Raw genomic sequence first — 72,089 nt, forward strand, 5'->3', positions numbered from 1 at the left:
CCTCTTGTATCAGGTAGAGAGAGTGGACTATAACTCTCCAACCCCATTTCCACATAAAGAAAAACAGCCCAGACTTACAGCTCTAGAGCCAGACAGACCCGAGTCTGACCTCAAGTTTCCCCACTTATTTGCTCTGTGATGCTAGACAAGTGTCTTATTCTCTCAGGGATGACACTGAGTGATCAAAGCATGCAAACCAATAGAATGAAACCCAGTCATTCTGTATGCCCCTTGAAAACTGGTTTCATCCTGTGGACGAGTTGTAGAATCCTATTTTCTTGCACTGACTGTCAACAATAATGTCACACAAAATGTCGTCCCAAAGACATCACATCCCACAACATCCAAGACCTTTCAAATTCTCCAAGACTCTGAGGCAAGAGCGTATCCTTTCTTGGAAAGATAAAAAATATTGTCAAGTCTGTATTTCCGGCAACATGGGAGAGGATGGAAGTCTAAGGCCAGCCCCAGGCAAAAAGCACAAGACACTATCCAGAAGCAAAGAGGGCTGGGGACCTGGCTCAAGTGGTAGAGTGCCAGCTGAGATAGAAAAAAAAAGCTGAGCAAAAGTTCAAGCCCTAGACCTGGCAAATAACAACAAGAAGAACAAACAGAAAAAGAAAACATCATCAGTCACACATAGCACAGAAATCTGAGAAAATTCCTAAGAAAGGAAAAGTCTCAAGAAGTCAGAGAAAAGACTTCTCTACTTAAAGTTTTGGACTTTCCTTCTGCTTTGGAGGAAAATCTTATTTTCACTGATTTTGACCACTGGCCTCTGCTAATTCCTGCCTCTCCCGGTTATATCATGTCTGCTGTATACCAGGTTCCTCCACAAGATCACATAGACACACTATTATGTCATCTGGCCCCTATTACCAGCCAATAGGGTGGGCATTGTTATTCTAATTTTAATGAGAAAACAGATTCAGAGAGGCTGAGCCAAATTCCAAGCCAATGATATAGAGGACCAGAATTCCAACCCAAATCTGTATAATCCCATTGCGTATCCCTTCTTCACCTAGTAGAGGTGAATGACTGGGTTTCATTCTATTGGTTTGCATGCTTTGATCACTCAATGTCAGCCCTGAGAGAATAAGATATTTGTCTAGCATCACAGAGCAAATAAGTGGGGGAAACTTGAGGTCAGACTCGGGTCTGTCTGGCTCTAGAGCTGTAAGTCTGGGCTGTTTTTCTTTATGTAGAAATGGAGTTGGAGAGTTGTAGTCCACTCTCTCTACCTGATGCAAGAGGAACTTGTAGAAATGAAGCCCATTCTGCAGCGGGCGTGAGAGTAGGAGGAAACGCCCTGCCTCAGCTCCATGTGACTAACACATCACAGGGCTCTGCTAGTCTTCTAGAACAGACTTCTCCTGTGGTAGGTAGGCTGTCCTTGAGCAGAAAGAGCATACATACCATTCACTCTGACAACACAATGCTGAACTGGAAAGTTCTAGAGGAAAACTTGTGGGCTGTAATGGGGATACTGCATATCCCTGTATCACGTGATGCCTCTGAATTACTGTTTTAAATATCCTGAAGAAAAATGGAAAGGTCCTTGTGAGGGACATTCTTGGAAAGAGCCTGCAGCTTCCTGGCTGCTCCACATTGGAGAGACAGTAACTGTGCTGCTACTACCCCCAAAACCAAAACATTTCTACCTACTTCCAAGGTAGAAATGTAATTAAGACACTTTTAGCCCCTGTTGACAAAAGCTTCTACTCTTGTGTGAAATTCTTTAATTCTATAAAGTAAATCAGAAAAGATGTAAAAAAATTCAGGCATGGAATACAAGTTAAGTGCCATAAGCTCTAAGTAAAAGTATTTAATGAGTGGTTGCTATTCTTGCTCTTCTTGCTAGTAAGTATGCACAGGTGCAAAATGACTTTATCACACTATGTGAAGGCTCTCCAAGTATCTTGGAAAATCAGTAAGATTAAACTGAAATCAGGTTACATCCAGTGGTTGTAGTACTTGAAATGCCAACATATTTGGTTTCAGGTAAACTTTAGTGTTTGCGGGGAAAAAGGGTTCTACTTGCTAATGTGTTGACTCTGGACAAGTCACCTAATGTCGCTCAGCCATGCAGGTTTTCTATAAACCAAAGGTAAGAAAAGTGCTTGCCTCGTTAACTTGCAAACATTAAGTGAGATACTATGAAAAGAATATTTTAAAACAAGTCTTTGTAAGTTGGCTGTGGTTAGCAGCTCCATGATGAATAGCTAAACCATTTTTAAATGATACACCAAGTGAGAACACAGTGCTCCTCTCCTGAGGATTCAGCTCCAAGGTGCCACCTCAGAAGCAAGGCAGCCCTCATCAATACTAGATCTGCCAGTGCAGAAAAATGGAAGAGACCTGGGTGGCCGGGGAGGGTGGCAGTCAAAACTAGGACTTCAACCTGAGGCACAAGTGTCCAAAACTACCAATCAAACCAGTTCAGGGCCTGAGCCATGCAATTATTACCTGCCTCTATCTCCAGTATCCTCAAAGAGAGGACATATGGTACCCAACTGTCCATATTAGAGCACTAAGCTGAGGTCTCAGACTCATATGTATCCTGATTAGATGAAAATCAAGAACTCTGTTCCTGGCCTAGTATCGTTCACCATGAAAACCCTTTTCCTCTTCTTCATCCTCTTCTTCCTCTTCCTCCCTGGTGCTTAGAGCAGCCAGCCTCCATCTGCTCCTGTAACATGTACAAAGCCAAGTGAAGGAAGGACTCTAAAAAGCCACAGAATCTCTTCAAGCCCCTGTAAGTTTCCACCACATTTTCAAAGAAAAAAAAAATCCAGTCTGAGCCCTAGATCTGCCACCTCTCAAGAATTGTACTGCTTTCTGACAATCAGAAAAGAGGTCAAAACTGAGCAAAACTACCCTTCACCCTCACCCCCAACCAACTCTGTGCTACGTTCACCTGGCAGGGCCTTCAAAAATTGGCTGTTGGTCAGCTAAGGTTTTGAGAAACATGTTGATATTAGGCTGGAATGCTTAAAATCAACCCCCCTGGGCCCATCTAGACTGTCCTCTATGGACTCTCCATAAAGCCAGATCCAAGCTCCTGAACAAGTCTGTAGAAACACCATATAGTCCATTTTAGACCTTTTTTTTTTTTTTTGGCAACAGCTGAAGAATATTTACAGCTCCCTGAAAGAGTCTATCGGCTTCATCTTCTTGCTGGCAACAGACCAACAGTGCTGAGTACAGTTAGCCAACTTCTCATAAAGTGGAAGGTTTGGGCCTGAGATTGTTCTTGGAGATACACTATGCAAATATTCAGTTGGTACCGGCAGAGCACAATGATTTAGTTGGGGAAAAGCACAGTGATTGGGGAGCCAAAGGAAAACCTCAGGCTCTCAAAACGGGACAGCTGGCCCAGAACTTCTTTAAGAAAGTTCCAGGGGGATCTGGCTGAGGCTTTCAACAGGCAGGGTCTAATCACAGCACAGTGCCTTGTTTGGGGGCTCTTGGAAGCGTGGTCTTGGGAAGTCACTTAAGTGATGTTTGTTTGCTTATCATAATGCCCAAAAGAGCTAAAAGGTAAAGGATAAAGGGTAGCCCTTCTGATGTGAGAAAGGGGGTGGGAAAGAGTTACGTAAGGAGCTGCCAGGTCCTTCCAGGTGGCAATCTGGGGTATAAACCTAGCTCCCAGGTTCTGTATTCTCCTTTCACCAGTCTTGGATCTACGAGGTGAGCAACATGCATAGGACAACCACGCTCTCACCTTTGGTCATGGTTCCCAGCTGAGAGATCCACTGGAGCCAACTTCACAAGACCAGATTTAGCCCAGCAAAAAAAAAGAAATGTTTTTAGGGATAAAGTTTCATCACAATCATACAAGTCTTTCCAAGTCATCAGGTGAAGCCCAGGATTTCCACCACTCAGTCCCGGCTCATATTCCCACACGCCAGTCAGGACGGACGGCTGAAGCTTCCAAGTGAAAGCAAGCAAGATGTCATGGCAGCATCACCTGACTCTTCTACTCATCCCTGCCCACTCCCCAGCCCCACCCTCCTACCTAGGCCCTATGACAAAGCTCAGAGCTCTCAAGATTTTCCAAGTAGTTAACACCATTTAAAAACAATAAACAGCTTTTTTTGAAGTATTTATCAGGTAGATCAGGCTCTTTATAATAGTTAATATTCAAAACAAAACTAAGGATAGATATTTTTATCGTTCTAATTTTATGGTAAAGGACCTAGGCCTGATGCACTGAATTGACCTACCAAATGTCATATGCCTATGTAGGGCAAGATTCAAATCCAGATCCTCACCCAACCAGAGCCCAGACTTGTCCCAGTATGTCCTTAATCCTAAGTACACTCACCCTGGCCCCGTGGTAGACAAGCTAGACTCTCAAAAATGCACCAAAAAAATCACTGGATAAGCAGCAATGCAAATGCACATACAGCTTTATGTGGGTCTACCTGAGAGAGGTAACCCAGGTGGCTACTTGGCCGTGGAATGTGCCCAGCCCGATAAGAAGGCAAATACTTGGCACCTTGTGGGTCCTGGGCATAGATCAGATTTCATTGCTGGGCTGTGGCAAGGAAGAGTCCTTTGTGGGCCTCACCTGCCAGGACTGGCTGACACTGATGTCCAGAGCCTGCCAGTCATGACAAGCCAGAGTTCTGCCCCTAGGGGACCTTCTCTTACCCTAAGCAACACTCCTCATGTCTTCTCAGTATGGCACAGTTCCTCAGCCCTGCCCTTCTTTCAAGGTCAGCCCAGGACTGCCCTCCATGGTACATTGCAAATGCAAACTCCAGCCAAGTCTAGCTATGTGACCTTGGATGACCTGTTTCATTCCTCTGAACCTTCCTGCCCTTCTGTGAAGAAAAGAGGTAAATATATCCATCTTTCAGAGTGATGGTAAGAATTGGTGGCTCCAGTCCCGTGTAGCCTGGTACAAAGCAAAAGGCTCAGCAAATGCTAGGCACCTCCTCGCTTCTCAAAATGGGCTCTCTGCCCTGCATTTCCCTGCTTTGGATCACCTGTGTCATTCAACTTAACATTTTAGTCAAACACTTAGCTTGGTTCTATTTAACTCATCACTTTTTATTTATATGTAAATCTTGTCTCTTCCAAATTAAGTCTGATCCTTCTCTTGGGTCCCCACAGATCTCACTAGCAAGGACTGTGTCATGACCTATTAGTTGCTGGTGGGTTGGAACTCCTAAGTGCATTGACAACACTACTAAACATTTGGCAAGAGAGGACTTAAGCATGATGTTCTGTGCTGTGGTTTTACATAATGATGCTTTTCATCATTGAAAACAAAATGAAACAGGCAGTCTTTTATATTCATTCTAACAGGTAACGATGTCTCAGGTAATTAAAAGAAGTCCCCATAGTCACAAGGATAGTAAACAGAATGTCAGGATTTGAATCCATACCTGCTTAACTCTGAAGCTCGTGCTTTTAATCCTTATCTTCATCCCAGTGACATGATCAAACTCCATTCCTCTGGTGGAACAGTGTCCCAGAGAGAAAGAGAGAGAGAGAGAGAGAGAGACAGAGACAGAGACAGAGACAGAGAGAGAGGGAGGAGGGAGGGAGGGAGAAGGGGAGGGAGGGAGGGAGGGAGGGAGGGAGGAAGGGGAGAAGCAGCCTTGGGGGACAGCCAGGGTTGACTACCATCTAGACTCTTTGGTCTAGGACTAACCTGTTCACATCCCTGCAACCTTCCCTGAGTCATACCTACTAAACATACACAGGAAACAAAATGTCAGATTTAGTAGCAGAAAAATAAACCTCTTTCTTAGAATTTTCTCCCAGTTCAATAGCCTAAAAGGACCACCACATGGAAAAGATCCAAATAACTTCTATTGGGGGGGGATGGGGAAGTGGTCTTGCTTAATTATGAGTTGCACAGTATGCACAGTAGGACTCCAAGAAAGTGCTGGCTTCAGAGTGTTAATTCCACCTGTCAGTTACACCTCAAATTAAAAAAAAACATTTGCATAATTGCTAGAGGGTTTAGAAAATCAGAGATCCATGTGCCATAACTTGAAAGCCAATTAAAAAAATGATTAAAGCAAGCCAGAACTTGTTCCTGGGAGATGTAACTGAAAAGCATAAAAATCTATCACAGAGATTCTAGGTACTTTCCCTGTAGAGAGATTGTTACTGTGGTCTATGTCAGATCCAGCTGGCCTCTGGGGGGTGGGGGGCTTGGGGGAAGCCTGAGCTGGCTTTGTCCGGCTCTCTAATCCCTGGCTCCAAGCAAGAGACCACCTTTGGTACTTCTTGATACTTCCAGACTCAAGGGGACAAAGCAAGTTGATCAGAAAAAGTGGTGTCAGGACCAATGTCTTAACAAACAAAGGGTGATTCCAAAGAGCAGAAAGAAGAAAGGAGACCCTACTCTAGCTTTAGCCCATTTTATAGACCAAGAAACCAAGGCTTAGACAGGTGAGGTGACTTGTCACTGGTAACATAATGATGTCACGCCATTACACTTGGCTGTTTCCCCTCTCCCAAAGCTATCTGTGCAAGCCATATGTGGCATGAATGGGGCACTACCTGCTTATGCTCAATCACTCCATCCTGGGCCTGAGGTCAGATGGAAGGATAATTGAAGCAGGTAAAGTGGCCTCTCTCACTCCTTCAATACCTTTCCCTCCCTCCCTGCCTCCCTTCCTCTTCTCTCTCATCCATTAGTAATACTTACTTTAAAAGGGATATTGTGGGAGATGATACACACATTGTATGCTGCCTTATAAGAGTACAATAAATATTATTTACTATTCTAATGGGAACAGTTGTCAAACCAAATCCAGGGCTGTGTGACTCTTTTGGGGCATCTGAGGCTAAGATAGAGAATGACACCAAGCCACAGGGAAGAAAGCAAGATGTCGGGCATAGTACTGGATTCTAGTCAGCTAGGGACAGGGACATTGGGTTTTGATTCAGCCAAAGACCAGCAGATTGAAATCTGGCCCTCAGCCTCAATTCAGAGAGCTTGGGGAACCTTTAGGATGACTGGATGATCCTGGCTTCCAAGAGTCTTGATGCAGCTGAAGTCTCACATCCCAGGAATCCTCTTAGTCACTGGCTAACCAGGACTGTTGGCCATCCTGGGAACACAGCTCCAGAATTAAAAAGAGAACTAAAGTCTCAGAAACGCGTCTTCCTCCATGAGACCCCAGCCCTGCCCCAGAATCACCAGCGCTGTGCTAGGACTTCTTAGGATCTCATCTTCATGTGAAGAGAATGTGTTCAAACTTCAAAACTGCTTAACAGTCTTCACCCTATGCATTGTGGGGCAAAAAGCCCCTCCCACACTCTCAGCTGACAAGCCTCTTCCTCCATAGATAATGACACTGCAGCTCAGCACCTGGGAGACATTCCTAGGGTCAACACCATTACTCACCAAGGTCCCAGGACACCAGAGCCTGTGCTATGTCTGTCACATTCTGAGCTAGGACTTCAACCATTCCGACCTTGAGGAGGGAGTTCGTATATAAGCAAAGTCCATACAAGAAATGGATTTCCCTTTGAGAAAGTGGTGGGTCACGTGCTACTGGGCATGATTAGAAGGGGCCTTAATTCTGCAGATAGCCCATCAATAAAAGAACCTCAGAGCCCAGGCAAACCTACCACCTGCTCCAAAGTTCTCTATAGTTAAAGCTTACCTCTCTTAGGACCTTGTTCTCTCACGCTCATTTCCTGATGCCCACATCACAAATGTCCTGAGCATCAGGAAAGATGAAGAGCAGGGAATTGTGGTTTTAAGATTTGTGAGTTTCAGGCTGTCTGTCATATGAATGTAATATATGCTGGATTAGGACCACCAAGGTTTCTTAGAAGTAGATAAAGAAGTTGTAAGTACCACCACTTCCTTGTAAGCCGAGAATTTCCAACAATGGGCCTCATCTATCAGGCCCAAAGGGAAACTACCCTTCAGAGAGCTGAGCCCAGCCTGAATACTTGAAGACTATTAAGGCTTTCATGACACATTCACCCAGCTTTCCAGAGCCTTTGCCTCCCTAGCTCCCAGACCAACCTCAGGCCCATAACCGAGGTGGTATCTACTGGAGCGTCCCCACACAAGGTCCATCCAGTATCTTTTGCTTCCCATCAGGGTCAGGGAGGGGCCCTCTACCCTGACAGTTCAAGGGCTCTTTCTGGAATCTTGCATATCAGTTCATTAGCCATCCCAATGAAACTTCTGGAGCCCACAGAGACACAAGGTCATTAGGCCATGCTGGCCACTAGCAGATTTGAATCCAGATTTGCCTCCAGGGACCACCATCTACCTCTGCTTACTATGTTAATAACAAAATAATTCACAACAAATGATTACTTAACACAATGTCTGGTACAGTCTGAGTGCTCCTATACCATTGGCTTTTAATTTTTTCTTTGTTTTGCTTTATCACTGCTTGAGCCCAGTGCCTCACACATACTAGGCAAGTGCTTTTTCACTTAAACCATACCCCTAGTCCAATGTTTAGCTTTCTAAAATTAATATTATCATCATCCAATTTTTACAAAGCTTAGAGATTTAGCAAGGTTCCGCAAGTTTCTCAAGGTTCCTCACACAAAGCGAAAATAAGAGACAAGATTTCTATGCAATACTGTTAGCAAGAAAACAAAACCTAACAAATGAATAAATTCTTCTTTAACTGGCATTGCCTCAATGGACTAGAATATCTTCCAGATGCCATGTCAAAGAGGAAATGTGTAAAAACTAAGGTATTTTGTAATTAAAAATATGAGAAATATTTCTTGTGAATTTAAAGTTTCATATAAAGATAGCAAATGCCCATACCCTGTGATCTTCTAACCTTTCCTCAGCTGGGCTGCAGAGACCTCAAGGTCATGGTTAAGGTCATGCATTGTGGCTTCTTTCTCCACTCTGAAATTGTCTGGAATCAATGTCCAGCTACGAAACCCTTCCTATAGAAGATGACAGATGGAACCAGCCCAGGTATGGTCTTACTATTACTAAACATTTTCCAGAAAAGATATCCTCAGCATTCCTGTCTTCATATAACTTTTTCCCCATATAGATTGATTATAAGAGCTATTATCAAATGTTTCCTATGTACATGGCCCTATGCTCGGAGCTGTTCATGGACTCCTCTCACATAATACTGGAGACAGCTCTCTGAGTTTGTGACATTGTGGTCTCCAACCTGCAGGTGTGGTTACTGAGACCAGGGAGGTTGTCACCTGCCCACTTGGAAAGCTGAAAAGCCACAGCACAGGCTTCTATTATTTATTTATTTTTTTATTTTTATTTTTGTCAGTTATGGGGCTTGAACTGTGGTCCTGGGCCCTGTCCCTGAGCTCTTCGGCTCAAGGCGAGCGCTCTACCACTTGAGCCACAGTGCCACTTCCCAGCGCAGGTTTCTTATAGCCTCTTTCCTATCTAGAAGCATAACCATCCTTAAAAGGTTATCAATTGGTGCAGCCACTTTGGAGCATCATTTGTCAGTGTCTATTAAAAATTTTAAATTTGCATACTCTATTGCACAGCAATTTCATTTCTGCTGCCCTAGAAAAATACTCTCAAAAGTACACAAGAGGTTCTGTCCAAAGATCTCCACTGAAGCATAATGATCATGGACATTTGATTACAATTTAAATGTTTACCAACTGGGGGAATGGCCAGACATACAGAAAACAGAAATAGAGTGTGTGTGTGACAGCATTTATTGCTCCTTGAGTCTGGTGAGGAACTGTGATTTGGACCTAGCACTGTAGAGAATGTTAAGCACTATTAAGTATTCCATCACAGCTCAAGGAGTTCTAGAAGGGGGACATTGAGAGTTCACATCCTAACCATTACATGTGCAACTATACACACACACACACACACACACACACACGTGCATGCACATGGGAGAAAAGATACAAGGGCAAGTGATATACAGAAGAAAGTTAATAGGGTGAGGTATTGTATTTGTGTCAAGATTAGAGTGTGTGTGTGTGTGTGTGTGTGTAGGTGTGTAACCTGAAGTTCAGGGCAGTGTAAAAAAGAATGAATCTGCTTGTGCTTACATGAAAAAAAGAGGTCAAGACATTATAAAGGGAACAAGGTTTGACCATAATGACTCCCATGTGAGTGTTCTGTAGGTGATGCTGGTGTTTTCTCTACGTACATATGCATTGGGAGAACAAGGGAAGATATCAGGAATGGTAGGAGCCCCAGTGAGCTCCCCAGTGGGGGAGGGGGTAGTGATAGGAAGCAGAGAATGTTGATCAGAGGACATTCTAGCTTTATCCGAGTAGTCAATGAGGTATTTATTCATGCATTACTTGTGTGATTATAGGGAATACAAAATAAGGTTGTTCTAACTCCTTACATTGGAGAAATGGTAGCATGCAGTGTAGACACAAACAAACCTTACCTTTCCTCTCAGCGTCATCGTTTGGTAGCTATATGGCCTTAAATAAGTTATTGAAGATCTCTGTGTATCTTGAGATTCATCCATCAAAGGAAGTTCATACAGTAACACTTCAGAAGATGTAGTAAGGAATTAAAGAAGGAATTGATAAGGGATAAAACAGTCAACTCTGAACCTAGAATATACTAAGTAATACCGACAGCATTTATTGCTCCTGTGATTTGGGACCTAGCACTGCAGAGAATGGTTGAGCTCTATTAAGTATCCCATCACAGCTGAAGGAGTTCTAGAAGGGGGACATTCAGAGCTCACATCCCAACCATTACACATGCAAGTTTACACACACAAACACACACACACACACACATACACACACACACACGTGCGTACACATGGGAGAAGAGATGCAAGGGCAGGTGATATCCAGAAGAAAGTTAATAGGGTGAGGTATTGTACTTGTATGTCAAGATTAGAGAGTGCTCACGGAGCTGAAAGCCAGAGCTTAGCCACAAACCATCTAACAAACTAGATAGCAATGCCCAGGAATCTTCCTCTGAGGTCAGAACATTACCCCCAGGAAGACTGAATCCCTAGAAAAAGTGTTTTAGGTATAGAAAGAACTTGAGATAGATAAGTAAGTAGATAGATAGATAGATAGATAGATAGATAGATAGATAGATAGATAGATAGATAGATAGATAGATAGATAGATAGATAGATAGATAGATAGATAGATAGATAGGTAGGTAGGTAGATAGGTAGGTAGGTAGATAGATAGATAGATAGATAGATAGATAGATAGATAGATAGATAGATAGATAGATAGATAGATAGATAGATAGATAGATAGATAGATAGATAGATAGATAGGTAGATAGGTAGGTAGGTAGGTAGATAGGTAGGTAGATAGATAGATAGATAAATAGATAGATAGATAGATAGATAGATAGATAGATAGATAGATAGATAGATAGATAGATAGATAGATAGATAGATAGATAGATAGATAGATAGATAGATAGATAGATAGAGGAATATATATATATATATATAGAGAGAGAGAGAGAGAGACATATATATATCCCTATGTCCATGTGTGTGTGTGTGTTCCTGTGACAACTTTGGGACAAATAATTGTATAATCTTGCCCTAGGACTAATTCTTTCCTTGGCTCCCAGCCAGAGTCTGCAAATACACATTCTAAGTACTGCTTTACAGAGCCGATTCCTATGTATCTTGATTAAATATTGACAATAGTGCTACCTGCCTTATCTTGATTCAATGAAGAGGGAAGGAGTGAGGCGGAACTTACTCCCACAGCACAGCCAGGGATGCTGTCAGAGACCAGCTTAGTAAAGATACTGTTCTAAGATGCATTATATCTAAATCCACACTCCCAGAAAAAAACTAGCCTTATGGATTTGAGACCAGAAGACAGAAGCACTCTTTGGTCATCTGAGTTCTAGGGGAGACTAGCATAGTAGTAATGTCACCTGCAAAACTTAATACATTACTCATTAACTTCTTACCAGCAGGTTAACTTTGTGTGTATGGCGGGGGCGGGGGACGGGGGGGTTGTGCTTGGAAGAAAGATTGGGAAGCAAGTACCTAAAGCTGCCGACAAATCTATTCCTCCAGCCCAGAGGTCAGCAGCCTGCCCAAGTGCAAGGGAGTTCAAGCATCCTAGGCCTTAAGGAAAAGAGCAGGGTGAAGATCCTAGGGGACAAAGTCATTTCAGTTTCCAGCTTACCCCTTCAAGTCTTTCTGTACCATTCAGGGCCCTGGCCTCTTATTGTGTGTTTTCCGACATCCCTCCCACTAAAGGGATAGCACTGCAATTCACTTCTCCCTCTGGAGATGAGGAACAGGGTGGTCCTGTCTCAGGGGCTTCACTAGCAGAGGTCATTTGGGTCTTCCACACAAAGAGAACTTTATTTATTTTTTGCCAGTCCTGGGGCTTAAACTCAGCGCCTGAGCACTGTTCCTGAGCTTCTTTTGTTCAAGACTAATACTCTACCCACTTGAGCCACAGCGCCAAATCTGGAATGGAACCCAGGGCTTCATGCATGCTAAGGTAAGCACTCTACCACTGAACCACATTCCCAGCCCCAACAAAGAGAACTTTAAATGGCAAGAGGCATAGCAGTCCCCCTAAAGAAGGGGAACTTAAAGTAGGGTGCTGACATCAGGCCTCTTACCTCAGGTGAGGATGCTGCTACACCCCTGAGCCAAGGTTTATAGTTCCCCAGGGTACAGAATTGAATCCAGTCAGGAACACAAATTCACAATTGAGTTTTCTGTTTATACTGTGCCCTGAGACTCTTGTTTGCCAGCTCTCTGGTTCAGTGCCATTCCTAATCCCCTTCCACATCACAATAGGTAGCAGCTTTCCTGGGCACTGGATCCTAGGCAGATGGAAATTTGTTCACTCTTATTAGAGTTCTAGGGTTTTAGAAGAGGCTAACCTCTCTAGAACACCTGTACAGGTACAGTTTCCACAGTTTTCAGGGAAGGACTCACTCAGGGAGCATGTTTTCTTTCTTACAACCACCACAGCCACCCATCATACCACATATCAGGCTTGTTTTGCATATATTATCTAATCTAATCCTTAAGGAAATCATTTGAGGATCTACTTTATAGGTAGAGAAACTAGGGCAGAAAGGTACCAAGCAACTTTGCTTTTTTTTTTTTTTTTGGTGGTCGTGGGGCTTGCACTCTGGGCGCTGTCCCTGCACTCTTCAGCTCAAGGTAAGCACTCTACCACTTGAGCCATAGTGCCATTTCTGGTTTTCTAGTGGTTTATTGGAGATCAGAGTCTCATGGACTTTCCTGCCTAGGCTGTCTTTGAACTGTGATCCTCAGATCTCAGCCTCCTGAGTAGCTAGGATTACAGGCATGAGGCACCAGCGCCTGGCCCAACTTATCTTTTGATCACATGGCTACCAAGTGATACAAGGCTAGGTTGGACTGTAGATCATGTGACCTCCAGGCCATGTTCACAGTCAGACATTAGAGCTGAGACGCTGAACCTGCTGCAAGATAAAGAGTTTGCAATACCATAAGCACTATATAAATGCCTGTTCAATAATAAAATGCTTTGTGGCAGAAGATTGTGTGTCTATATTGTCAGGATGAAAACTGGGAAAGATGCGGAATGGAGAAAGATTGAAGAGCCCTTCTACCCACTGTGGCCCTTTTAACTCCTGACTTCACCCCTAATGGCATGTGGTGAGAAGGAGGTGAGAGTCATCCTCAGTATAATTCTCACCTCAGACACAGGAAGCTGTCAGGACTTTTGCTGCCCCTGGGGATGAGGGGAGAAAGGAATCTACAGATCCTGAGGAATGTCCCACCCAGACCCCCTAATCCTCAGAGGTTAATGCAGCTGGAGTTTGTTTGCATTGGGATTTCAGGGCACTGCATCTTCCAGGAGATAAATCCGTATTATGCAAATTACGTGTGCCAGGATTCTCCAGAAATTACTAAGCCAGGGAAGTTGGGAAGTTATCCAACTGTTTAACCCTTTTCACATGCCTATAGAGCAACAGTTGTCACAAATACATAGTCACAATTAGTATTTCCATCCCATGGGTCTGGCTGGAACAGCCAAAGCCCAAGAGGACCCCACAGCTTGGATACCTGGGGCTTAGACTCCCAGGAGGAAGAAAGACCTCTTCTAGGGAATGGCATAGCAGCTGGACACAATAGTTTCTTTTGTGACCTTTATCAACAAGTCATATAATCTTAAGGTAGGCAGTCAGTGTAGAGCATTTTGTCCACGCTTCTGTCTCCAGGCTGAACTGCACCGTACATACAGCGGAAGGGTAAATGTACATACAGCTAAGAGTAAATGGCCAATGTTCATTATATATGTGTTATAATAATGATATTCAACCTAGCCTGACCTCTGGTACTCATATGATTCTTCATTTCAGCAATTCTGACAATAAGTGTCTCTTCATGTATATAAGATCACCAAAAGCTTTTCTTCATAGCTAACTTGAGTCCTGGAATAGAACTGTGATCACTCTTATCTTTAGTTGACAGAAAACGTACCACCTCTCCATATATGCTTCCCACATTTTCCTTACCTATCAAGGGGCAAGCCACATTGGATCCCTCTAACTTTCCTTCAACTTAATCTATGAAGAAAAACATAGGATAGTGGCCAAAAGCCCAGGAACTGGAAGAAGAAGAAAGAAATCAGGCTCTGGTTTCTTGATGTATCTGTGCATAAAAGATAACAAGATAATTTTTGCCTATAAGGCTGCTGTGAAGCTCATAAGAGAGCATACTCACCAATCTCTTTATCAGTAATATACTGTATAAAGTAATTCAGTATCAGTAATACACTGTATAAAGTAATTCAGTATACTCAGAAAACTGAGCAAATATTAAAGCATTAGGAGGCTAAGATGGCTATATCAATATAAAAAGTAGACTTTGAGACAAACAATATAACTAGAAATAGTGATACTTTATAATCACAAGTCCATTGATTAAAAAATAAATGACAATCGTAAATGTGTTTATACCTAATAATAAAGATTCACCATATACAAATCAAGAGTTAACAGAAGTAAATGGAGAAATAAACCAATCTACAGTTATAGTTAGAGATTTTAACAACATCTCTGAGCAGTTGACAGATAATGAGACAAAAATAATCAGCAATAGGCACCGGTGGGTCATGCTAGCTACTCAGGAGGCTGAGATCTGAGGATCGAGGTTCAAAGCCAGCCTGGGAGGAAAATCCATGAGACTCTGATCTACAATTAACCACCAGAAAACTGGAAGTGGCATGTGGCTCAAGTGGTAGAGTGCTTGCCTTGAGCTGAAGAACTGAGTGACAGCACCCAGGCCCAGAGCTCAAGCCCTACAACCGGCTAAAAAAATAGAAAATTAAAAAAAAATCAGCAAATTCACAAAAGACATGGACAGCACTATCAGTCACTATAACTAAATTAATCTTTAGAAAACTCTACACTCAACTATACAAAACTTTTGTTGAATATAACATGGTATGTTAAGCAAGAAAGATAAATATTAATCCATGAAACAAGGTTCAGTGCATATTAAATGACTGAGATCTTACATCTTTTCTCATACTGAGATTAAACTACAAATCAATGATATTTCACACTCTAGAAAGATATTAAAATATTTGGAAATTAAAAATATAATATAGCTAAATAACCCATGAGCCAGAGAAAGAAGTACAAGGAAAGTTTCTAACTAAATATAAGGAAATATGTCAAAACTTGTAGACTGCAGCTACTGTACTACTAAAGAAAAATTTGTAGATTTAAGTGTGTATATTTGAAAAGAAAAAAAGGGCACCAAAACAAAACAAAACCAATAACCTTAGGATATATCTTTAAAATGTAGTTTGGTATTCTAAGTAGGAGAAATTTTTTTTTCCCTAAAAGACATTTGGTAATATCTATACACACTTTTGTTGTTGTCAGTGGTAGACAATTACTAGTACTAGAGTTAGTAGTGCTAACCATCCTGCAATACATACGACAACTCCTTGCAACAAATAATTGTCCACTCAGACATACTAAGTGTCATGGTTGAGAGACCCTGATCTACTAAAAAACAAAGTAAGACCAAATTAAGTAGAAGAAAATAAATAAAAAAATAATGGTAGAAAAAAATAAAGGTACAAAAATAGACGTCTATAAAACAATAGTTACATAGTCACAATTGGTTTCAAGTCTAGGGATATATATCAGTGGTAAAGTGTTTGCTTACATGAGCCATGCCCTGGATCAGGCCACTAGCACCTCAAAAATTATTTGATCAATTAACTAACTAATTAATTAATTTTTAAAAATCAGCTTTAAAAAACTCTAGCCAGGGGCTGGGAAGGTGGCTCAGTGGTAGAGTGCTTGCCTTGCATGCATGAGGCCCTAGGTTTGATTCCTCAGCACCACATAAGCAAAAAGAAAAAAGCCGGAAGTGGCGCTGTGGCTCAAGTGGTAGAGCACTAGCCTTGAGCTGAAGAGCTGAGGGACAGCGCCCAGACCCAGAGTTCAGGCCCCACGACCGGACCCAAAAAAAAAACAAAAAAAACTCTAGCCAGATAAGCTGACGTAGAAAGAGAACATAAGTTACCAATATCAGTAATGATAAAAGGCCTGTCTCTACAGATTCTACAGTCATTAAAAGAATAATGAGGAAATACCATGAACAATTTTATGACAATAAATTCAATGAGATGAATAAATTCCTTAAAAAACACAATTAACTAAGATTCATATAAGATTAAATTGAAAGTCAGACTAGCTACTTACTATTAAAGAAATCAATTTTTAATTTTTTTTAAATCCCCATACAGAAAACTCCAGACCCAGATCCTTTCGTTTGTGAATTATATTACTTTAGGGGGAAAATAGCACCAATCTACATAAAGTATAGCAGAAAATAGAGAGAAAAAATTCCTAATTCATCTCATGTGGGTACCACTATTTGAAAGCAAAGACTGATATAGACATTATGAGGAAATAAATTGGAAGCCAATAGTTCTCATGGACACAGATGAATAATTTTTACCAAAAAAATAATGCATTATGACCAACTAATGTTTATTCCAGGAATACAAGAGAATTTTAACTTTCAAGAAATCCATTGCCCAGTGATAGAGTGCTCCTCAGCAAACAAACAAGCAAATCCTACTATGAATGTAATTTACTATATTAAAAAATACAAGAGGGACAGGCACCACTGACTCATGCCTGTAATCCTAGCTACTCAGGAGGCTGAGATCTGAGGATCACAGTTTAAAGCCAGCCCAGGCAGGAAAGTCTGTGAGACTCTTAACTCCAAGAAACCACTAGAAAACCAGAAGTGACGCTGTGGCTCAAGCAGTAGAGTGCTTGCCTTGAGCTGAAAAGTTGAGAGATAGCACCCAGATCCAGAGTTCAAACCCCATGACCGACAAAAAAAAAAAAAAGCAAGAGAAACATGGATGATTATATCACTAGATCAAAAAATCATGACAAATTCAACAGATCTATGATATTTAATGCAAAAATATTGGAAATAAAAGGGTACAGTACTTTCTCATGCTGACAAATGAAATCTATGAAAAGCCAACAACTAATATCATATTTAGTGGTAAATATCAAATGCTTTCTTGTCTCAGATTAGCAATGAGGTAAGGATTTTGTCTCTCATAATTTCAACATTGTACTAGAGATTCTAGCCAATGCAATAAAATAAGAAAAGGAAAAAATTTAAATATAGCTTGCAAAGGAAGAAAGAAGCCTCTGGTCAGACAAAAAATATTAACAGGTAAATCCTAAGGAATCTACAAAATAAAGCTATTAGAACCATAAGCAATGCAAAGTCAAAGCCCAAAAGTGAATTGTATAGCCACACCCAGCTGAACAGTTTTAAATGCACCAAACTACTTTTATAATGGCTAAGGAAGTAAGGTCTACTTGAAGATGGAGTCTCTGGAGTAGCACCTGTGCCAAGGAAAGACATGTAGCCCCCAGACTACTAGGGCTTTAATTCTAGCCAGCATTTACCTGTGGCTGGTCTCAGTAGTATTGGACCATGAACTCACATCAGCAACAAGCACCTCATAGCATTATTGATCTGGTGTAGGTTCTTTCCCAGGACTATGCCAGTCTTCGTAAGTGTGTAACACGGCTAGGTGGCATTTGTGGCCAGAGCTGCAACATAAGAGCTCAAGGATGGTGATTCTACCACAAGCTTAGCAAAATACTGTAGTATCTGAGCAGAGGCCAGGACCTCTGGGTGAGGTATCTGTCTCTATACCTGCCCCACAAGGACTTATGGGGGTGAACTACACTCTCTAGGTACTTCTTGTCATTACGATTACTTATTGGTAATAGTAACTATATAGATGAACAACCCAATCATAAAGTTAAGGTAAACTTGGGCTTGGATCACCCCCTAGTGCTGAAACAGTGAAAACACACCAACAGCAGATTCCTACCAAATCTGGATGTGGGTGCCATCCAGTGCTGAAATGATGCAAATGACTGCACACTCAGTATAATTATGAGTATACTTAGGATTTCTAGAAAGATGGGCTCACCCTCAGACTCACACTCATAGAGTTTGAAGTCTGGAATCAATGTCTACTGCCTAATCCTTCAATGCTTGAACGATGCTGCATGCCAACAAACATCAAGAGCAGTCAGAAAACCATTACTTCAAAATAGCTTGCTAGAAATTGACTGGATACTAAACAGAATGGAAGAACTTTCAGAGAATTGAAAGCAGTAGTTTTAAGGAAACTCAATGAGCTTGAAAAATATTCAATTCTTTAACAGAGAAAAACAAAAAGGGAAAAAAGCAGTTTAAACAATCAAACAGAAATCCTTAAATTAAAAAAATACTCAATAAAATTTAAAATATGCAAGATAGATCAACAGAAAAAAGAATTTGGTCAGAGAGAGCTATCTAAAAGTTGACAGGCCAAAGAAGAAAAAAGAATGAATGAAGAGAAAGAAAAAAAACTTAGAACTTTGGAAGTTTTAAAGAGAAAATATTTGGGTGCTTGAGATTCAAGACAGAATGATGAAAGGGTGGCACTGATCAAGATTCATTGTATTAACATATTATTTTGTTGAATAGCAACTCTTTTTTACAGCTACTTAAAGATAGATTAAAAATAAAAATTAAAAAACAGATCCAAAGCAGACATCAGTATCATTCCGGAGGCCTGCCTATGTCACATTCCATAAACAAATATATGTTGATAGCTAACAGACACATGGGGGAAAATGCTCAACGTCACTAATTACTATTTAAGCCACATTAAAACCACAGTGAGATATCATCTCATTCCCTCTGAAGAGCTATTATCAAGGAAGCAAGAGATTAACAAGTGTTGCTAGAAATGTGAGGAGGAAACATTTGTACATTTCTGGGGGAAATACAAATTAGAACAGAAAACTTATATGGAGTTACCTTTAGACACTGAAACTAGATCATACAATCCAACACTCCTGCTTCTGAATATTTACCAAAAAGAATGTGAGAGAAGTATACTCAGGAGATGCTCACACTGGTATTAATTGCAGCACTGCTCATGATGACCAAGTTACAGAATTACTCACCAATAGATGAAAGGGTTCATATTCACATATTCACAATGAAAAACTCCTTGGCCTTGAAGAGAAGGAAATCCTTTCATTTGCAACAATGTGGATAGAATTGAAGAATATTATGCTAGGCGAAATAAGCCAGGCATATGGTATGTTCTCATTTACGTGTGGAATCTAAAAGAAAATTCAAAGTCATAGAAGCAGAGAGTAGAACGTGTTGGCTACAGAAGCAAGAATGTAGAAGAAATGGAGAGATCACGGTCAAAAGTACCATCAAATCTCAGGCAGGAAGAACATGGGGTACTTTTTTTAGATCTGTTTCATAATATGGTGAATATTATCAATTATAGGTTATTATACATTTCAAAATTGTTATGACAGTAAAATTCAAATGTTCTCACACCAAAAAGTATCTGAAGTATTGACTTGAGATAATCAGTCCACACTATTCACAAATCATAATAACATTGTACATCTCATGACTATATAATTATAAGATGTCAATTTATAAAAAAAAATTAATGTAGATGTATCAAATGGATAAAATACCTTCCACAGCAGCCACAGCTGTTAGACTAACAAACAGATTAAGAACATTAGCCATATTTCCACCCAAGCATTGCAAGAAAGCATGTGAACCAACAGTCTACGTCAATAAGTCAAAAAAGGAAGCGCCAGTGTGATCAGTCAGCTTGCAAACATTCATACCAGTATTTAGGAGCAGGTGATAAGAGAATCGCCCAACTTAATTCAGGTCAACAAGGAATCATTGTGTATCTCAGCTTTGACTCCAACCAAAATGAATTCAATTAATACAAAGTAAGTTCTCCCTGGTTTCTGATGTCAGGAAACTTGTGTTTAGCTTTAGAACATGTCTTCAAACTTTCATTTGGAATTGGGTGCAGTTTGAGGTCCAGGATCTTGGAACCACTTGGTTATCCGATTTTTTTTGGTCTTTTCCTTGCCCCCTCTCACCAGACTACAACTAGGATTTAAAGCCAGGGCTCTGTGCTTGCTAGGCAGGCACCTGAGCTATGTTACCAGCTCTTTTTGCTTTAAATTAGTTTTCAGATTAAGTCTGAATTCAGATTGTACAGACTAGCCTTTGACTATGATCCTCCTACATATGACTCCCATGTATCTGGGATTGTAGACTTGAGCTACCACATTTGGCTTTTCTTTTCTTTTTGTCACTCAGCAATTCATCAGGAAAATGATCCCCTCCCCTAACTCCAAAACAGCTCTTCCTCCAAAGCTTGGTGTTGAAAGTGAGATTGTCTTCTGTTTTATTGTGATTCCTGATCCTAAAAGATGGGTTCATTTGTAGATGATAACACATACTCCAGGGCATTAACTGATGGTTCTTCAGAGTCGGCTTTGACCTGCCAATGGTAGGACTTAACCCTAGACAGCCAACATTGTGAGAAATTATTCATGTAACACAAATAACAGGAAAAGCAATCAGATTAAAAGATTTTCTCCCAACTTTCTGATCACTGTCTTGGAGACCAAGCTTACTAGGCCATGCTCAGTATGAAACAGGCAGCAAGCACAGTGGGAACAACTGCTTTTATCTCCTCCTGAAACAGATCAATTTGCAAAATCAACAAGACTAGTGTAAGCTCTTCCTCTAATGACATTGTCTGACAAGGGACTGGAAGCTAAGGGGAAATAATCCGATAAAAAACAAAACTCTTCAGCTCAGAAAAGTCTATAAATCTTTATTGAAAATGTTTCCATCTTACAGAATAAACCAGGAAGAAACCCAGAAGGACTAAACTACAGCCAAGACATTGAGCCTCAAAAAAAGAAGGGAAAAAGACACAATTGGGATCCTAGCAAATCCATAAAATATTTTCTTTGCTAGTTCTACCAACTTGAGCTCCCTTGTGGATGTTGCTTCTGTCTTCTCAAATCCTCACACAGATGGAAAATCTTGCATAGTGTTTTTATAATAGGAAAGCAGGCTTTAATCAAACGGGGCTGAGATCCCCCCCCTTTTTTTGTCAGTCATGGGGCTTGAACTCTGAGCCTAAACACTGTCTCTCAGCTTTTCAGCTCAAGGCTAGCGCTCTACCACTTGAGCCGCTGAGCCACTTCTGGTTTTCTGGTGATTTATTGAAGATAAGAGTCTCACGGACTTTCCTGCCTGAGCTGGCTATGAACGGGCGATCCTCAGCCTCCTGAGTAGCTAGGAATACAGGCCTGAGCCACCAGTGTCTGGCTTTCCCTTAACTTTTGGCTGCTCACCATAACTACCAGCAGAGATGTAAATTTATCATCCAAGACTCTGTCTTAAGGCTTTGAAATGAAAACATGTCTGAATTAAAATAATTCAAAGATAAATGTGCAGGGATTTGAAGCAGATAGTAAGAAATTTGGATCAAAATAACCCAGGGCATGGAAAACAATGTAAACACATCAAAGAAACTGTGATTTCCTGGAAAATTATATTAAGTAAAGTAAGCAAGACCCAAAGAAAAGTAGGTTGCATGGTATCCCTCATTTGTAGGAACTAGAATATGTCTATGGTATTCTTAACAAGAGATCTCAATAACCTAATTGCTTTGTGCATAGGACCATACACAATGAAGCATATCAACATGAACTCCAAGATATGGAAACAAGAGGTTCTTAACATGTCCTGTATATAGTCTTTCTTTTTTTTCTTCTTCATTTCTTTTAGTTTTCTGTACCTGTGTCTTATGTATAAGATTATTCAATCTGTGGAAGGGAAGGGGAAATCACAGAAACAGCAGGACATAGGATGAACTAATGCAGCATTGATACTCACTTGTCACTATGTTGAATATAAACCCTACAACTGGGGGGGAGGGGAGTAGAGAAAGGCAAGTGGGAGATAATGAGGGATGAAGTAACCATGATTAAAAACAAATGTACTCATTACCTGACTTATGCAACTGTGAAACTCCTGCTCATCACCTTTTCAATAAAAATAAAATAACTAAAAAAAGAAGAAGAAGAAACTGTCATTTCCTGTAAAATGTCTATTCGTTCTATGTAGATTGCACAGCTCAAGTGTCTGCCTTGTAGAGGTCATGGGTGTCATTAGCAGGCAATGTGCCAGTACGTGGGCCTGCAACCACCATCAGAGCTGAGACTTGAAAAGTCTAAATGCTTCACTAGTAAAAATAACATAAAATTTGAAATGAAAACTACGGGTGCTCTAGCTGAGGCTCTGGAAAGGATGGTAAGTGGTATTCGTGTAGAAGTGGCCTTGGCTCTACGTAATGGAGGCCTAGAGACAATGAAAGATATAAAAGAAGCTCACTTCATAGCATTAAGCAAGTGCACCCTTGCTATGAGGCTTCAGGGGTTTGTGGTGAAGGATCTGGAGAGGGGAAGAAATGGCCAAAGAGATCATTCATCCTATTTCCAACAGTTCTGCTTTCCTTGCAAGCATTCTCAAAAGCAGCTATACAGCCACCTCTGAAAGCAATAGTTTCCCCCAAGTTTATGTGCTTCTTAGTAACCAAGTAAGCTGGAGCTAAATGATTCCTCTGCCTTCCTCCCCCAGGCCGCCTCCTCCACACACACCCTCTCTTCACCCTCTGTCCTCTTGCTGACTTTGCCCCTACCCTTCCAGATGTTCCTTCCTCACCCCTAACCCAGCATTGTGCAGCGTCCCAGCCCTTGAGGTTGATGTCCAGAACAGAAATCTGGCCAAGGCTACAAAGAACAAAGAAAGAACAACTGTAAGAACTGACAGCTCAAGGCCTCTGGCATCTGGTCTACCCTGGGTGGTTGCATCCAGGAAGTTCTGGCAGTGCTGGTTCCCCACCCAGCACCCCATGCATCTCAAAATGACAGTGGGAGTAACAGCCTAGAACAGCTCTGCAGTGCACTGCTACCACAAAGCAGCAGGCACGAGAAAAAAAGGGGACTATTCCCAGATGCAACAGCAACTTGTGAACACTTGGCATAAAGTATTATGGTTGATATCACACTATTTCCACCTCGTGGAAAGAAAATTGGAAGAAGAAACGGGGAAAAGAAAGAAAGAAAGAAAATGTAGAAAATGAAGAGAGATGGAAGAAAAGGCAAGAACTCTGACTGTGGTTGGGTGTAGAAAGAGTAGCCCAGATATGGAAGCTGGGCTCCCTCCAGGATCATCTTAAAAATCCTAATTTCAGGAAAAAGGATTCTCAAGCCTAAAATCCCTCCACAGAGAGCGTGTGGTTGAGCTCGTAGGCATTGCTATCCTCTTCCTCTAACAGCAACTTGTCGATGGTCAAGGAACTGACGGTTCTCCTGGGGTCATCCATGTCCTGAAGGACCGGCTCAGGGATAGAGATGGGGAGCTGGACAAACTGAGCCCCAGGCAGAGCTGGGGCCGGGGGCTGGTACTGCAGGGTGGAAGTTGGCAGTGTAGAAAGGGGCTGAGGCCATGGGAAATAGGTGAGGGGTGTCTGGTGCTCAGGGCCCTCCAGCTGGGGCCCCATGGTGGGTGCAGCAGCACTTCTTGTCTGTAGGGGAAACAGAGGACCAATGGTTAGCAGGCCTGGGATACTCTCCTGCTTATCTCCATCTCTTAAAGATCTCCACTTCCCCCTCAACTCTGCCCTTCTCTGGTTTCTCTTTGAAGCTCCACCTCCTTTCTCCTGGCTCAGGACACCCTCAGTGGAGAAACAGACAGATTTCAACTGGGTCCCTCATTTGCCACTGACTACTTATCTGTCCTATGTCCTAGCTCACACTACTTCCCAACTTGGAAATCTCATTTTTGCTTACCTGTAAAAGAAGACAGGAATAGTAATGAAGTTATAAGGCTGAGCAAAATTTGAGAGAATTTTCTAGGTTTCATTGACTATAAAATGCATCCTGATTTCAGAGATCTTAACATGTGAAAAGTGCATGCATCTTAAATGTATGAAAATATAGTCATTCAACCCAGTAGCTGTATCTTGCAGGTGGTTGCACTCCTGCTCAGACACAAAAAGAGAGTCGTGGCTCCACACTGTAACTCTGGCATCCTGAGGTCCTCCTGGACCAGAACTGCTCTATCACTTTCCACCCTTCTGGTAGTGACAGCATAGGGAAGCCAAACCATCAAACCCACCAGAGATTCAAGGCCTGGGTTCTTAGTATGCTTTTACAGTTGAGAAAAGTAGATCAAAGTGGAAGCTCTTACAGGAATAGATGTGGGACAAAGCCAAAAATCTCCCCCTGCTATCCCTACCTGCCTATCATCTCCAGTTACCATGGTGTTTTCAGAGTAAACCATTAGTCATTGAGGACAGTTTGTGCAGCTCTCTAGGGATCTTGTTACAACACAGATTCTAGTCCAAGAGTTCAGGGTGGGATTCTGCATGTTTAACCAAGTCTCCCAGGATGTCAATGTGGCTGGTATAGGGACCATAGTTTGAGTAGCAAGGTTTTAAATTGTTTTTCCATGGAGTAATAGAGCACTTGAGTAAGAAGGGCTCCCACCATTGGAGCTAGCATGCATGCTTCACTTCCTCTCCTTCAGTGTAGGCCTGTGCTTCCCAACCCAGATTCCCTGCTCAGGGAGAGAATTATACATCAAACCAACTCCTAACACAAGTCTTATCTCTACAAAGCAGTAGTGATCACTGTTGGTTCAAGCCAGCTTTGATGAGTTAATTTACAACATGACAAAACAAATAAATTATTTCTTAATGAATACAGTTTGTTTAATACACAGAACCTTTCAAAGCAGGAAGTAGGGACAATCAAAGGGAATAAATAATGAAAAGAATCCTCAATAATGAAGTGGCTGACAAACACTAAGTCCACCACTCCAGGCCCCTGACATGGAAATGAGTCACCTGAGGAAGATTCTACTTAATATCATCAAGACTGAAAAGCTGGTTTGCTGTGGAGTGTACTCCTACAAACCTGCCAGGAAGGTGCCTGGAGGTAAGGAGCAGGTCCCTTGGGAAGACACTGGACACTGAGGGCAATAAAGGGGACCTGGGGGACCAAAGCAAATACTGCCATCAAGGGTGGCTCTGAAACCATTCATGAAGCCTCAGCTTACTTGCCACAGTTTCCCTGGAATGGACCTAAGATCCTTTGATGTCATAGGCCTTTTATTCCCTCAACACTTGTAAGAGTCTTGTTCTTAATGGTCACATATGGTTGCCATTCACATTAAACTATGACTCCCTTCCTTCATTCCTGGGGATCGGGACTTCCATTCCTACCTAGCCATTGATAGTGGTGGCCCATGGTTCACATTGCTGGCACACTTTGATACAGTGATAATAACTAATATTTATTTACTGTTTCCTGTGTGCCAGAAAGACTGTGCAAAATAGTTCTACACGAATTAGCTCATTCTATCCCAACAACCCTCTTGTTAGTATTTCCATTTTATAGTGAGAGATCAAGTTGCTAACCAAGGGGCTCATGGATAGTGAGTAAAGAGTTAGAGACAAAGGCAATCTGACACTACAGTCACAACTCAAATATATTACCCTATAGGTGGGTGTAACTCAAAACTAATTTTCTAAGAGGTTATAACACCTTTTACTCAGCCTACATGTCTTCTAGCAATTCCCATGGCTAAGTGCACAATCACTCTCTAAGTTATCAGCTGGACACCCATTTACCTCTCACTTGGTTCCTCACTTTCTGAAAGCTGCAGCTCATCATAACCAAGACTCACTGCTTACAGAGGAGCTGGAGATGTTCAGGAAGAGAGGCAGGAGAAGAGCTTTCCAACCTCAAGTTGCACAAAACATGACCAGACAGGCATAAGAAGAATTTGTGGGGGCTGGAAGTGTAGTTAAGTAGTAGAGTACCTTTGCCTCCTTCCCAAGTGAAAAACACTGAGTTTAAAACCTGAAAACCCTGAGTTCAAACCCTAGTATCACAAGAAGAGGGAGGAGGAAGAAGAAGAGAAGGACAAGGAGGAGGAGGTGGAAGGGAGGAAGAAGAGGAGGAGAAGAAGGAAGAGGAGAAAGAAGAGGAGGTAAGGAATGGAAGAAGAAGAGGAAGAGGAAGAGGAGGAGGAGAAAGAGGAAAGTGTCATAGAGTAAGCTGTTTCTAACAGGATACCATGGGTGGGCACAGCTCTGCTTTCATAAGACATACCGTGACATTAGTGATGAGTGGTGGGGAGGCATAGGTCAGCACTGAGGAAGGCCCCACAACTGTGTAGCTGGGGCACATGGGCTGCACATACATATCCGCTGAGTAGGGACAACTGACGGCTTCATGGGACACATACTCAGTATAAGGTGTCCAGGGGGTCAGGGGCTGGAGGGTGGCAGGAGCAGGCTGGGAGAGCCAGCCAGCACACAGGGCCCCTTCCTCTGTCACAGTGGAAGCAGAGACCTCCATGTCAAGGCAGGAAGGACCTGTGGTATTAAAACAAAAACGAACAAAAGAAAATGACCAGAACTGCTGGCGCCACCATGAGGGTCCTAGGACAGAGCTGGGCTGCAGGGACCTCTTACCCACTGTGGTGTAAGTCGCCAGGGGCTGGTGGGGCAGCACCACCTAGAGAGGAGAAAGACAAGGACCTGTGGTTAGCCAAGGCCTTTGCAGGATAAAATCCCATGGGCCCCAGGATGGCAGAGTGCCCAGAAGAATCACCCAGCACTCACACCAACCATCACCACCTGCACTCTTGAAGAATTTGTGTTTCCAGTGAGCAAAAAGATGGTGCACTTAGGGAACTGCCCTCTTCCTTTTCCCAGAGGGAACCCAACTCCCACCAGGGTGTGTATCACTGGCTCCCGTAGGACTTGACAATAGCCTTGTTCAACTGGCTAAGTGAACCAGTTCCACTCTGTCTTATCCCACTTCAAGGAATCACCAACTAGTCTAGACCCATCCTCACAGTATCAGTCGGGGGCATCCCCTGGAACAAAGAAGTACCCTTCAGTCTGACAGAGGCCACCCTCACTCTCCTACCCACACATGTATGCACAAACATGTGCACAAGCTCATACCCACTTGCATGCATGCACAAGCTCATGCACCTCCACATACATGTACACACACACACACACACAGAGGCCACAGACACTCTCACCGCAGTTGGTGGGACAGCTGTCCCACTGCTGGCATGGCAGCGCTTCCTCCTCAGTAGCTCCTTCACTGGCTCCTTCACTCGGACACCTTGGTATGGCCGGGGTGGGGCAGGGGTTTGCTCTGGAGCTGTGGCTGGGAAAAGTGATGTCACTGGAATCCATGGCCCTTCTCAGACAGATCCCTAACACCCAGTGCCCATTTCCTCCAGGATTTGTCTGTTCTGGCTTGAAGATTACTAGAGTATTTCCCCTGGTATTGCCACTCTTCTTGTATCCAAACCTTCCATGACTCCCTACACTCAAATAACGAAGGCCAAAGCCCTTCAGTCTAGAATTGAAAAGGCTTCACAATGGGATATGAACCCATTTCTCTGACCAGTTTGTACCCTAACTACATAAACCCTAGGTCCCACAAGAAGGTCCATGTGTACCTCTTTCCATGGTCATGCATATATCTGGCCATTTCTCATAGCCAGGATTTTCTGCTTTCTTATCACCTTGCAGCTTATAGACTTCTACATCCCCCAACTTCCCCAGCACCCATAGATCTATGGATATTCACATAGATGTCAGCAGAGGACAAGGTAGCAGTAAGAGCAGAGAGCACAGGCTTCAAATCCTGCCCCTGACACATCTAACTGTGTGGTTCTGGGCAAGTTACTAAGTCTCTCTATGCTTGTGAATCTTCAATATCTTGTCAAAGGAATGTTGTGAGGAGTCACTGGACATGGTAAATAAGAAGTGAGGTACAGAGCAAGCTTTCTGTAAATTTGGTGGGGGGGGGCAGTTTGGGTTTGGTTTGGTGCTAGAGATGGAACTGGAATTTCCCATACGGAGGGCAAATGGAGCAAGCAAGCATCCAACGTATCTTCAGCCTGCTGTGTAGTAATTATCCATTTTGATATTGATATTGAATCTAGTTTATTACTAAGTTAGGAACATCTCAAGATGAGCTGTTGTACCTCATTTCTGTCTTATCTTCCCAAGGTGCCTGCTCACTTGGAAGAGGCTCAGCAAGTAATTATTGTTGATTAATCAACAGGATGATTCCTTGAATGTGATTCCATTCACCTTCCCCTCAACTCTCCTGGACCTCTAGAATGAATGGGCTGAAGTGAGTGGCTTCCAAGTTCTTGTGAGTCCCAGGACCAAGAACAAATGCCCAATGCTCATTGTGTGTCTTGAGGCCACTTTACTGCTAGGAGGTTTCCTTCCCTAGTTGTTGCAAAAGACAAGAAACCAATGTACCAACCAAAATATGAGGCAGAGCTCAGGCCCTTCCTGGCCTGGGAAAGCACACCAAACTAGCCAAGGCTGCCCTGTTGTAATCCTCCTGTGCAGATGCAAATTGGACCTGGCCCCTTGGAATGAAGGGTTAGGTCTGGGAGGCCAAAAGCATAGTATTTACGGCTCACATAGAAATCTCATTATCATCCACTGATAAGGGTCCCCAGAGACCCAGCTCTGAATCAAAGTCCTCCGGAAGCCTGGGTATCTGTGAAACCCGGATCCACAGCTCTACTTGAGCTGAACTTTGCTCAGCAAATACTCAGTTGATAAGGTTTTGTTCCTGATTCTATATCAGACTTCATTTTGGGCTCTAGGCACCTGCACGGCCTGGCCTAGAAGTATAGCAGGCAGAGAGGCCTGGCGACCACCAGCAGGATTTGAAAAGTAAACCCTAGAGACAGATGGTGTGAGTCAGGACCCCATTTCTCAGGTTAGCCTTCAAACCCATCTGCAGGGGTTCCTTACCTGGCCATGAAATAGATTCAACCAAAGAGTGACACAAAATTCAGATACCCAGAGCTCTGCTCCTAGGAGTATGATGCTGGAGTCTGATATAGGACTCAATATGGCTAAAAATTTCTCCAGTGATTCTAAAGGTGAATTAGAAGCACCCCAATTTAACAGTTCAACCTGTTTGCCACATCCCAGTAGGAGTTACCTTTCTTTTAAATTCCCCTGTCATAACAGGTGGTCTCTGCCACTCTCTCTCCTACTGGTCTCTGCCGGTATTCATTCTTTTACGCAGGTGGCCCCTGCCCTGGTGGATCTTGTGATCAAACCAAGAAGCTAAGCAATGAACCAGTAATGACAGTCACCAACTAGGTAACTATTATAATCTCAGAGATTTCAGGCTTGTATATTATATAGCAAGGGGAGTCAATCTAATATCTGTGTCCAGGTATCACTTTTATCTTTGTTCTAAGCAGAAATGACAATGGTCTTGGGATCCAAAAACACCTATAATCAAACCTGAGCTGCTGCTCACTGGTAGTGAATTCTCCTATTTATTTAATGAGTGGGGCCTTAATTTCCTCATCTATACAATGGGAGTAATAGCTCTTCCCTCACACAATTAGTATGAGGCTTAATGGGAATAATACATGGGGAATTCCCAAGGGCAGGTTCAGCATATGGCAAACACTGTACATGTGTTATTTTTCTTCTCTTCCCTCCATCTATTTTCACCCTTCTTTTCTTTCTCCTACCCAACTTGCCTTATGGTCACCAGCAGCATAAATGTGGTCCTTCCATTGCCTTGTAATGAAACTCACCACTCACAGTCTACCTATAAAATGAAGCTCATTTTCTCACCTATAAAATGAAGATCATAACAGTATGTGTGTTGTGGGGCATTGGAAACTACATGGAAAGCGCTTACCACAGACTGCAGAACAAAGTATGAATTTAAGTGTATGTGAGCTAATGCATACTCATGTATGTTATCCACCACCAGCAATCTAAGGACCCCATACATCCTATCTCTGAATATCTTGAGCATTTCTAAACCTCACTATGCATTTGTTTACCTTCGGCCATTTCTCACACATGCCTTTAACCCCCAAGCCCTTGCTTCTGTATAAGTTCCACTTACCATGTATCTGAGTGGTATCAGTGCATTACACAGACCCCAGCTGTATCCTAATGTGGCAGCAATCTCTGACAGTCACCAGTATGATGACTGTCATAACTTGTGAGACTCAGGTTGGTTTAGTATATATCAAGAGGAGACAAACTAGTATCTGTACCCTGAGAACACCTTTATCTTTGTTCTAAGCAATAATGACAATGGAATTGAGAGCCAAAAATCAAATCTGGATTGTTGCTGACTGGTAAAATATTTCCAGATTGATTTAATTACTTTGATCACTCCTTACATGGCTCCGTTCTTCTCAGAATCATCTGTGGCCACATCAGTTTTCTTTATAGCCATATTATTTATCCTATACTTGTCTCCAGTTAAGTTTCCTGCTATTTCAAAGGCACAGGGTACAATCTGAGGCACCATATACTTGAAGAAACTTGAGGCTTGGGGTTATGTTAGGGATCTAATCTAGCTGTGGAACAAGAAAGGCTCAATCCCACATGTACACCTCTCCATCCAGATCATAAGCAAAAACATCTATGATGACATTGCTCTGATTCACATGTCCACTTGTGGGAAGATCCCAGAGGCATCTCAATTCCACTGCTTCCCAGGAAATGAACACACCACATACTTGGTTAGAAAAGAACCACTAGGCATTTCCAGGATCTTGCCAAGTGAGGGCTTCCTGCCTCCTGTTGTTTTAAAAAAAAATCAGTGAACAAAGAGAGCTTGAGGGAGGTGCTCTAAGCACAAGGTATCACACCCTCTAATGCTTGGCTTTCTGGAATCCAAGTGACAGCAGATGTACCTTGACACAACAGAGCACAGGCAGAGCTATGCAGAGGTCTGCATCTCTTCTGACTGCATCAAAAATTCCTATAGCTCCCAAGGTCCCTGAGACATTGTGTCTACCACCAGCTGCCAAGGAGTCCTGTAACTGACTCCACACGCATGGACAAGAGTTAAGGATGCTTTTGAGTGTCTTTGCATAGGGCCCATGAAATATCAGAATCCAAAGCCTCAGGACAATTCCCCAAAGAGTCCAACAGCCAATTGGATTTGCAAGTTTTAGTACCTTTCATACCAAACTATGTGAAGCAATGATTGACATTTTTAATTGTATGGTAAATACTGGGTTCCCAACTGCCTTCAGCACAAGAACTGAGCTCCAAATACAAATCTGAAAGAAGGAGCTTGTCAAAAATCAGTGCTGCCTCACCTTGGGGCTGCTAGATCCCTGAACCAACCTCACTTTAACACAATTGAACTGGAATATTTTTAAATGAAATTATTAAAATAATCTATTGGCCAAGCATAGTGGCTCACGCCTGTAAACCCAGCTACTCAGAAATTGGAGATAGGGAAGATCAAGATTTGAGGCCAGCCTGGGAAAAAGGTTAGAAATACCCATCTTGACCAACAATACCTGGGCATGATGGAGCTCATTTGTCATACCAGCTACACAAGGTGCTAATAGGTAGATCAAAGTCCAGGCTGGACCAGGCATCTATGCAAAATATATCCCTGAGGTAACCAAAGCAAAAGGGCTGAGGGCATGGCTTCAAGAGATCCAGTGCTTACTTAGTAAGTGCAAGGTCCTGAGTTTAATCCCAAATATCACCAAAAAGAGATTCTTTTTTTTTTGGTCCATTCTAGGGCTTGAACTCTGGGACTGGGCGCTGTCCCTCAGCTCTTTAGCTCAAGGCTAGCACTCTACCACTTGAGCCACAGCGCCACTTCCAGTTTTCTGAGTGGTTTATTGGAGATAAGAGTCTCACAGACTTTCCTGCCCAGGCTGGCTTTGAACTGCGATCCTCAGATCTCAGCCTCCTGAGTAACTAGGATTACAGGCCTGAGCCACTGGCGCCCGGCTAAAGAAAGATCCTTAAGTAATAATTTGAAAAAAATATCCAAAGAAAAGCAAACAGATCAAAATAATAATACAGCATCCAAGATGATGAAAGGCCAGTTTCCTAAAGATGAGCAATTTGCAGCTACAGATAGCACACCCACAAAACCTGGAGACTTCTCACCAACTCTGTTGAGGTCTGAGGACCCTGTAAATACTTGTAGACACTCAAATGTCCATCACCTAGAAAAATCTGTCTACCTGAACATGAACTCTTGGACTTCAACAGGAATCTCCAGTTTGGGGGCTGAGAAGTTCACCATATTGCCTTTCTTTTCTACTGTCCATCTGTTGCCAGTAGAGTTCAGGAAGGATGAAACAAAGGCACTCACTTATAGCAAATCAATAAATTCAACCCTAATGAGGGCTTCCCTTTTCCAAAACGAGCAATGTAAAAATGTAAAAGCATAAAAAGCCAGAAGAGTATATTTCAGTTCCCCCTGCTGCACACCCAGACATGCTACATAGCACAAAAATAAGAGCTCTGCGGCTGCCCTTCCCTTGGAGGGTGCAAAGCATGACAGAGACAAGCCATGTGCAGTCACCTCACACAGAGCGTTGGCCGTGTGGAGAGGAATCAGCGCTCACTCTGCAACAAACTAAGGGATCAGAGGAGTCTACTGATTTAAATGAGTATGATGCTCTAATGAAGACACAATAAAATATCTCTGAGGAAATAGGCAAAATTGTCTGTACTTGTTTATTTAATAACCCCATGCAAACCACATTCATGCCACAGTGCAGATGCTAGTCAAAGAAGGTTGCCAGGCACTAGTCACCAGTAACTTTTCTTTTAGGATGACTTTAATGCACAACAGACATTTACTCTCTATGCTAAGACCCAAGGAACTTGGGTCATTGTTCTCTTCTGATTCCCCGTGAACCACTGGGGCAGGCAGCAGACTGAACCACAATTAAGAACACTCCTCTAAAGACTGGTTGTGATTCAGGATGATCATGTTTCCATCCCCAAAGGCCAGGAACCTTTCCTCCCATCTTAACAGTCTTGTCAACTTAAAACTCTTTCTAGTGAGCTTCAAGACATAATCAGCTACATCAGCCATTTTGAAAGATTAAAAAATCACTCTCCTTTCAAAACTTCTGTACCACAAACAGAGCCTGGAAGGATGCTGGATTCAGCTCTTCTTTATATAGACCAGGTATGTTGAATAAATAAGGTCTATCTGTTTCCTAGCCTTAACTCCCAGGAACTCCAAAATAACCATAACTACACATACTTGGCTTACAACTTAGTCTTTGACACAAACAATTTCATAACAGGCCTTGCTACAACCTCTGCAATAGACAAGGAAGTATTCCATTCCCTTCCCTGCTTTGACTGATGAAAGAGAGAGACAGAGAGATGCTCAGAGATGTTCAGTGACTTGCCCAACATGTGTAATGGTGTTAACCAAATTCAGGACCTCAGAGTCCAAACATAATTCATTCCTGGCCTACAATCTGCTTTTCCTGGCCTAGAAACATCCTATTTGTTACTCTGAGAGGCACTAGTAGTCAGTCATCAAATGGTACCTGGGCGATTCTTCATCCTCCTTCTTGCAGTTCGATCCTGGGCTTGCCTTGCTCTCCTCTTGTCTCCCTTCACTGTCATTTCCCCCAAGCAATGGAGTAAAGAGAGCCCACCCCACACACACTCAAAAAACACTCTTCAGCTCACGTGAGGAGTGATGAGAACTGAGAGGCTCAAACAATTCCCCTCAAGGTTTTATTTTGGGTATTTTTTGACCGAAATGACAGCAGAGAGGTCCAGCCTGAGAAACCAGCTGCATCTTCCTGCCTTTTACAGAAACTGGGGGTCATCGGAGCGGAAAGGGTGCCTAGCTCAGATTCGCCATGTCCCAAGATAGGGGTGAAGACCAAGAAGCCTCTGGTAGATCAGTCACTGAACTCAAGTAGGAAATATAGACTTTAATCAAAAGAATTGCACAAACAGATCTAGAATTATAAACCATGGCAGAGTTGCATCTGTTTCACAATTGGGATGGATCTGGCTTGCGTGGTTGCTTTCCACCTTCATCTGATTCAGTAAGGCCTAAATAAGAAGCAAGTTGGGCAAGAAATAAAGAGAAGGGCAAAAGATAGGACTGTTTGCTCTCCCATACAGAAACACTGGTCATTTTGTCCTTATTCACAAGAAATCCATAAAGACTGAAAAGATGGCTTTCTTGAAAAAGCTTCAAAGTTTCGTAAAGACCTAGCAACGTGCTGCACAGCAATTCACTCTGTAAACTAAGAACCTGAGGTGAATTATCAAGAATCTTACTGAAAGCAGTGAAGGATTGGTGTGACTAGAGTGATGAACTATCATCTGAAGAACCCCAGAATATATTTATGGTATTGGTAGGTGTAAAAAAAAAAAAGAAGCAAGGAAATTGGGAAAGTTATGAATAATTTTAACTCCGGATATTTACTAAACTGCTGCTGTTCTTTTCTACTGGAGTTCTGCAGTAGATTTGGTTCAAATAGAGAGGATTACGACAGGAAAATTATGTGCATCAGCCTAGAAGTCTTGGAATTTTCTTCCCAATGTTAAGATGCTTCTGTGTTTCCAAAAACTGAGCAATGAATTGTCCCTCAGGGTTCACATCCATAGCTTTATGTTCCATAACATTTATTTTATGGCTTGATTTATCAAGATAAAAGTAGTTTTATGATTGAATCGATGCACATAGGGGTAAATACATGCAATAAGAGGATGAGGACCATTAATTTTCTCTTTATGACTTTCTTTCTTGAGTTGTTGTGGCTTTCAACCAAAGTTAAGCCTTGTCCTATTTTCAACTCTTTTTCCCCTCTTCTTTTCCTTTCTTTTCTTTCCCCTTGGTACTTCTAGGTCCCAGGAAAGTCTAACAATCGTAATTCTCTTCCATTTGAATGTATGGCTCTTTCCAGTGTATTCAAAAGTAATGCAGATTGTTTAAAGGGTGGTCAAATCCTTTTTAGTCCCACACCTGGCCTGTGGATTGTTCTAGTTTGTAATTCTTTGGCTACCAGCTCTTCCCAGAAAGTGGTATTACTGAAACCATTACTAAAAAAAGAAGGCAGCACATTGTTCTTTCAGTTTTCAGTATCATTAGTGCTATTTCTTGCATATTTCAAGTGTCATTCTCCTCATAACTAGTGTATAAACACCTCAGTCCAATCTTGTGAATTAAAACACGAACACAAATTTTCCAGTCAATACAAACTTATCTCACAGAGGTGGTAGGAAGGTCATGGCTAATTTAGGCACCAAATGGTCAGCTTAGCAATCAGCATCAGCCATGACACTGATGATTAAAGTGCTACTATGAATCACAAGACGATTAACATGTATCCTGTCATTTCACAAGAAATACAGAACTCAGAGACCATACAAATTGTAATCTATAACTAGCCCACATAACCTTTGTCCTCAGAGGCAGAAGGAGAGAAAACATTGGAAAGTAATAATAGTAACTTCTATATATTGGGTATTTGATTAATATCAAGAATAGTAGTAAGTACCTACCATAATCCTATAAAGCTAAAACCATACCCTTGGTGTATAAGGAGAGGGCAACAGGAAGAGGTAATATGACTTGTGAGTACCACACACCCAATCAATCATAAGTGTGTGACTCAAACTTGGGACCACTAGACCCAGAAGCTAAGATTTTAAACTACTAGAAGCAAACAAAGATACCCCTCTTTAACTCCAAATAAAACTCTACTCACTATATCTTGCTCTCCACACAACTGACTCTTTCCAAAATCTATAAGTTCAGGAAGAAGGAAATCCCAATGAAGAAGAAGCGGTGGCTTCCAGTGCAGACTTCCATTAGAGTTGCCTGAGAATCTGATAGACCGAGTTATTAGATAGGAACCCCAAATCCCTCTTTGAGCCTTGCATTGATCTCTTCCAAGATGGCTGCAAAGGCCAATGGAGGGCATCTTCAGTAAGTAAGCTGAAACACAAGTTAATCTCATCAAAATGGAGTTCTCAAGAGCTGAACTACTACCCACAGGTTGATGCATCTCATTTTGCCTATATCTAACATGGAAGGCTTGAGCTTCTACAAAGAGCACCACCTAAGCCCAGAAAGGAGTCAGAAAATACCACCCAAGCCCCAGAAAGGAGTCAGACTTCATGACAGGGAAACAGGACAGCGTGGCAAGTCAATTCGTGGTGTCTGGTTTAGAATAAATGTCATTATGAGTGAGTTGCTAGTGTAATACTTAAGCTTCACTTTCCTCATCTTTGAAAAAGACCCAATAACAGAGCCTATGCCACGGAGTTGTTAGGAGGATGAAGTGAAATAAATAGTGCATTCAAAGTATGGCAAAGATCGTCAGTTGTCACACCCAACATCTGCTTTGTCCCTTTTTTAACAAGCCCTGCTTTATGGAGGATGGCAATATGCCCAGCTAAACAATTCTGTTGTTCTCCTATAGCTAGGAGTAGCCATGAGCTGGCAGAAGAGGTTATGCATTGGAGGGTGGAAAGTGAGAGGGGGTAAGTAGCAGTGATGGAGAAGCATATTTTTTTGCTTCTTTTTTGCTTTCTCTTTGTCTGAAGATATGATGAAGATCACAGACGTGGCCCAAAAGTTAAAGTGAATGCTAAGAAGAAACCTTGAAGACAAAGCCACACACCAAGAATAGCTGACAGGAAGGACAAAAGGTGCTTGAAATATTGGTGACACTGTTGAACTACCTAGAATCCTGAATAACCTCTTATTAACTTTCTTTTAGGTGAGAAACAGTATATTACTGTCTTAGCTAAATCTCTGTCAGGTCTCTCCAGTAGCAACCAAATGTAATCTAAACTTTTCCAACATAGTATTTGATAGATCGTATGGCACCAAATAAGTACCCATCACCCCTATCAGAAGGATAAAGACAAGAGATATTAGGTTCTACTGATTTCAATCTTTAGATAGGAATTCTCAGCCTTGATTGCATGTTAGAATCACCCAGGAAAATAATCTAGAAATCTCAATGCCAGAGGAAATTGAACCAAAAGTTTTGGATTGGGACAAGTGATCACTATTCCTTTAATCTCCCCAAAGCATTGAAATGTGTCACCAAGGCTGCTCTAAGCAGATGGAAGAATCCCTGCTATCAAATTAAGGATATTGTTCTAAAATATATTTTATGAGCACTTGGAAAAACTCAGAAATTAGAACTGGAAAAGAACTTCAAACAAGCTCAGTCTCCTTAGTAAGTAAAAGGGTAGTTTCATTTCATCTGAGACCCACAGGGATTAAATGGCTGGCCAAAGACTCAAATCTTATTATCTGTAGACTGGAATGCACAGTTCATTTCTCTGGCAGGCAAGAGTAAAGTCTCCCTCAACCAGGACAAGAGAACTTCAGAGAATTTTGACTCAGTTGAGTGCTCATGGCTCATGCCTATAATCCTAGCGACTCAGGAAGCTTAGATCTGAGGATCCTGGTTCAAAGCCAGCCCAGGCAGGAAAGTCTGTGAAATCTCCAATTAACCACCAAAAACTGGGGGTGAAACTGTGGCTTAAAGTGGTAGAGGCACTAACCTTCAGCAAAAAGAACTCAGGGACTGTATCCAGGCTCTGAATTCAAGCCCCATGACCAATGGGGGGGCGGGGGAGGGGAGGAGGGGAATAGAGAATCTCCCCTTGTGCCAGCCAATTCCATTTTTGTCAAGAAATTCCTTCAAAAAATGAGAAAACTAGAATATTACTAAATATTTCTTGAATGTGAAAACTATACTAACGATTATAATCAATCAACCAACTTTGTTTTCGTTGGCTTAGCCTGACAAATTGATGGACATCTTCAGTTAGCCAGAAAAATAAATTTCTTTAGGAAGAAGTCAGAAAGAAAAAAACCTTTTGTAATGGGAAAGTTAAAAGCAAATATTTACAGAACTTGCTAATGAATCAAACATTCAGACATTTAGTGAATGAGCATAGATAATTTTGATTTTTTTTACACAAAAGGCAGATTTCCAGGTGTGAAATGGAAGAGAGTTTTATATTTTTCTGACTCAGTAACTTTTGGAGTATGGGGAGGGGATAAATTTGGCATTTTTCTTTGGTAAATATAAGAAGGAGGAAGTAAAATATAAACCTTGAAAAACACCTGCTCTTTTGCCAATTAAATCTGTATGCTGTGTATGGCCTTGATTTCACCTGAAAAGGGTGCTTGTGAATTTATGTCTCTCCTTAGGATTCTATTTGTCCTTAATAACATGCACCACTGAATTGATGCATAAACTCGGTAAGAAGTAAAGGTATTTATCGGGCTCATTAAATAAGTAAAAGTTGCAACCAGAGCAGAAATATTAGAGGTTGTCCATGTATTTAAAATTACTTTTTGTTCATAAATGCCTCTGAATTTATGCAAGAGATTCTCAGGTTCAGAAAGTATTTCACATTTTCTCTTTTGTTGCCCTAGAAATGTGTTCTATTTAGTGGAATCCTAGAATAAATCCTTAGTACAGTGTTTTGTGCTAATGAGAATTTTGAGACCCTAATTTATCTATTTGTTAAGCCTTGGCTATGTTCAAGTTTTGTGGAAGCAAATTCCCATCTGTGCCATTAAAATCTGATAACCATTTCCCGTTCCAAAGGTGCCTCTTTGGGCACGATAGTGAAGATATACCACAGTCGCTAGCCAACCAGACAACTGAAGAATATCAATTAAGCTGTTTTTCCTTATCATGTAGAGCTTTTCCTAACGCAAGGAACAACAATGAAATGCAGTTGTCTAATCCATCCTCTCTCTACCAAGACTGTCAAGTTCATTGCACACAATTCTATCACTTTTTTTTGTTTTTTGTTTTTGTTTTTTTGGGTCCGGTCGTCGGGCCTGAACTCTGGGCCTGGGCGCTGTCCCTCAGCTCTTCAGCTCAAGACTAGCGCTCTACCACTTGAGCCACAGCGCCACTTCCGGCTTTTTTCTTATGTGGTGCTGAGGAATTGAACCCAGGGCCTCAGGCATGCAAGGCAAGCGCTCTGCCACTGAGCCACCTTCCCAGCCCAATTCTATCACTTTTAAGGAAGAAGTTCAGTTGAATTCATTTTAAGCACTGACCAAATCATCTTCTAATTATCTTATCTACAACTGATGCTAACATTGTCCAAGCCCAGGATACTAAGTGATCTGGGGAAATAAATGCCTAAAGTACTAATCAAATCATGGAAGACCAGAGCTTAGCCAGCCTTTCCTATAACTAGCCAGATAGTGATTATTTTAGGCTTTGTGTACTGTACATTCTCTGTTCCAACTATTCAGCTCTGTCATTGAAACATGCCTTAAACATACACAAATAATAGACATGGCTGTGTTTCAATAAAACTTTATTTATAAAACAGGCAGCAGGCCCACATTGGTACATGGACTGTACTGGCAGACCTTTGGTTTAGACCCTAGATCCTATCACTCAAGAATTTTTTTTGGGGGGGGGGATCGGTTGTGAGGTCTGAACTCTGGGCCTGGGCACTATCCTTCAGCTCTTCAACTCAAGGCTAGCACTCTACCACTTGAGCCACAGGACCTATATGGTATTGAGGAATCGAACCCAAGGCCTCATGCATGCAAGGCAAGCACTTTACCACTGAACCACCTTCCCAGTCCCTCAAGAATAATTTTATAAGGACTTTTAATTATTCTATTCAAAGTGTCATAAAAGGATATAGAGTAGAAGGAAACTGGCATAACCCTGATCAGTCAATAGGCTGACAGAAATGTCCAGTAGGAAGATACTAACAATCACTGTCACTGCTTATAAGGGAACTAAATATCACTTTACCAATATTCTCCACTTTAGTTCTTACAGTGAGGAAAACATTAGAATCCCCATCTTCAGATTTTAAGGAATATGAAAAAAGAGATAACTCAATTGTCAAACCAGCTGTCAAACCCAGCTCTGTCTTGCCTGACATCCATGCTATTTCTACTGCACTATTACTTGTTGGGTGGATGCTAATTCTCACTTACATGGACTGAGAGGACCAAGTACAGAACCCAGGGAGAAAATCTGCAGGCCAATCACTTCTTTATCCAATTGACTGGCTAATAAGCACATCTGAAATTCATGGTCAGGAAGATCCACTTCTCTTTGCTGGTATCTCTGAGCTCTGTCAATTATCTCTGATCTTAACCAAAACCTGTGTTCACATTAAGTCTACAAACAGGAGTCATGAGCCAGGTAGGGAGGAGGCTACACTTACAAAGCAAATGTTTTCTTAACCCTTTCCAGAACCTGGGGTACAGTCATTTCAGCTCATGCCTCAAGGGTGTTTTCTGAAAAAAGAAAGTGCCTTTTCAGCGCTTTTGGTGTCTGATTTCAAACTTTGCCCTTCCATGGGGGTGATTCTAAGTGGGTTGATGATACCGCCCTGTTTTTACTAGTTTTCCCACAGGGTATAGTCATTTGGGTGCCCTAACCCACAACTTGGGTCTAGGAGAAAGGCCTAGATGCAGTGTGTGAGGCCTTTCCTAATTTTAAGACTCTAAAAGTTTAACTAAAGAGAATTTCCATGTGTACTCATCTGGACATGTGGAAATGTTCACCATAGTCATCCCACTAATGAGTTCACAATGTGGTCTCTTTTACAATGGAGTTTGGCTATCTATGGCCCTAGGGTGTGTATAAAAGCATGTTCTCCAACAGCCTCTTTTCTAAAAAGAAAAAAAAAACTATTCATCTCTCAGGAGACATGAAAAGAAAACAAAGAAGAGGACATGGCATTCTGGGTATGTAGTAAAGTATCCTATAACTCAGATGCTGAGAGCAATCAGAGCTGTTAGCATCCTGTTGGTGACACTATCACTTACGAAGGCCAGCTCTGTAAAAAGGAGTTATTTTACCCTCATTTTAAATGGGTAAAAAAACCCTAAGAATTGAACAAAGGAGTTCACACAAAACCCAAATGATTCAGCTGTATGTGAAAAAGCATACAATCACTTAGAATCCCCCTATAAAGCCATTATGTTTCATCTACTCTGACATAGCCTTTCCAGTGATGTCAGCTCCCATTGCTTCCAGAGATGGGATACTGCTCCATCTTCCTTCTGGTAGGATATTCCTTATTATCTTACAATAATGAGTTATGGACTCATAACTATCAAGTCTATATTCAAGTTCAGTTCTGTTTGTTTTTAATGCATCTTTCTAATATCTATGGGACTTAATAACCTGAGAAATTTTTACTCCTGTGACTCACACATTAACAAACTCACTTTCTGAGATTTTCCACAAGAAGCAAACAACAACAAGATGAAGTAGTAGTTACAAGTTACATTTTAACTAATGAAGTTTATATTTTCAGTTATCCCTTTTAAAAAATTAATGCTTTGTATTTTTTTCTGTAAATCTAGATTTTCTTATAGTAAGTTTACACAAGGTAAGTTAAACTTATCAAAGGGCATTGAAAAAGATTAAGAACCTTAAAAGGAAACATAGAACAATTCTGGGCAACACTTCTTGCTGAAAGAACTATGTTTACGTCAAGACAGCAATGAATGTTGTCGATTGTATCACTTCAATCATTAATAACTTGAATCTCCCTTCAATCAGCAGAATGGAAAATAAAGTTCACAGTTGTTCCATTTGACTTCAAGGATAAAACTCAAGGTTAATGACAAACCTGCTACCCCTTTGCAGTGGGATATACAAGCCTTCACAGAATGGGAGCCACAAGAGGCAGCAGAATGAAGACTTACTTCACACAAGCAAGTTTCCACCTAATCCCAAATGCATCCACAGAAACAAATCACCTCTGATAGAAAGCTAAGCAACTCAGCGAGAAACAGGCCTACACCTGGGGGGGGGGAAAAAAGCTGCCTATAAAAACAAAGTTCTTCATGTGAAGAACTGCATGGTTTCCCCTCCCAGCCCCAAACCCATGTCACATCTGGCTTTTATCTTATGAATCATAAACTGTCCTTTCTTCACAGTGATTCATGCACAGGGCGGAGATGTGATGAGCTGTCCCATCTTGGGAACACAAGTTTCCCTCCAGTCTGGAAAATCAGCATCACTTCTAACAGGTTGTTTTCTCCATCAGGTATACCTCTTCCCTGCTCCCCATTTTGGAACCCAGACCCTGATGCCCCACCAGCTCCCAAATTCTAGGCCAACAGGTGATCTCCCAGAGCCTCTCTGCCTCTGTTTACTTGGCTCTGACAGCCACAGCCAAACCCACTTACATTTTTGCCAGAGCATGGCCTGTGACAGGATGTTGCCTTTTCTCTTTGAAGCAGACAGTTTGGCTTCTTTACTGTAAGACCTGGGTGTGCTTTCCTCCAGTGGAACCACCGCTTGCTTTGAGGCTGTTTCCTGGGCTTTTTAAAGGCCTGAGTTCCCGCTGTGTGGGGCCGCGTCATCACATCCTCCCACCTCAGGCACGAGTGCACTTGTTCTACAGCCATGCTGCCTATCACCCCCCACTGTGTGGGGTGCTTCATGCATGGAGCCAGCCAGCTGGGACTAAGAACCCCACAAAACAGAAGGCCGCAGCCACTCACACACGGCCACTGACTGTTGTGAGAGCGCGAGGATGTGTGTGAGTGTGAACAGTGTGAGCACCATGTCAAGTCTTGGACCTCCTCACATAAGAAGGAGCCCAAAAGGCCCTCTGGAAATTTCTGAGTTTTCTCTGGTGTTCATACAGAGTTACACACCACCAAGACATTGGCAGGTCTTGGCCTGCCATGGGTGTCTGCTCAACAGGAAATGCAATTCCCAAGGGTCAATGCTTCTCGCCATGGGAGGAAACACCTGTCCTTCCTTCAAGCCTCACTACACAGCCTCCTTGTTCTTTTAATATTGCTTTTCTGTTATTCCATTTTGAAATTCAGTGGCCCCTCCTCTTGCCCCAGTCCCCGCCAAAGTGGCGAGATTTAATAGTGCTTAACTATGGGGGAAGGGAGGGTTGACACTGACTCTGATGGCCAATATGCCCACAGAGAAAGGGGCCAACTCACTAAGGGAAGAACAGAGACGCAACTCATACTCTTTAAATGGGGTTAGTTTCTCAAAGGAGACTGGTAGTCACACTAAGAAACCACTGAGAGAAGATCTCTCTTCTACTGTCCTCACTTGATTAACCAGAAGCTTCTTCAAGGAAGAGCAACTAGTTTACCACCTGTAGTGCATAGGTGTGAGGCTTACAGGCTCCTTCCACCTCCAAAATAACCTTCATTTTTCCAAAATTCAGCTCAATTAGTACCTTTTCTGGTGAGCAATGTTCTGACTCACCCAAGCTCCTGACTCTTATCCATCCCTCTTTTCTTGGCTCTTGGAATGCTTTATCTATTGGATGAATGATGGTAAATTATGAAATGATTTGTAGATATCTCACGGTTTCTCCTTTTCTCTCCAATGCTTTACAGAGAACTGTAGCCTACTGGCTACCTGTTCATGTTCCTTAATGAAGTTATAACTTACTGTCTCTAATGGGTTGGTGGTTTGAGGAGAAATGTTCACACAATTCACTCAAAAGACAGAGAAGGTTGTCTCCTGGCTGAGTTATGAACCATCATGGAAAACCTCTGAACTTCAGGACAAAGGAAGGCCCAGGATGGGAAGGTTATATCACAAGGCCTTAGGGCTCAGGGAGAAATTTCTTCTAGCAGCACTAGCACAGACCTGGCTCAGACCCAGGAGACATGGGTTCCTATCAAGATTCTGTCATTCTCTGGTTATGTTGCCTTAACTAAATTACAGAATTTCTAGTCTCAGTTTCCATGGTTATAAAATGAAGAAATAGTTCTATATGTCTCATAGATTCTTAGGAGGGTACCCACTTTGCTAGGCCTCTTTCTTATTGATCTTGTTTTAGTTATCTGTCTTATTTCATCTAAGTCAATGAAATAAAGAACTTTGTCTTGTTCATCCCTATTTTCCCCATAGGCCTAACGTAACCATTTTCATGAAGTAATAATAACTATTTGCTGTGCATCAGAATTCATGTTCTAAGTTTTAAATTAGTTCATCTAGTTTACATATAACAACTTGGTGAAGAAACTTGAATCTAGTTGTTCCAAGAAACAAATAATAGTTAGAAATTTTCATTTGCCCACTGTCACAGGGTTATTAGGTGATATGCTAGCTGTCAGATCCAAGTTTATCTGTTAAGAGATGGAACTCTAATTAATTACACTAATATATATTCAATAACTTAGAATTACTAAAAGACAAATGTCAACCATGTTTTCTCTTAATAATAAGGAATTCAATCATTCAATCTGGAGAGATTCAGTAGAATATCCCCTAGGGGTAAATCCCTGTTCTTAGGGAAAGAAGAGGTAAAGAAGAAGCCCACAGTTCTTTGATGAATCAAATTTTGTACACTGACAGAGACAGTGAAATAGTAGAGGGAAGAAAAAAACATCACCAGGACACATTGTAATGAAATTTTAAAACAACTACTCCCAAAGAAGAAATTCTATCATCTTACTGAAGAAAAGAATCTATTAACACCCAAAGATCAAGAAGTATAATGACTGCACACTGGTCCACAACAAAACTAAATGTAAACAATGAAGAACACTTTTTAAAATATTGAAAAACAGAGCCTGACCTTGTCATTTTTAAATCCAGCCAAACTGTCATTCAAATATTGTAGCGTAACAAAAATATCCTCAGACCTGCAAAGCCTGACATTAAAATTTCTCCTAGAGGATGTATTCAAATGAAAAGGGCTACCTGGGAGGATGTTATAAGAAATACTGAAACAGAAGGTCATCAGCTACCTGAATCAAGTTGACTCTAGGGAGTTTTGTAAAATTGGAAACAATAAGGGCTGCAATGCATGGTTTCTCTTAGGAGAGAAACACAAAGGTACAATGCCTGAGTGCTGCTTCATATTTATATAAAATAATATACATATTGAAATTAACTCCAAGGTATGGGAACAAAGACATCTCTCTTTTTTCTTGCTTTCTTTTTTTCCAGTTTTTAGTTTTTGATGATTCTGTCTTCTCTATCTTATGTATGATGCATTCAAGTGTACATCTTCGGAAGGGTTGTGGAGAGGGTACAGAACTTGAGGGAAAAAGGGTGAAAAAGTACAACAGTGGAGCTGGCTGCACATGGATGAAAGTGAACTATACAACTCATGAGTGAAGCCAGGGGGAGGGACAGAGACACTGTACAAAGGAAATATACTTATTCTCAGACTCATGTATTTGAAATCCCTCTGTCCATCACCTCTCTAATAACAATAAAGTAAATTAATTTTAAAAACCAAAAAGATATCAAAGTGCTTGTACACGTGCTCAAGGAATATCATTTATGTTATATTCTATTTAATTTTGTGATATGTGGCTCTAAAGGAAATCAAGAGCATATTTAATTGTGTAAATGTTCTTTTATATAAAGAAGAAAGTTGAGCATCTCATGTTGAAGATTTAGGATTTTTTAATTCTTTTTTTATTATTAATAAGTTTTTTATTGTGAAAATACAGTACAGAGGGGTTACAATTACATGGGCAAGGTAATGAGTACATTTTTTATCAAGCATTGTTGCCTCCTCCTTTGTTTTTCCCTTACCATCCCTGCCCTCCCATCTCCACGACTACATAGGATTTTCTTCAGGTATTATAATACTGGTATATACATGATGAGCTACTTTGGGACTAGAACCCAAATATAAATATGAAATTCATTTATGATTCACATACACTTTAAGCACCTGCATTTTGATTGTGATTTGTCACATAAAGTCAGGTATGAAACTTTCCACTTGTTGTGTCATGTCAATACTCAAAAAATGTTTCTGATTTTTGAGCATTTCAAATTTTGGATTCTCAGCTTAGGTGTTCTTCCAGTAGAGCTGTACATAAACTTAAGAAATCACTAACAAAAAACAAATATGTAAATATAAAGTTAAGGTAGAGGGCAACCACCACTGTTGTTCTTACTATAAATACAGAATGTTTCCCTTTAAACCAGCTGAAGAAAACTTGGACCTATGTATGGGAAACAGTAATTCCTTACTTTTTAATAGAATGTAAAATAGAAATAAGATGATAGGGTAAGTTCTAATAGTTCACTAATTATAATGAATTATAATGAATACACATAAGCCTACCAACCAGAAGACACGCATTCCTGGATTGAAGATGGGTATTATAAAAAAATATCAACAATAGGGGCTGGGAAGGTGGCTCAGTGGTCGAGTGCTTGCCTTGCATGCATGAGGCCCTGGGTTCGATTCCTCAGCACCACATAAACAGAAAAAGCTGGAAGTGGTGCTGTGGCTCAAGTGGTAGAGCGCTAGCCTTGAGCTGAAGAGCTGAGGAACAGCGCCCAGGCCCAGAGTTCAGGTACCATGACTGGCAAAAAATAAAATAAAATATATATATATATATAAACAATATAATGTTATAGTTTGATTTTTTAAAGGAACTGTGGAAATTAAAGACTGATGTAAAATTGATTCTAAATCTAAATAAAGTCAAGATTTGAAAGAGAGAGAGAGGTGCAAGTGGCTCATGCTTGTAATCCTAGCTACTCTTAAGACTAAGACCTGAGGATTGTGGTTTGAAGCCAGCCCAGGCAGGAAAGTCCATGAGACTCTTATCTCCAATTAATTACCAAAAAAGCTAGAAATGACGCTGTGGCTCAAATGGTAGAGCACTAGCCTTGAGCACAAAAGCTCAAAGACAGCACACAAGCCCTGAGTTTAAGGCCCTGGACAGGCATGCACACGTGAGCACACACGCACACATGCATGCACGCACGCACACACACACACACACACACACACACACCATTCAATTTCGGAATATAGATTCAAAAATTCTAAATAACATATTAGTTTGAAGAGTAGTACATCATGAAATGACTACACATCATGATATAGTAATTATACAGTATAATACATAGCATTTGCCTCAAGAATGCAAGGATGATTTACTATTAGAAAATTGAACAATGTAATTCACTACATTGATGAACTATAGGAGAAAAAGAGTGAAATATTTCAACTAACATCTATTTGATAATTTGTTTTTAAAAGATGCCCAGGAATCCTTTGTGCACATTAATATCTTCCTCGGAACAACCCATAAAGTTCATAAGAGCTAAGGATCAAAGCCACTTATTACTTGAGAGAAGTATTATGATATCAAGTTCTTTAATATATGAAAGAAAAATTGCTTCAGTTCAGAAAGAATAATAATTGGCATGTAGGGGAAAGTGGATAATCCACTCACATTCCTTTTCATACTAAGTCAGCTAAATTCATTTCTTATTTCTTCAGTAAATACATATTATTTCCTTCTTTTATACAAGTTCCCTCTGTACAGTGGAGAGATTATTTAATTGAGTTAGTGAACCTGGTTAGAAATCTATCTACCCTAAATGAAGTGAAGCCATGGGTAAATTGTTTAGGCTCTACTAGCTGTGATTTCGTCCTCTTTCAAGCTGAAATAATAATGGTGAATAATAAAAAGAATTGTTGCAAAGATAAAATGCAGTAGCCTACGTGACCTTTTTTGTTTGTTTGTTTGTCGGTCATGGGTCTTGAACACAGGGCCTGGGCGCTGTCCCTGAGCTCTTCATCTCAAGGCAAGTGCTCTACCACTTGAACCACAGTGCCATGCCTGGTTTTCTGGGGGTTAATTGCACATAAGAGTTTCACAGACTTTCCTGTCTGAGCTGACTTTGAACCTCAATCCTCAGATCTCAGCCTCCTGAGTAGTTAGGATTACAGATGTGAGCCAGCAGTGCCTAGTTTATTTTTTATATGTACTAATTTTATTGTTTGACTCAGATCAAGACAACTAAATCCTCTTCTATATCTTTATTCTCAAAATTCACACACACCTTGAAGCCCTTGAAGCGTTGCCAATTTCTGCTTTCCTAAGAAAAGAGCAAGACCACAACCCTTATCAAAGAAGCAACTGGATCCAGACCACATCTCATCTTCTCCAGTTCCCAGCCACCATAAGCAAATATGGCCGACAGCTGCATGTCGGTACTTATCTAAAATTGAGCTTAGTGATTGAGACTTCATTTTTATTGCTCCTTAAATAATTATACACTATAACTAGGAACTATGAAAAGGAAATCACATCCGCTTGACAAATGGAGATTGATTTGGACCAAGCAGTCTGGATGGATGCCAGCATTCAGAAGCCACAGTTTTATTATATATAACAGCCTGGCTTCCAAGGTAGGCTGGAGGGTGCCCAACACTTTATGGCCATTCTTGAATGCCCTATGGTGCTAGACAGATGGCTTCTAGTCATCCTGACATCCCCCATCACATAAGCATTTGGCAAGTACCCACATCCCATTTGCAGATGAGAAAACCAAGGATGAGGTGACTGTTACCTTTGGTTGGGGATTATCACAAATGATCTCAAAAGACAGAGAACGCCTGAGGATAATTTTACATGACACTGTTATTAACATGGAGTTTCAGAAAATAGCCTTTGCAAAAGACATGCCCTCCAGGCTATTCTACCACCAAGGGGTCCTTCCAAGGCAGAAACTTTACATTTTGTTTTGTTTGGGGCACTGTTTCACCAACCACCACTGAGTAATGGAGTTATTACTCAATCATTACCCATATTATCAACAGTTACCTTTTTCAACTCTGTAAGCAGTTGGTTATTTCTACAAATGTTTATTGGGCTCAAACTATAGTAGGAATTGTGGTAGACATTAGGGCCACAAAAGTAAGGAAAATACTCCCCATGTTCAAGCAAATGATCATTGGTATATTTAAAAAGGTAACTTTTAATAATGGAAAGTCTCACAAGAATTCCTAGAAAATGGTTCTTATTCAAATTATATAGGAGAGTTGTTTTTAAAAAAAAATTAGAAGAGGAAGGGAGGGAGGGAATAGCGAGTGATGGACTCACAATCTACTGCAGTGGTGTAAGACTGTTTTTGCTTGTTCTTTTTTTTGTTGGTCATGGGGCTTAAACTCTGGGCCTGGGCGCTGTCCCTCAGCTCTTCAGCTCAAGGCTAGCACTCTACCAGTTGAGCCACAGCGCCACTTCCAGCTTTTTCTGCTTATGTGGTACTGAGGAATCAAACCCAGAATCTCATGCATGCAAGGCAAGCATCTACCACTGAGCCACCTTCCCAGCCCCTGCTTGTTCATTTTTTAAACAAACATCTTAGGTAATATTGTTTTAGTATTTAGGAAGCACTGAACTAGATAAACCCAAACTGATGCTTCTTTTTTCCCCCAAGATACCACTTTCTATCTCTCCTTTCAAGTCTTCTCCATTGGAATGCCCCTAGAAAGCCCTGATGAGGAAGAAAACAGCATAAGCATAGGATGGAGCAGACCTTTGTCTAGCTAAATACACAACCATCATTTCCCCCACAAAGAAGGAAGCAGGACACCATGAATGCTCTGCTCCAAGAAACAATCCCATTCCTGTTGCTTTCCCCAAGAAATACCAATCTTGTGGCTCTATAACTTGACTTTAAGACTTGGACCTTATAGCCTCACTGCTTCTCTGTAAGGTATTAGAGGCCTCCTCAAAACACAGACAGCAGAGGTGACCAGCTACTGACCATGTCCTGTTCCAAAGGAGTTTTGTCCAAAGGCTAAGGCCAAGATCAACCATCCTTCCAAACCAGCAGGGTGCTGATGGATCACACCTGCAATCCTAACTACTCAGAAGGCCCAGATTTGAGGATCGCAGTTCAAGCCAACCTGGGCAGAAAAGTTCGAGACTCTTGTCTCCAATTAACCATCAGAGAATGGAAAGTGGAGCTATAGCTCAAAGTAGAGCACTAGCCTTGAGAAAAAGAGCTCAGGGATAGTGCCTAGGCCCTGAGATTAAGCCTCATGATAGATAAAAAACATATAAGCTACTTATTTATCTTTCCCTAGAACACCAAGCTCTCTCCCCAACAGTGATTCAGACTTTTACCAGGTGTACTTCATGACTTGTATCAAAATATGATGGAAATGGAACTTGTCATAAAGCCCAAGTCCATTTCCTTATGACTCAAAAGGATAGTTTACTACAAAAAGACAGAGGCTCCAACATGTGAAGACAAGTTTATTTGCTTTCATGCCATGCTCCTGGGCAACTTCCAGTCACAGGTGGAGTTGTAGGGCTGGCAGCAGAACCACTTTGTTTTTGAATTACCACTTCTCTAATTTGATGGGAGAACAACTCGAATGATTGAATGAATGAAATCAAAGAAGCATAGAAAGATAAAAGGAAGAAGAGAAAAAAAGGTGAGAAGGAGATAAAATGTACATATTAAAAGTCCAAAGGGAAAAGAAATTTACCTCAAAAAACAGAGTTAATTCAGTGAAGCAGGCACACTATATTATATATTATAAGATACTTTGGCTATGCTAACTCTAGTGTGAAACTAATAAATGAAACAAGATAAGCTTGGCTTTTGTAAACACAGAGACAAAACCAGATACTGGCATCTAATAATCCTGAATGTCTATGATTTTTCTTGTCAAGTGATTCCTTGGTCACCAAAGTATACAATGTCTAGCATATAGGAGAGACTATAAATGTTAGCTGCTGCTATTATAATTATTTTTATTAATAGTGAATATGAAAGCTTTTAAATTTGAGCCCAACATCCTCCACTATTTGGGGGAGACAATATCAAAATATGCTTATATCAAAATATAAACTGAGTGGCATAAGTACTTTTCACTAAAAAAAAGTAAATAAAAGTCCCTTAGTTTGCATGTCTCACATGGACATCCCATGGATGGGCTCGTGTGGGGGCCCCAAAGGGAGTCTTGCCTAGTTCACAAACAGGTGTGAGACTATGCAGTAAAGCGATAATACCTCATGCCACGTCATCACCTAGATTCTCACACATGCATCCCAATGCCAAGGACAAAGTGCTAGGAGAGAGACTGCTATGAGCTAACACTGTCTGAAGCTCCTCAGGTCTCCTCACTGTTCATATTATCATAGACCTCTCTACTTTTATTACTTGGGGTCAAGGAAGCAGGTTACCAAATCACAACCTATACATTCCAATGAATCACACAATCTAATCTAGGCAGCCATGTGTGCCTATCTTTCAGAGGCTGTGATGTCAGCTCACACTGAGTAGATGGATCAGAGCAGATGCCAGATGTTCAAACATCTGCTCCTGTCCAGCTGAGAAATATATGCCCAACCCAAGCAGTTGGCAAGGGAGGGTCCCAGGATGCAGCTCACCCAGAGAACTGCATACAGATGCTCACACACATACCTCTATACCCATGGGTTCAGCATCAACTGAATATCAAAAATATTTCTAAAAACCACTGTGTCTGCCATGAATGTGTGATGTGTGCAAACTTTTTCCTTGGCATTATGCCATAAACCAATACAGTTTAACAACTGCTTACATAGAATTAGGTATAAACACCTCTTAGGTTGTGTGTGAGTTGTATACACACTATACCATTTTATATAAGAACTCAAGTATCCAAGTATGTTGGTATCCTGAGTCCTGGAACCAATCTCCATGAATACTGAAGAAAGACAACATTTGGAGATTTTCTATTTTATCCTAAACATAGGATAAGCCATCAGACGCTGAAAAGTATGTCCTCATTAACCATTCCCAGCTTTGGGGACCACTAGTTGCAAAGAAACCAGGAGGAAAGTTTTCCCAGTTGCTAAAGCAAAACCAGGGTCCAAGGTTTTCTTTTCTTTCTTTTCTTTTTTTGCCGGTCTTGGGGCTTGAACTCAGGGCCTGGGCACTGTCCCTGAGCTTCTTTTGCTCAAGGCTAGCACTCTACCACTTGAGAGCCACAGCACCACTTCCATCTTTTTCTGTTTCTGTGGTACTGAGAAATCAAAACCCAGAGTTTCATGCATGCCAGGCAAGCATTCTACCACTAGGCCACATTCCCAGGCCAAGGGTGCAAGGTTTTAGGATGGAGAAGGAGATGCTCTATGAGGGAAGGAGGACTGGCCGCACACAGGTTCTACCTTATGTGGTAACTCTGGGGTCTCTGGCTCCCTCTGCAAAGCTCCATCCGAACTTTAACCTCTTATCAACAATTCAGCAGAGCTTAAAAGACTACGTAACAAAAGCAATTCGGAATGTGATTTCCTAAATCAGACCTCTCCTCTGACACTTGTGCCCTGCCCCATTCTTGTTCTAACAGGCATACCTTATCCCAAACCATTGAAACCAGCCTATGTCTTCATCTGATGCTAAAACTATCCTCATCCACCAAGGAATGTGTCTACCTATATTGGCCCAACAGTTTGAACACGGTGGAAGAGCCCAGATATTCAAAGAACCCTTCATTCCAGGTACACAGATGGAGAGCATTGCGGGTACTCTGTCCACTACTCCCTTCATACTATTTTATTAGACCTAGATTCTTTGAATCAGAGAACCTGGTTCTTGGAGAGGTAGTCCCTACAAACCCATGTGGCGTGAACATTATGGAGAATTTTTCCCACAGCAGAGAGGATAGTGCTAACCATAAGAGAAAAGAAGGGATAAACTGACACGGCCTGGTGGGGTTTGGCTTGGATATCCAAAAACGCTTCCTGGCCTCCTCAGAGTATTCAGTGGTTCTGCTATAGGTGTGGTCAGGAGATGTGCCAAAGGATACTGGCTCAGGGTCCCAGATGGCTTCCTGCCTGGACAAACACGCCTCCACAGCCCCAAGTGGACTGTCACCTCCATGGGCCCCTCAGGCAGCACTCACACTAATCCATTGTTCCAAGCTGGCAGCACTCTGCTTTTTGCTTCTCATCTCTGCCCTCAGTCACCCCAGCAGAGGTTTGGCTGGTTGGTGCATACTGAACCTGTTGTGGGACTCGCTGATCCAATGCCTGAGGATGTCCTCAGAGCTCGGATCTCCCCCTATTCCAGAGACATACTGTGGAGCGTCCAGGACCAAAAGATCAGGGTGTAGAAGAGCCATTAGACCAATAGTTTCCACTGATTTCCATAATCAGAACGTTATCGGTCAGATCCCCAAATTATGAAAGAGAAAAAAAGAGCTGAACCTCAGTGAAAAAGAGGTAGGTGGCATCCCCCAGTTTCTTCCTCCACCCTCAGGCCGGGTAGCCACACACCCATCTGTGAAAAACAGTCATGGACATGCTCTGACTTACGCCATGAGTCCTTGAACTCACTGTACATGCTGGTATCTTCTAAGCAGAGCTAGAGAGGGGTCCCTGTATCAATTGTACCTTCCCACATAGCTTTAAGTCAGCCTGGTCACCTGGCCTACATGGATAGTCTCCAGAAGCCATCTCCACACACGTGCCTAAACCAGGCCTGATGATGCTTCTGCAAGGATACAATTTCAGTACCTGTACCACTGAGCCTCCTCCCCAGCACTGGTCCAGGATGGTAGCAAGTGGCCCTGAAATAGCACTTAAGGTTCAGAGGACATTCTAAGTCAAATGTACCCTCCAGAATGGTTAATTCGTGTGTAAGAAGTAAACTGTCTCTGTACTGAGGGCAAAGAACTAGGGATTCTGGGATGGGAATTTTCAAGCGTCCCTTGTTCTGGATAGGTAATGTAACTAATAAACTACCATGGGACTTTGAGAAAACAGAGCCATATGATTTATGGGGTGACCCTCCAGGGTTATGGAAAGCTTCCTGTGACTCCATTAGAGTGCCTCTCCCTTGCTTCCCAGATCTTTTCCAAGTCAACCCTCATACCTTTTCAGCCATCTCTACCCATTTGCCCCTGTTCTGACACAATTCTATAGGTACAGCAGAAGCATGACCATTTATGAAGAAGGGAATACTCTCTCATTTGTCAAAAACCAATGTGCTTTCACATGTGTCTGAAGTTTAGTTCACTGTCCGGGAAAATCAAAACAAATTGATTTCACAAATGTGGTTGCAACCAGAAATCCCACACATCCTGGACTGTAGTGTGTTCCCATTGGTTCTAGTCTATTCATATCCCCACATCCTTCAAAACCTCACCCAAAGCCAGGCATAGTGAGTCATGCCTATAATCTCTATGACTCAGGGGCTGAGATTAGCAGGATTGAAGTTTGAAGCCAGCCTGAGCAGGAAAGTTTATGATATCCCTTCTCATTGTACCCATAACTGGGAACAATGGCACATGCCTGTCACCCAAAGCTATATGGGAGGCTGAGATGGGGAGGATCATGGTTCCAGGCCAGACCAGGCAGAAAAGTCTATCTCCATGGAGGGAATCTGGCTGTGGTCACATATACAATGACAGAAAGCCTGAAAAATGTGATCTAGGTATGCACCTGGGAAGGAAGTGAGACCCTATCCCAAAATAACACACACATTTAAAAAAAGACTGGAGGTATGGCTCAGTAGTAGAGTACCTGCCTGGCAAACATGAAGCTCTAAGTGAAAATTCAGTATGGGGGCTAGGAAGGTGGCTCAGTGGTAGAGTGCTTGCCTTGTATACATGAGGCCCTGGGTTCAATTCCTCAGCACCACATAAGCAGAAAAATCTGGAAGTGGCGCTGTGGCTCAAGTGATAGAGTGCTAGCCTCGAGCTGAAGAGCTGAGGGACAGTGCCCAGGCCCAGAGTTCAGGCCCCACAACCAACAAAAAATAAATAAATAAAAATAAAAAATAAAAACAGTACCACCAAAATAATAATAATAACAACAACAACTAAAGCAAAAAGGGTTGGAGGCACAGAGTAAGCAATAGAGTTCCTGCCTATAAAGTACGAGATTCTAAGCTTAAACCTTTCTACCATCAAAAAGAGAACTTACCCAAGTGCTGCACCTTCTACCAAATTTTATCTTCCTCCTTTAAGAGGGTTTGTGATCCCATCCTTACTTATTGCCAATTTGCCACATACTGCATCACTCTCCGATGAACACTTAACTATTCTGCCATTTAATCTTCTCCATTATTCTATTATCATCTTGTGAGCAAGGACCAAAGTTTCCTGGAACTCCTATGGTGCCTTACACCATGATTTATGGTATGATTGGCATGTTCCTGATGCTCAGTTAGCATCGGCTGGCTGACTTCTGTCATTGGCCAGGTCTCCACAGCTCTCACAGCTATGTTTCATCCAAAGAAATGAACCTAGGTCTGAAAAAAGAGCATAAGATTGAATATACATTTTAATCTCCTAATTTCTTCATTCATCCATGTTTTCCCTAAGCAAACATTTGTAAATTTAATCCAAATGACAGACATCTCCTGTCTCCTAAGACCCACAATTCCTCCTCCAATCCACTTTCCAAAATGCAGCCAAGAGGTTTATTTTTCATGCAAATTTGTCATCTTCTACTGTTTTAAACCTCTCAGTAGCTTCCAATAGCCCTTAGGCCCTCATCCAAATCCTTCCTCTAACTTCCTAGGCCCTCTGGGGTCTGAGCTTGCTGCCTTTCTAACCTCATCTCCTATCACATACTACCATACTTTCTAGGTTCCTGTGTAGTTAGCTAATATTTCTTAAAACTTTCATACCAGGCTTTTGCTCTCTCTCTCTCTACCCTAAGTCTCTTCCCTCTATCTAGAATATTCTTCTCCATATCTCCTCCTCTCCCCCACTATAAATTATCACTTGACTACTGTTCAATCATCAATTTTTAGATTAAACATCCCTTTGCTCAGGAAGGACTTACTTGCACCCCAGAAATAAGATCCATCTCACCCAGCATCCTATGCCTCTTCATTAGCTGTCTTCTCGCTTGTTTTTCCTCCCAGAGGCTATAGTTACAGACAGTGTTTCCTTGTTGCTCTTGGTATTTCCAGGATTGAGAATGGTGCTGAAATGTTATATTTCAACCAAACATTCAGTAAATCTTTCCAATGGTTTCAGATCATAAAATCACTATATTTTGAGTGACTGCTGTTTTAGAGATAAGATGTGTGGTTAAAGTAATGCTTTAAAAAATAGATCCATGGCTTCTAACTCAGTACAATTTAACTTAGCAAAGAAAATCATTTACATCCCCTACCACAAGCTTATCCTCTGCCCTGTCCACCAGCCTTACTTATGGTCTCTAGTTTGTGGAGCACGAGGTAAAGAAAGGGGAGTAGTTGTGACCACTATACAACTACTTCCAATTGGTATTGGAGATGAATCATCTCTGTCCTTCCTACTGGAAGAAAAGATCCTCAGGCTACTGATTTATCTGCAAATCTGAAACAGTTTCATCAGATTCATAAGCAACCACTGACACCTTTAGTGCACAATGAACAGTCACCACATGTGAAGTGTAGGTTCAGACACTCCTGCTGCCCATCCAAATTCCCTTACTATGGACTGAACATCCCAGCTATTCATCGGTCCTTCAGCTTAAAGCAATGGTTCTCACACTTCAGCAGCAGCAAGCTTCAGAATCATGGGGTAGACTTACTGAGCACAGTCATCTGAGCCCCAACTCCTGAGTTTCTGATTCAGAAAGTCTGATTCAGGCCTGAAATTTTGTATTTCTAGGTTTCCAGGTGATACCAATGTTTTGGGCCCTTGTATTGCACAGTAAAGATGGGGGTGGGGGATTAACTTGTTTTACTACTACAGAGTAACAGTGAGGCCTAGGAGTCTGTATTTTATAAATGTGTCAAAGTGATGTAAATGCATCATCAAGGTTAAGAATCCCCACTTCAAGAAATGGTCCCCATAATGGGTTTAACTCCTTAAACCGAAATCATTGATTTACATGCTAGTATAAAGGAGCTCCTGAGCTTTCCTAAGATGTTTAAAGACAGGGAAAGGGACCAAGAGAGATGTGTGCATGAAGCACACCCAGGGGAGAGAAAATGAAGTGGCCAAACACCATCTTCATCAAGTGGGTAGCCCATTCTGCAAAAGCCCATTGCAGAAGGTGCCCTTGGAAGTCACTATTCCCGTCTCCTTTGAGGCACTTAGAACACAGGGAAAGATAGTTGACTAAAACCCAAGACCTGTCTTCTCAGAACACACAATCTAAGAAGACATAATTTTTACTTATATACTACTTACATGGGAATATGTTCATATTTCACTTCACAGTAGACTCTTAGTATCCATGAGTATTTGATTCTAAGGAAACCACCATTGAGGAAAACTCACAAATGCTCAGGATGCCTAGAGATCAGTACCTAAAATTACTTGAGTTCACTGATACCATACATACAGAACACCTGAGCAACCATAACTTGAAACTGCACAGAACAAGATACATTACTGTTACAAAAATGATGGCTGTACACATGAATACTTTTCACCAAAAGCTAGATCTCATTTCATATCTACACCTCAAGTACTGGAGATGCTTGATTCATTTTTCCCATAATGTCTCCTGACTTCCACTAAAGACTTGTTACCTTCAGACAAATCTCAAACTTTTACTCTGTCAACTTCAGTAAAGCACATTACAGGTCCTGTTTGGTTTGGGGACATTACTATAACTTTTATATTGCTTTGGGGACATCATTTGGTTTGGGGAAACCATACGTTCACAAAATCAAGGGCAGGGAAATACAACAAATTACACCATGATTTAACCACAATTAAATGACAATAACACAAGACTAACAAAGCTTTCCTGTACCAACTGGGCTGCCAATGTGGGAATTAAATTTATTGTTTTTGAATTTTCTTTTTATTTTATTATATTGTATTTCTTTTTGACCAGGCTTGGTCAAGACCATACGTAACAAATCTGCAAATAAGGTAGGCTCCTGGTATATTATTTAAACAAATCTAAGGAATCTAAGATTTTATGCAAAATTTAAGAAGATCCATGGGTATACCTACATATATGGTAATATACACATAGATAAAATCAGAAAGAATTAAAGAACAATAGTGAACCAGTCTTACTATAGCAAAGTGAGTTCTATGTCAATGGGATCATTGCCTATTTTTGTGCTAAGCGTATAGCACATTTGGAACTAGCAGAGACTCCACAAATATTTGTTCAATGGATGAATAGATCAAGCCTCATATAGCAGCCAAGGGATGTGCCTTCCAGATTCTTCCAGGGCTAGTGTAGGAAGAGTGAGATGGATGCACAGACTTTAGCCTTACTTGCCTTAAGGCAAGTTGGCACAGCCTGTGTTTCTGCTAAACTTCTCCTGAGAAGCCTTGAAGAATCCCCTAATGGCCTTCAATAGCCTTTTAGAATTCATGCCACATACAAAAGTCTGACTGTGGTTTTAGCCAAAGGCAAATTGAGAAAATAAAATATATACCCCATCGGAAATGTCACCACAAACCCATTTCCACATTGCACTTTGTATTAAAGAAATTACATTGAAGAAAGTCAATGGAGCCAAGCATCTGTTTGCAGAATGGAACTTTCAATCCAAGCCCCCAAGCAAAAACTTTCAAGGTGAGTCTTTACCTTTCTGAACCAAACCATTATCTTTTTAGAGAGACTTTTCCTGTGAGGGTTACCAGGCTGCTCACATGGCATTTATGTAAATTATGAATTGTTCATTAGAGGCGAATTTGGACAGGTCACGGGTAAGTTCTCTGCTTCAGAAACTTTCATCCTAGAGTTGCAGGTTACAAAGATAAGAACAATTGTGTAAATAGAAGTCTACCTGAGAGGCCAAATATAACTAATTTGTGCTTTTTATGCTTCGGAATCTCAGCCTCAAACATTCCTGCTATTCCTTTCCAGGCACTCCAGTTATGGAGACGGAAGTTGAAGTGTTCTCTTCACTATGACACTACAGCAGATGGGAAAGGGGAAATGGCCTTAGTGATCCAAGGTCTTCTTTTACTCACATTGTGGGGAAAAAGAACTTGGTGGCACAGTTTTTCCCTGAGGCAGACCTAAAGCCTCAAAAGAAGTGACCTGAAGAGTGTCCAATCCCATTCAACTACAACTTATTTCCCTAACTCAAAAACAACCATAGCAAAAAAGACTGGAGTCATAACTGAAGTGGTGGAGTATCTGCCTAGCAAGTATAAAGTCCTGAGGACAAACCCCAGTACCACTTTAGAAAATAAATAAATAAGTAAAACACTGTGATAGGTGGCTTTATATTCAAGATCGCATTTGAGCTTTGTAAAGGCCATAACAGATATCTTTTTTACATCTATTCACAAATGAGAAAATGACTCACAAACCTTCTGAACAATAGGGCGGGGATTTAATTGTTTTCAAACCAATTAATCTCAAGTTCAATTCACTTCTATTGGCAATTCCATAGAAATTCATCCTAAGGGTCTGAGAGAAGACTAACCCATTTAAGGTAATAGTGGTCCCATAGCAGAATCTATCCAAGTACCACAAGCCATGGAAGCCCTGTAGCTGGTTTTCAATGAAAGAGGAAGAGACAGATGTGAACAGATATGATAGAGATCTTGCAGAAAGATGCAACCAGAGAACAATCCATTGCAGAAAATGAGTCTATAAGTAAAAATGTGTACTGGTCATCCATTAAGCTTTCCTGTCTGAGATGCCCCACGTCCCCTACTACACCTAAGTTAGCTGCCACAGTCTGATGTCCTTCTGTTTGTTCCATCCGTTCAGCAAAATGTCAGTGTGGGAGCAAACTGAGAGTGAATGTGTGTTTCATTTGTCAGTTAGTCATGTACCACTTGTAACCGCTTTTGTGTGTGATGTGTGTATGTCACTTAACTCTTCCCCTATTTGTTGTTGGTGTCCCCACGCAATTTTTATTATGTTTCACGTGAACTAAGACTCTCCTGTATTTAACTGGACTCCCCATAGCACAGGGTGGACACACTGTGAATGTTCAATAAGTTTTGCTTGCTCGTTAGTCTCTTCTAGAGACTATCTCTCAGTGCCTCACACTGAGGAGAGCAGTATGGCTGGAGGTGACAAGACCTGAGAGCTAAGCATTTCCATCCTGGAGGCTTGGCATGAGAGCCAATGCCTTGCCCTCAGGGAATTCCTGTTATATTCTTCTCCATCTTTCTTCTGAAGCAGTCCCATCCCCCTGCACATGGGTGTGTGGTGTGAAGACACTAGGTGGTATTCTCCTTCTCCTTCCTAAGAAGATAACACCTGGGCTGGCTTGTGGTTCTCTCCCACCGACCCTCAAAGGCAACATAAAGGCCAAGTTCCTATTTCTCAGGTACCTCCTCAAAAACAGGCCCCAACTTTAGTGTCTGTGCTAAGATCCAGATCACTTGAAACCCACAATAAAAGTAGCTTCCCAAAACACAGGACATCAGTGCCTCTGAACCATGTCTTCTTTACCCTAGATCTCCAGGCAAAACTTATTTGCATGTGCTGACGACTGGTACCTTACAATGGAAGACCTGAAGACTGAGCTTGCTGGAGATGCTGCCAGACTGATTCTCCAGATGAAGAGGGAAGAGGAAAAAGAGTATCTAACAGAGAACTAACTATGGGGGTATTGGGGGGAGTCTGGGGAGAGGGAAGCCAATTTCTCAGCAGAGTAGAAAGTCATATATTCCTCAAGAAACTAAAAATAATTAATGGCTATGGCCAAGAACCCCTACCAGCTAACTAACATGGAAGTCCAGTTTTTAGATGCTCTAAGAGATGAATTAATTGTTTGGATCACTAGTTAAAAACAAAATGCTAACAGTGCTTTTCCAGCCCAGGGCAGAACACAGAATTAGCACCCCCCCCCTTAAAACCTTGGGACTAGCTTGTCAATTACCAATGAGAAAACTCTGACATATAGGATGGAAACCTAATCTTCACCCATCCTGCTTCCTCCAGAGGTTCTCCTCCTTTTATACTAGCAATTTATACCATTCCCTGTGACACCAATGTCTGCTGAGAAGTCAGAGGGAAAGTGAACATAAAGTGAGCACTGTGTGCAGGGCTTGCAAGGATAGAGAATAAAAGAATTGGATGTTAGAAGCACCATGCCTTCCTGACCTAGTCCCCAGGGGTCCAGCTTAAGACAGAAAGAAAGATAGAAAGGCTAAGATTCCTATCATATCTTCTGGTATAAAAAAAATGGAGGAATCTGTAATCTAAGGAAATGAACAATCAGCATCCTCTGGGGATTTGACATTATGCAAGTCAGATGTTAGTCTATAGAAAGAAAGTCCACCTGGACACAGAGCTAGAAGGGAAAGACATGACAGCCCTAAGGGCTGGCGGAGGAGGGTGCGAATAGAGGAGCAGGATGACCCATGTTTAGGAATGCAGTAGGTTCTTTGTGAAGTTCTAGGATAGTTTCAATTCCAGGCAATCTAGGAGATCTTTCGCTGTTGGGCAGAAGGGCTTGAAGGGCATGGGGAAGAAGTGCTGGCCTATTGCAGATGGTATGGCTTTGTTGGGGAAGAAGGCTACAGGACTAGGTTGCAGGGCCTTCATCACTTCCTTTCTGGTCCCTAGGTATAACCTTGTCCTCTCCCCTTTCTTCTTGACTTTCTTGTCTTCTTTTTGTTTTTCCTTTCTTTTCGTTGGTCTGTCTGTCTCTGTGTGTGTCTCTCTTCCCCTCCACTTCCTCCCTCTCTCCCTCTCAATCTTGTCTCCCTCTCTACCTTTTATTGTTATATTCAATTCTAAGTAGGTGTGCCTCTCAAACACACACACACACACCCAGACCTCAGGGGACTCTGGCTTCCTGAAGTTAGGTCAGAAGAAAAATTGATCTGAAACGCCGTTCGTCACATGACAGAATGGGGTAAGCTGGAGTGTCTCACATAGACCACAGCACACCTTGGTTCGAGTTCAACATCCATGCCTCCAGAAGGTTCAGAAGGTGGCTTCTCAGGACACAGTTGTGGACAATTCATAGCCCAGCTGGGCTTTGAATTCTGGATTTGAATTCTGGCTCCATCACTTGTTCTGCAAGCTTGAGAAAAGCAGTTGACATCGCTGTAATCACTGTCTCCTGTGTAGAAAGAAAAGGGATGATGATGGTCCTTAATGGGACTAAACGGGATGCTGTGTATGCCTCTCATGGTGCCTGAGCAGACCAAGTACTCAAATAATAATAGCCATTCTGATTTTTATTACCATCTGAATGTCATTGTCATCAACTAGATCAAGAGTCACACTGGGCCTCCAGCGAAATCTCTTACAGAACATTTTTTTTTGGGGGTCCGGTCGTGGGGCCTGAACTCTGGGCCTGTGCGCTGTCCCTCAGCTCTTCAGCTCAAGGCTAGCGCTCTACCATTTGAGCCACAGCACCACTTCCGGCTTTTTTCTTATGTGGTGCTGAGGAATCGAACCCAGGGCCTCATGCATGCAAGGCAAGCGCTCTACCACTGAGCCATCTTCCCAGCCCCTCTTACAGAACATTTTTGAGGAAGTCAGTCCAAAGCACTTCCCTACTAAGGTCATCCAGCATACCTAGTTTTCCAGGCTTCACTCTGAAGGGACATGAGCCCCAATAGCCAAGTTGGGCCTGATTCTTTGAAGACAGCCTGAGGATTTCAGCACCATCTGTTCCTATCTCCTGGATCTGAACCGTCTTTTTCTTATATAAATTTACTACAAAAATGTACTCTGGTCAAAGTTGTATCGATTCTGTTTGAAGGATTAAAAAAATGATGTTAGCCAGCATTTCTGACTAGGTTTCTGCCAGTCACGGCTCCGCATGGCTGCGCTTGCCTCTCTCTTCCTCTTCCTGTCATTTCTTTGCTGATCTGGACTCAGCCTGGTATTCTTGTCACAAGATCATTGCCCAGGTGAGCTCAGCTCAGCGTGAAACAAAACAGCTCATCAGCAGGCAGGTGTGTGTGTGTGGGGGGGGGGGTTGTCTCTTTCTCCATCTTCTGTCGTCTATGCAGGGAAGGGGAGGGTTTCTTTCTTCATCTTCTATCTTGTCACAAGTAGGCTTTTTCAATTCTATCTGAAAAGCCAGGCATAAAGGATTTGAATATGAGCTCTCAGATGGGGAGCACAACTTGCCCCCTAATTCTCTGGAGGATATGGTCAGCAACTATTCCCTCAAACCCCTGTCTGGGACTGACCAGTTTTAAAAGGTCTTTGAAAGTGCTTGGGTGAAATTGTATTGACGGCTGTTACAATCTGTTTAAAAAGTTGTTTGACCATAATTTGTTTCTAAAAAGCTCACATATTAGTTGGGTTTTAGGTTCAGTTTTAGATCAGTTGGAATGTCGTCCAGAAAACAGCAAAGCTCATTTTGGCATTTAACTATTCTCTCACCCAAACTGTTTGCTCCCAGTCTTCTAGAATCTCTGATGCACCAGCTGCATATTTGAGCATCAGGAGTGTTTTTGTGTTCTTGGCCCACGAGGTATAGTTTATAAATACACAGTGTGTACTGCCTGGGAACTTAGGGGCTTTCCTCTGGGTGAAAAACAGCTGTGAGGAGTTTGGCCAACCTTTGCTTTATAAAGAATAAGGTATCACCTCTCAGTATCCATATGGGACAGCTGCACTGGCTGGGTTACTATTATACCTGAGGATCCTTCCAGAAATCTGAGGTAAGAAGGGAAGCTCTCTGTGTTCTCCTCCCTTATTTCCAGTGTATTTGCTCAGAAATGACTTTGCATACTACAACCCCTTATCTGAAACCCTCATGCCATCTGCCAGCAGGACCTTCAACTAACTGCTATAGGCCTTTGAGATCACACACCCATGGAACTATAAAGCTGGAAGAACCTTAAGAGTCATTCACCCAATACACCAGATGAGCACTGACTATATGCCAAGTACTGTGCTAGAGGATCCCATGAAGGAATGAGGGAAAGTGAGCAAGACCCCACCTCTATCAACAAAGAACTGGCAGACTCCAGGTCTGCTACCATGTGTGACCTCCACAGGCCGACGCAAGTTGTCCCTCACTGGGTTCTCCTACCTCCCTTTTGACCACTATCCTGACATCTACCCCACAGCAGTGAAGTGGTCTTCATTTATTTCCTGCCTACAGAATGCAAGCTTCTGGAGGGCAGGATCCGCCATGCTGTGTAACATTGAGATTCTGCTGGCCCTATCATTACGGTTTCACAACAAATAAGCCAAGAATAGAAATGCTATATATAGAATGGTCACTTTGGCCAACCACCAAAATAAGATGGGGTTGATGGCTGCCTGAACAGAGGAGTCAATGAGATACCACCATTTCTGAGCACCCAGAAAACACTCATTCAAAGGGGAACATCTAGCTTACTACTCTCTTAGCCCATCTGCATACATTCTTCTTTGTCTTACGGAGCTTGTCTGAGTTTGCTAAGGCTACCAAAACAAAATATCACAGACTGTGTAGCCTAAGCAACAGAAATCCACTTTCTCACCATTGTGGGGGCTGGAAGTCCAACGTCAAGGTAGGGTTGAATTCTCCTTGGCTTACAGGTGGCCACTTTATCTCTTTGTCTTCACATAGCCTTGGCTCTGTACCGATCTCTTATGATAATGTCCTAGTCTCTTCTCACAGTAACACTAGTCATTTTGGCTTACAGCCCATACGTATGCCCTTTTCTTGCCTCAATTGCCTCTTCAAAGACCCAATCTCCTAAAATACTCGTATTCTGGAGCTGTAAGAGTTAGGACTTCAAAATATTAATTCAAGGAGGAAAAGACACAATTCATCCCATATCAGAAATCAGTACCGGTCGTTGGTCAGGGGGTACATGCACATGAGGCAGGATGTGAACTCAAGAGGAATCTTGGCTATATAGTGAGGTCCTGTCAGAAAAGGGAAAAAGGAAAGGAACAGGAAAGGAAGAGAGAAAGGAATGGAGGAAGAGGAGAGGAAGGGAGGGGAGGGGAGGGGAGGGACGGGACGGGAAGGAAGGCAATGCTGGTGTTCACAGAAGTACTAGAAGGTTCCTAACAAAGCCACAGCCAATCAGTTCTGGAGCCAAGAAACAGGCCTACAGTTTCTTAGCCGACTCAGAACCATGGAGACTCGAGGCTTCATTGACAGTGGTTAACAACCCTACTCAGCTTTGCCACCACCAACTCCTCTATGTGCCCCCCTTGTCCATCCCACTCCCCACAGCATTGGTACTACTTGAGATGTCTGTCTGTGAGCAGTGAGCAAAAGAAAGGTAATCAATGTGGAGAAAATAAAGAAACATGTCTCCCTCGGGACTTTGGTGGGAAATAGCATCAATGGAAGCAGTCTCCAAAGAGAAAATTGCCTTAGCACATAAGCAGAACAACAACAAAAAAAAAAAATAGATCCAAATGCCTTGTTTAGATGGAAAAGTGCCAAGCCACCAATGAGCAGCAGCAGTGGATTTCTGACAGCCAGACAGAGTCCCAGTGCTGCTAGACAAGCACCAACATGGCAGGGAAAGAGAGACCTGCCAACCGGATGGCCTCCCTATCCACATGGCTCTTGCCATTGGCTCGTACAGGGTCGTGAGATCTCAGCAGCTTTGGCTTTCAAGGCTCTTCTTCACTAATGGGTGCCAGCTGGCTAAGCCTCATGTTGGAAAAGAATACAGGATGTGGGCTTCCAGATGAACCCACGCATTGTAACCAAACTTGGCTTAGCTTGGCCTCACAGTGCCAAAGCAGCAGAGGGGATGTTGCTGACTCAGTGTAAGGGAGCCCAAGGGCAGGCAGGTGGGGGAGTGGCTACAAGTGGAATCTACCTACAGTAGATAACTGGCATGGTTGGAGAGGCTCAGAGCTCGGCCACCAAGTTCTATTGGACAGAGATGTTCACAGGTAGTCTTCTCAGCTTCACAACAAGACTCAATTGGTCCAGTCCTGGAAGACTTGAAGAAACTAGTCATTGATTTCTGGAGGAGTGATCAAAGCTTGCCCCAAAACCAACTCAGGTAGTACAGATGACTTGCTCCTCAATGTTATCCTGAAACTGCATCTGACAAGTTCATCAAGCTGAGAAGCCTCAGTCTGGAGCTGTAACTCAGATGATCATGGCTAGCCACCTCTCTGGATCAAGTAACCATCCCTCCTCAATTTTTAAATTTTATTTTATTGTAAAGATGCTGTACAAACCTTCCCTTCTTGAGAAGGTAAAACATGAGGTGATAGGACTGTGATCATCTCAAAAGAGATGAGACTCAAAAGTTAGAGGAACTGCAAATATAACTACTTCATCCACCTGCAGTTTGGCCACAGCATCATCTACACTATTTGAAGTCTAACAGGACACCAGAGGGAACCTGGTGATCTCATTCATTCATTCCTTCATTCAACATTTTTTTTGTCAGTCATGGGGCTTGAAGTCAGGGCCTGGGCACTGTCTCTGAGCTTTTCTGCTTCAAGCCTAGCACTCTACCACTTGGAGTCACAGCTCCACTTCTGGTTTTCTAGAAGTTAATTGGAGTTAAGAGTCTCACAGAATTTCCTTGGCTGTCTTTGAATCGTGATCCTCAGATCTCAGCCTCCTGAGAGGCTGGAGCCACCAGCATCTGGCTTATTCAACATTTTTTTTATCAAGTACTCAATTTATGCCAGATGCCAGGCTGAGTAGAGAATAAAATAAAAGATAAACTCGCAGGCCCTACTTTTATGAAGCCTTTATTCTAGCAGAGAAAAGATAAGGCAATCAATTATTCAATCCAAAAGATTTATAATCAGAATAAGTTACTACCAAAGGAGTTGATCATCTATGATGAAACACAATCCAGGAAGTCCAAGAAGGTTGTCTTAGGGAATGGACACCAGGCTGGGGCCTGAAGGATTTAGGATGGGGTAGCTAAAATGATGATGTGGAGATGGGGTAGAATATCCAGAAGAAGAAAAAATTAGATATTTGAGATTGAAAAGAGCATGATAGACTCAAGGAGCCAAAACCCCAAGTAGCTGAAGGCTGGAGAGTGGTATGAGACGAGTCTGAAGGGAGGAGCATGCCTTCAGATAGGACAGAGCATACAAGATGATAAAATCTCTAGCCTCATCAATAGATTGATAATTAGATGGCATTATTTAATAGGAAACTAGGAACACTTGGAGGAAGGAGGTTGCTGAAGATAGACCCTGGTATATTCTTGTCCCTGGGATCTCTTTCACACTACCTTCCCATCGCCCTTCCTCCTCTCACTCTTCTTTTCTCCTTCTCTCCTTCCTGGCTACCACAAAGTAAGCAGCCTCTCTGCCACACCCTTATTCTCTGCATCATCACAGGCTAAGAAACACGGAGCAGGTGATCATGAACTAAAATTTCTGAAACTCTGAGTCAAAATAAATCTTGGTTTTTCTCAGATATTTTGTCAAGAAAAGTCGCCTGATAAAAACGGTTTTGATTTTCATGTTAGGACAGTAGGAGCATGGAAGGGCTTGGCAGGCGGAAGACATGGCATAATTAGATATGCTGACCTAAGCCCCCACTGCCCTCTCTTACCTAAAGTTGCTTAGATGCAGAAGGGGACGATTTGGTCTTGTGTTTGAGCCCATCTTGATCTGCAGACTCCTATCTGGAAAATTCAAGATTACTTTGCTTCTAACAAACAGAGCTAGCCAACTGATCTGCAAAGATAAAGTTTAGGTTTGAACTTGTGCTTGCAGAAAGGCAGGACATTCCTGTGACCTCTCATCTGAGCCACAAGTTAAATAGTGTTTGTTCCATTGAGGATTCAAATCACCTAGCTTGTAAGGGGAAAAAAAAACATACAAGGCTGACTACTTCAAATGTACTAAAAACAAAGCCTCCCAAAAGACAAGAAGTATAGCAGATCAACCATTTTTCATGGTACCATGAGGTCAAGCTCACTGAACTCAAGAGCCTAGAACCTGACATGGAGAGGAGCCAGCCTCTCTCTATCTCTGAGGTTCAGTGATTCACTGCAAATCCCATCAGAAGCAAGAAAAAGTGCTTTCTCCATTCACTGGAGGGCTTCTCTAATCTTTCAGTCTGGATTCTCCTGAACTGCTTCAGGCCAGTTTCTTCTTTACCTCAAGGTAAAAGGGTACATGGAAAATACTGGTCCCAGAGTCCTCTAGAAAACCCTCCCATCATCCCTGAGCCAACCATCCTCCCTGTCATCTCAATCTCAATTTTGGTCTCTATGTCCAAGGTACAAAAATGAATCTCAGAAATCATCAGATAGGACAGAATGGCTCTGACCCACTGCTGAGAACTTCCTCCACACAAACACATAACAAATGGCCCCCTGAAACTTCTCAGGTCTCCTCCTTCTCCAGAGCTTGGACACATGCCATACAGAATCACATCACACATGTGCAAGAATGACAGCAAATTTAGCATCCTGTCCTTGGGCTTCTAAATTTTATTTAACATAACCCCCAAAAATGAAGAAATGGCTCTGGAGCCTCCTGAAAGAGGCCAAATTCATACCCTACCTGATCCTCAGGGTCTCCTCTTGGGCTCCATTTCTACTCTCCATCGTAGCCAGCCCCAAGAGGCTGTGTTGGATAGGGGGAAAAGAAGGTCATTCTGGATCCTATATCCTAGTAGGAAGGTAATCATAGCAGTTTCTGTCTTGGTAAAGTGGCATCCTTTTCTTCCCCCATCTGTCTAAGACTTTCTAGGTTGGGACACTGGTGCATTTGCTCTGTATGTTTAAGCTGAATATTCCAACAATCCCAAGGTACACATACAGTTGTATGTGTCAGCCTTCTGTTGCTATAGCAAAAAAAATAACCTCAGATAAATACTTTAAAAGGAGGAAATGCTTATTTTGGCTCACAGTTTCAGAGGTTTCAGCCTATGGTCACCTGGGGATTTGGGCCAGGAACAATATCCTGGTGGGGAACATGTGGTGGGACAAAGCTACTTACCTCAAAGAAGCAAGGAAGGACATGGAGAAAGAGAGAGAGAGAGAGAGAAAGAGAGATCCCTTCTTTAAAACTCATTAAGTTATGAATCCATCAACTGATCCATCCATTCATGAGGCCAGTGCCCTCATATGATCCAAAAACTTCCTGAAAGCCTCACTTCCAAGCACTTGTTGCATTTGGGACCAATGAGCTTCTAGGGAATATTTGAGATTCACCACATGCATATGATGATTCATACCTGTAATCCCAGTACTCAGGAGAAGAAAACAGGAAGGTCTCAAGTTTGAAGCTAACCTGGACAGTGATTTCTAGGCCAACCTGGGCTACCTACCTAACCTACCTACCTACACACACACATACACACACACACACACACACACACACACACACACACACACACACACACACACACATACATACATACACAATGATTTCCATCTCTTTCCTAACCAAGTCCAGTCACTCCTGTCTTGTCTATTGGGCACATCCCTGGGGACTGCCCTGTAGAACAGCCCTTGCTCCTCAAGTTTGTTCCCAGGCCCCTAGACACAGCCTCCACCCAGACTTTCAGCAGGAAGGGCCACCACAGTGGCGGGGCTCCCCCTACTGACAGTTCGCCTGGTGGAGGCTGAGGGAGCCTGGTGGGATGAGGCTCTTCTCCTGTCGCTCTTCTGTGAAATCAGGTTCTGTGAATACCAGCTCAGCCTCAATCCACACTTCCAAATTAGCTCCATCCATAAGATCTTAGGAATGAGCGCTCTTTATCTCAGGGCCAGAGTTCCCCAGACAACACAGAACTTGAAATGATACTCAAGACAGGCCCTTATAAACAGCTCTGAGCCAGACTGATGGGACATATACCAGGGTCCCCACTGCACCCAGCTCAAAGAATCATGCATGCCAAATGATTCGGTTAAGTTCCCATGCAGAATGGTGCCCCCAAAACTGGCCCATTTCTCTCTGAAAGAACTTTGAGACACTGTCTACCTCAAATGCAGGTGGCTGCATAAGCTGCCATCTTCCCAGCCACCTATCCATAAAAATAACCATAAATAATATGAAGTTCTCAAAGTGGCATAATATTCTTGTTATCCTCCCAAAACACCCCCCACTCCCCACCCCCGCCGCGTGTCTGCATATGTCACTGCAAGATGAAGGAACTGAGGCACAGACAGACAGTATGCCAGGATGAGAGCGCAGCTCCATGGGCATAATGTGACTGTCAGAAGTTTCTGTGAGATGAGGGCATAAGGGAAGGACCCCAAAATGAGAAAGCTCAGAAGCCTGTGCTGCTTCAGCTCCTGAAAGCAGAGGAACCTAGACAGCCAGCCCTCTTTCCCCAGGTGCTGTCACCATGGAGACAGACAGTTCTCAGATTGGGACAGCTGCAGAATCCCCAATGTCAAAGAAACCAGAAGAAAATACAGGCTCAAAGGCTTTAGCTCCTTTTCAGTTTCTTGGTTTTTTATTTTTGTTTTTGTTTTTGGTCGGTTGTGGGGCTTGAACTCTGTGCCTGGACGCTGTCCCTGAGCTCTTTAACTCAAGGGGATTGCTCTACCACTTGAGCCACAGTGCCACTTCCAGTTTTCTGGAGGTTAATTGGAGATAAGATCTGACCATTAGCATAAAACAGTCTTCAAAAGAGGCCAGGAAAGCACACGGCTGGGGTGATGCTAGAAGTCCTCATGAGTTAATCTATATAGCATCTCCCAAGTTTATACAATCCAATGCCCGGGGATACGATATGCTACCTACATAGACTAACCAGAGGTCCCTCCTAGCTGAAATTCCACTTTATGTGTTTTGGGTTACCCATAGTCATCTGCAATCTGAAAACATTTTAAAATTCTAGGAACTTCCATAAGTAAACAATTCATACATTGTAAACTGTGCCATTCTGAGTAGCATGGTGAAATTTCACATCATCCTGTTCCATCCCTTCCAAATATGGATCACTGATCCACACTTCCTGAACACATTCCCTACCTGCTATCACTTTGTAGCTGACTGGGATATATCAGCCATCACAGTGTTGCAGTGGCTCTGTGCAAGTAATCCTTGTGGATCACTAATGCTGCCTCATGGTGCCTGTGTCATTCTCCTTACCTTATCTCATCACGCAGACATCGAACCATCTCATTTCTTCACCAGACCAAGGGAGTGAATTCTGCACAACAATAGATTTAGAATGGAAAAGAGAAAGAGTGAGACAGACAGATATAGAGAATACTTTCATAAATTTATTAGAGTTCTTCCTATCTATTACTATGTATTGCTGCTAATTTATAACTTAAACTGTATCATAGTTTACAGATAGTATCTATAGGGTTCAGTATTCTCTGTGGTCCCTAGCGTATATTGGCTCTTTAAATATATCCTTATGGATTTAAAAAAAAAAAGTGGAGGAGGACCTGCTGTACTCCATTTAGGAGCTAGCTGGCTGTGGAGGATAGGAGGAGAAAAGCATTGAAATTATCTGGGCTTTAGCATGCATGGCTTCTACAATACTGATGTCATTATACAAACACCAGGCAATCAAGAGGAAGATACTAGCACGATGAAGGAACTTGATGAGCAAATGTGGGTATGCCCAGGAATCTGGCCCTCCAAGAAGGCGGTGCAGGGAGGGAATCCTCCCAAATAGAGTGTGGCAAATAGCCAAGCAAGCGTAAAAAAAGGAATAGTAGGAAGGGATGACAAGAGATAAAACGGCAAGGAAGGCTGGCTTATGAGAATCATACCTTCTCAGTACCCTTTGACCTATTGTTCTTGCTGCTTATCTCCCAAATTCTTTGTGGGGGAAAAAAGTTTTCTTCCCAAAGCCATAACTTTTCTTCTAGGAGATTATGCCATAAGTAAAACACTATAGAAATGTGTGCAGATATGGTACTGAAGAGATTTGGATCCTGGTAGCAGTGAGTAGACAAGGGGGTTTCGATTGCCAGTGACTCTTACGGCTCTTTGGCCTTGGTTATTCTTCTGAGTGATTTCCCTTCTGTTCTCTAGAGATTCCCTACTCCTGACTCAGAAGATCCCAGCTTCTCAATCCCAGTGAAGCCTCAAAAAGAGAAGGAAAACTAACTCTCCACAAGAAACTGATTTCCCTGGAGATTGAGAATTACCTCAGTGGCACAGAGAAAGAAAAGGTCCTGTCTGCCTCTGTGGATTGCTGGGACATCTCTTTTCTCTCAGAGCTCTGTTAAACCTCCTAGCAAATGGGAAATATTCACTCAACATGATTACAAACAATCATTCCGTCTACTCATTTCTAGCTCTGGAGATGACAGAAAAGGGAAGATCAATTCGCAACAAAGGCAATCCTCTTTCTGGATACCATCAG

At 42.1% G+C, this 72,089-nt stretch overlaps 1 protein-coding gene and 1 long non-coding RNA gene across 3 annotated transcripts; both read right to left on the reverse strand.

Annotated features, from left to right (window-relative positions):
* Positions 1-2,474: 2,474 nt before the first annotated feature.
* On the reverse strand, positions 2,475-5,478 carry LOC122110422. The gene is made up of 3 exons (XR_006147862.1): positions 5,397-5,478; positions 3,725-3,765; positions 2,475-2,689 (listed from the first exon to the last, which is right to left on the reverse strand). It is a non-coding gene; the product is annotated as an uncharacterized LOC122110422 (long non-coding RNA).
* A 16,122-nt stretch (positions 5,479-21,600) lies between these two features.
* Pou2af1 (POU class 2 homeobox associating factor 1) lies at positions 21,601-42,629 on the reverse strand. 2 transcript variants are annotated; one of them, XM_042682873.1, is made up of 5 exons: positions 42,434-42,629; positions 27,477-27,607; positions 26,896-26,938; positions 26,531-26,796; positions 21,601-23,937 (listed from the first exon to the last, which is right to left on the reverse strand). In XM_042682873.1, exons 1-5 carry the CDS (start codon positions 42,447-42,449, stop codon positions 23,623-23,625), a joined length of 771 nt encoding a protein of 256 aa, XP_042538807.1. In that variant the 5' UTR covers positions 42,450-42,629; the 3' UTR covers positions 21,601-23,622. The 2 variants fall into 2 exon arrangements, with proteins under 2 accessions (XP_042538807.1, XP_042538806.1); XM_042682872.1 differs by lacking the exon at positions 42,434-42,629 and adding an exon at positions 33,792-33,966.
* Positions 42,630-72,089: the final 29,460 nt, after the last annotated feature.

This window comes from Dipodomys spectabilis, unplaced genomic scaffold (assembly GCF_019054845.1).
Source record: "Dipodomys spectabilis isolate Male_0828 unplaced genomic scaffold, ASM1905484v1 ptg000076l, whole genome shotgun sequence".
Classification (NCBI taxonomy): domain Eukaryota; kingdom Metazoa; phylum Chordata; class Mammalia; order Rodentia; family Heteromyidae; genus Dipodomys; species Dipodomys spectabilis.

Bases quoted from the DNA above. Each gene is read 5' to 3' on its own strand.
- Pou2af1 (XM_042682872.1), bottom strand. From the start codon at position 33,870: ATGACAGTGAAGGGAGACAAGAGGAGAGCAAGGCAAGCCCAGGATCGA. The intron at 26,939-27,476 runs GTGAGAGTGTCT...TCTCCTCTCTAG, and splicing joins CAGCTGTCCCACCAACTGCG to GTGGTGCTGCCCCACCAGCC. The intron at 26,797-26,895 runs GTAAGAGGTCCC...TTAATACCACAG, and splicing joins GGCGACTTACACCACAGTGG to GTCCTTCCTGCCTTGACATG.